The sequence below is a fragment of the Leptosomus discolor genome, unplaced genomic scaffold (genome assembly GCF_034619465.1).
Source record: "Leptosomus discolor isolate bLepDis1 unplaced genomic scaffold, bLepDis1.hap2 HAP2_SCAFFOLD_43, whole genome shotgun sequence".
Lineage (NCBI taxonomy): Eukaryota > Metazoa > Chordata > Aves > Leptosomiformes > Leptosomidae > Leptosomus > Leptosomus discolor.
Genome location: NW_028237934.1, coordinates 679,249 through 749,054, shown reverse-complemented (window position 1 = coordinate 749,054; position 69,806 = coordinate 679,249). Strand labels below are relative to the sequence as shown.

General features: G+C 52.9%; 3 protein-coding genes across 3 annotated transcripts; all 3 read right to left on the bottom strand.

The window, feature by feature from the left end:
- Window positions 1-9,596: 9,596 nt before the first annotated feature.
- LOC147412358 (M-phase inducer phosphatase 2-like) lies at window positions 9,597-12,266 on the bottom strand. The gene is made up of 9 exons (XM_086481446.1): window positions 12,105-12,266; window positions 11,880-11,954; window positions 11,464-11,643; window positions 11,242-11,337; window positions 10,857-10,919; window positions 10,668-10,766; window positions 10,223-10,356; window positions 9,999-10,110; window positions 9,597-9,734 (listed from the first exon to the last, which is right to left on the bottom strand). The coding sequence occupies exons 1-9, from the start codon at window positions 12,264-12,266 to the stop codon at window positions 9,597-9,599; spliced, it is 1,059 nt and encodes a 352-aa protein (XP_086337572.1).
- An 11,709-nt stretch (window positions 12,267-23,975) lies between these two features.
- On the bottom strand, window positions 23,976-42,350 carry LOC147412357 (serine/threonine-protein kinase PAK 3-like). The gene is made up of 8 exons (XM_086481445.1): window positions 42,303-42,350; window positions 39,623-39,651; window positions 31,761-31,878; window positions 30,814-30,913; window positions 30,181-30,377; window positions 26,123-26,260; window positions 24,491-24,578; window positions 23,976-23,998 (listed from the first exon to the last, which is right to left on the bottom strand). The coding sequence occupies exons 1-8, from the start codon at window positions 42,348-42,350 to the stop codon at window positions 23,976-23,978; spliced, it is 741 nt and encodes a 246-aa protein (XP_086337571.1).
- A 497-nt stretch (window positions 42,351-42,847) lies between these two features.
- Window positions 42,848-59,662, bottom strand: LOC147412356 (M-phase inducer phosphatase 2-like). Its single transcript, XM_086481444.1, has 19 exons — window positions 59,442-59,662; window positions 58,032-58,098; window positions 57,385-57,490; window positions 57,202-57,228; window positions 56,382-56,405; window positions 56,105-56,142; window positions 54,994-55,121; window positions 53,853-54,013; window positions 50,692-50,755; window positions 49,546-49,594; window positions 45,375-45,509; window positions 45,129-45,224; window positions 44,721-44,888; window positions 44,500-44,595; window positions 44,115-44,177; window positions 43,915-44,013; window positions 43,472-43,605; window positions 43,253-43,364; window positions 42,848-42,988 (listed from the first exon to the last, which is right to left on the bottom strand). The coding sequence occupies exons 1-19, from the start codon at window positions 59,660-59,662 to the stop codon at window positions 42,848-42,850; spliced, it is 1,929 nt and encodes a 642-aa protein (XP_086337570.1).
- Window positions 59,663-69,806: the final 10,144 nt, after the last annotated feature.

The window sequence follows — 69,806 nt, the reverse complement described above, 5'->3', positions numbered from 1 at the left end:
AGGAGGAGATAAGAGCTAAGGAGGGCTCGCTAACATCCATCTCTAAACAAGAACAAAAAGGAGATAGCCAGGTGTGCACACAAGGACAGACCAGGCTGAAACCAGTCTGGTACTGCACGCTCAGCCAAATTAGAGATTCCAGGGGAGAGGGGAGGAGTACAGAGGGAGGAAGACCTACGGCCTTCATCCCTGAAGACCCCTGCCCAGGACCACCAGGAGGAACTGCACAAGCGCCCCGAGGAGGAGCCCGAGGCGGAGATTATGGAAATGGAGTGACAGGAAGGAATGGCCTTTTTGGGGACAGGTCATGAATATGTCTAGGCGTTTCGAAATAGGTGATGTTTTAACTGGGTAAATACTGGAGAAGCGGCCACAGTGGGGATGCACGTTTGTGGTGGAGCGATCCCCCGTGCATCTGCACGCAATAAACACACCTACTGTGTAACCTTTCGGGTTGTAAAGTCTTTTCCCTACGTCAGTTTTGGCGAGCCAGCCAGAAGGCTCTCTGCTCGGCTGTGGGATCGCCTGGGGAGCGGACGCCCCTGGGCGCACCCCAAGCACTTTCCTCGGAGGAGCCTCCGCTGCCAGCCGCTCACCGCGGGAGCAGACAACAACCTCCTGAAGCCGCGGATCAAACGGTATGTTTTGTGAGAGGGGCCTGTAAGTCGTACGCGTGGCCGGGGCAGCTGGTAAATCGAGCAGAGACATCTGGCGTGCAGCATAGTCCCCGTATGGGAGGAGGGTACCCTGCATGGTAACAGGGGGATTTGCTGACTGATAGGGCGGCCGCTAGCGATCTTGGCAGTAGATCGAGCAAATCCGAGGTTGCCGCTGCATCCCAACATCGGGAGCCAGGACGGACCTGCTAATGACTGGTACATAAGAAGCAGGAGAAGGGTAAGCGGGCCTCTCACGATCATGTCATCTTTCCAATATTTGCAGCTGCTTAGAAGGGTGTTCACTGGGAAGGCTAAATAACTAAACTTAAACCCCACAATCTTGCCAGGGGATGTTGGTTATGACTCTTGTCCAGGGAAGTCGGTTTGCCCGTGCCCTGGATGAGTAGGTGGACTCCATCACCTGGCAACAAAAGGGGAGGTAATTGTATGATTTGCCTGGGGATCAACATGAGTCGTTTGTGAATGGCTTTATATGTTAGTTGAAGCTTCCTGCAATTACAATTCCTGTCGTTACTATCAAAACTGTCCGGACATTCTGAGTGTATGCGTGAGTGAGACATACGAAGTGAGTGAGGAGCTCTATCCGTGGTTCCGAGCTGGGGCGACTGAGGCGGCCGGAGAAGAGCGAAGCGAGTGTAATAATTTGAAGTATGAATAAGGAGTGCCGTGCCCATCCTTGATACGTCTGTGTAACACGTGGATATTGATAAGTAGTAATGTTGGTCCGTTGAAAGTAGAGTTGTGCGGAGAAGGAAGGAAAAGATAAGCGAAGGGTTCGGGTTTGAAAAACAAAAGATGGGGGGAGGAAAGAGTAAACCTCATGAAAAATCCCCTTTAGGATGTGTTCTGACACATTGGAAAGACAGAGCAGGACAAGGGGGCACAGAAAAGAAGAAAGAGTTAATTAAGTATTGCAATCAATGGTGGCCGCTTTATAAGCTGGAAGATGGGGCAAAATGGCCTAAGGAAGGCGGCACGTTAGACTATAACACGCTCTTGCAGTTAATGTTGTTTCTGAGGAGAGAAGGGAAATGGGATGAAGTAACATACGCTGATATGTTCTTTGTTCTCCGGGACAATCCTGAGTGGCAAAGGGACTGCGGATTAGTACCCCCACGAGAACCCATTGTCCTTGCATTAGAAAAAGAAAACAAAAACAACAACAAAAATAAATTAAAAGGTGCTGTTCGGCTTGTAGCATTGGCCAAAGGTGTACAGAGAGAAGTCAAACTAACCGTGGATCAGAACAAGATCTAAGTGATCTATTTAGGCCCCCTCAGCAGCCACAAGGGCGAGATGAGGACTTAGAAAGGGTCCGTACCCCTCCACATCCTCCCTCCTCCCCACCAGATGGCCCGATATCTTCCCGAACCCGGGGAAGGCAGATAACAGAAACAGTTCTCCAAGCTCCTCTCCAGGACGCAGGTGGACCGGATGGAGAAACAGGAAAAGTCAAAATACCATTCTCTGGTAACGAGCTGAAGGAATGGAAAGATGCTGCCCAAAAATATCGCAGTGACCCAGTAGGCGTTACTCAAAATCTCCAGTTTATAATAAAACAGTACAGCCCCGATTGCAATGACATGTAACTGTTATTGGACTGCTTAACCGAAACAGAAACACAGTTGGTTATAAAAACTGCCGGGGATTTGGCAAAAGAATATTATGAGATAAAAAGGGGTGATGTTAAAGAATACTTCCCCTTGCAGGACCCAAACTGGGACCCTAATCGATCAGCTGATGTGGATACATTACGAGCAGACCAAGGATGGGTAGTGAAAGGAATGGAGAAGGCAATTCCAAACCCTATAAATCGAGCAGTGCTATATGCAGTGAAACAAGGTCCCTCCGAGTCGCCTTCCAAATTTCTGGATAGACTAAGGGACACGATGTGTTGTCATACACCACTGGACCCCGGGTCAGCAGTGGGAATACAACATCTGGTATCCCTATTTCTAGGACAATCTCAGAATGATATCAGACGTAAATGACAAAAATTACGTCCACCAAATAGTCGAAACTTGGAAGTGTTATTGGAAGAGGCTTGGAGGGTGTTTAGCAACAGAGAGGACAATTATAAGCAGAGTCTAGGCAAATTGGTGGCAGTAGTTAGAGAAGAGAGAGAATGGAAACCTAAATCCAGGATGAGACGTGGACCGGCGCCCCTGAGCAGGGATCAATGTGCTATATGTAAAAAAACGGGTCTCTGGAAAAGGGAATGTCCGGAGCGACAGCGTCAGGGGAACAATAGGTGGCGGGATAACCCAAGAAAAACGATCGCACATGTAATGGACTGATTAGAGGATCCATTGATTACAACGAAATGAGGAGAAAAACAACAAAAAAAAAAAAAAAAAAAAGGAGTTTCTAGTTGATACGGGGGCAACATACTCAGTTTTGAATCAAGCTTTAATGCCTTTAGGAAATGACTATGCCATGGTAAAGGGAGCAACTGGCCAGAGTGAAAAAGCTTATTTTTATGAAGCATTAAAATATAAACTGGTCAAGCAGGTAGGCATCCATAAATTTTTGTCTATGCCAAATTCACCGAATTCCCTGTTGGGAAAAGACCTATTGGAACAGCTGGAGGCCACGATAAAATTCAAAAAGGGTGAGATTACTCTGGAGGTAAATGATGATCAATATGTACAAATAATGAGCTTGTCTTTGGTGAATATTCCCATAGAAGGACAAATCGACGAGGAGATCATTAATCAGGTCTGCCCCGGGGTTTGGGTGACTGATGCCCCAGGACGTGCCAAGAATGCCCAACCAATAATAATAAATTTGAAGGATGGACAGAGAGCGGTAAGAATCAAACAATACCCACTTAAGAAAGAAGACAGGGAAAGGATTCAACCGAAAATAGAGCGATTCCTAGAATTGGGCTTATTGAGGGAATGTGAATTGGAGTTCAATACCCCCATTCTCCCGGCCCGAAAACCAGATGGGTCCTATCGAATAGTCCAAGATCTGAGGGCCATTAACAAAATAACAGAGGTTCTATACCCCGGGGTTGCCAATCCACATACCTTGCTAATCACCTTAACTCCTGATTTAATTTGGTTTACAGTTTTGGAAGTAAAAGATGCCTTCTTTTGCCTCCCTCTCCATGAAGCCAGTCAGAAAAGTTTTGCATTCAAGTGGGAAAACCCTAAGAGCGGTCGGAAGACCCAGCTCACAAGGACGGTGTTGCCACAAGGTTTCAAGAACAGCCCTACCATCTTTGGGAACCAACTAGCGAAAGATTTGGGATTATGGGAACCACCATCGGAAGAAGGAAAAATACTACAATACGTGGAGGACATCCTCATTGCAACTAAAACCAGAGAAGCCTGTGTCACCTGGACTGTAAGTTTATTAACTTTTCTCGGGCTTCAGGGGTACTGAGTGTCCCAAACAAGGCACAAGTGACTTTGCAGCAGGTTACATACTTAGGGTATGAGATCAGTGCAGGGCAACGGTCCTTGGGGCAAACCCGGAAAGAAGCCGTATGCCAGACCCCTCGGCCACAGACTGTAAAAGAACTGCGGACCTTCCTGGGAATGACGGCGTGGTGCCGGCTCTGGATACATGACTATGGCCTGCTGGCCAAACCACTGTATTCCCTGATAAAATCCAGTCAAAGTCACCTCCAATGGGATGCTGAGTCAGATCGGGCATTCCATCAGCTGAAGAAGGCCCTGATGTCAGCACCTGCACTGGGACTCCCTGATGTGAGTAGACCATTTCTCCTGTTTTCCCATGAAAAGCAGGGAATAGCGTTAGGAGTACTGGCACAAGACCTGGGACCATACAGACGAGCTGTGGCGTACTTCTCCAAACAACTGGACGCTGCTGCCAAAGGGTGGCCTGGCTGCCTAAGGGCGGTAGCAGCAGTCATCCTGAATGTCCAGGAACCTCAGAAGTCTACCCTGGGTCAGAAAATGACTGGTTTCCTATCTCACACAGTGTCTACAGTCCTTGAAGTGAAAGGGGGACATTGGCTCTCCCCACAGAGATTCCTGAAATATCAAGCTATCATGGTCGAGCAGGATGATGTTGAGATTGTGACCACTAACATTGTCAACCCAGCTTCATTTCTTAGTGGGAAGGCTGGAGAACCAGTGGACCACGACTGCCTCGAGACGATTGAGGCCACGTACTCTAGCCGCATGGACCTAAAGGATACCCCCATGGATGGGGCAGAGCACTGGTTCACAGATGGGAGCGGCTATATCCTGGGCGGAAAAACGACATTCTGGGTACGCCATCACCACTGCTGAAAAGGTAATAGAATCTGGACCACTACCGGCTGACACTTCAGCGCAAAAGGCCGAGATCATAGCCCTCACTCGGGCCCTGGAGAGGGCCGAAGGAAAGGCTGTGAATATTTGGACTGATTCTAAATACGCCTTTGGAGTGGTACATGCCCACGGAGCAATTTGGAAGGAGCGAGGACTGTTGAACTCCCAAGGAAAGACTATCAAGCACGCAAAGGAAATTTTAAGACTTTTGAATGCAATCCAACTTCCTGAAAAAGTGGCAATTATGCACATCAGGGCACACCAGAAAGTGAGCACTGAATTGGAAAGAGGAAACGAACTGGCGGACAGAGAGGCAAAACAGGCAACTAAAGAAATGGTAAAGGTAGAGGGAGCACTAGTCCCAGACGGACAGATAACCCTAGAAGGTAAGCCAGAATACACTAAGGAGGATCGAAAGTTAATCACAGCTTTGGAAGGAACGTACAATTAGGACGGGTGGGCCATAACATCACATGGGAAACTCATAGTCCCCTCTTATACGGTTTGGCCATTGGTCCGGGAGGAACACAAGAAGGGACACTGGGGGGCGGAGGCATTACACAAATACCTTATCAGACACGGGACAGCTCGATATTTATACACCACTGTCAGACAAGTGACTCAGCAATGTGACCTTTGCCTCCAGACTAATCCAAAAATTGTCCCCAAACCAGAAATGGGCCAAATTGGGAAAGGGAATTGTCCGGGACAACATTGGCAAATTGATTTTGCGGAACTTCCTAGAAAAGGGGGGTATAAATACTTGCTTGTACCAACTGACACCTTTTCAGGCTGGCCAGAAGCCTTCCCATGCAGAACAGCTAAAGCTCGAGAGGTGACCAAGGTGTTGCTACAAGAAATCATACCCAGGTTTGGAGTCCCAGCGGTGATGTCCTCAGATAGAGGGCCGCACTTCATCTCCAAAGTTGTGCCAAAAATAAACCACCATCTAGGGACAGACTGGCAACTACACACTCCATACCGGCCACAATCCAGTGGCCAGGTGGAGAAAATGAATCACTTGATTAAACAACAGATTGTTACATTAGGACAAGAAACCAATTGGGCCTGGCCACAATCTCTACCCCTAGCAATGCTATGGATACGAACTAGACCCCGAGCTAAAGAAGGGCTAAGCCCATTTGAAATCCTATATGGGCGACCCTATGGGGTACAAAAGGGAACCTCTTCACAAATTGGTGAAGAATTGATGACTTCCTATATGGTGGCATTAGGGAAACAGCTTCGTAAATTTGAAAAACAGGTGTTTGGAACCCGATGCAGGGGTTTGGATGGGCCAGTGCATAACATAGAACCTGGAGACTAGGTGTATGTTAAGTCTCTTACAGAGAAAACGGTGGAGCCACAGTGGGAAGGACCATACCAAGTGCTTCTTACCTCTTTCACGGCAATCAAGATCAGGGAACAAAGCGCCTGGATTCACCACTCCTGAGTGAAGAAAGCTCCTAAAACTCCTTGGAAAGTAACACAGGGTGAGGATGAACTGAAACTAAAGCTTTGCCGAGCGAAATGAGTATATTGCACCCAGAAGTGTTTAGTAACTCGGCCTGCCAAGATTTAGTCAGGAAAATTGTTGTATTTGTAGTTATCGTAACCCAAGGGTCGAACAGTAACACCCCAGAATGGCCATGGACCCAAGCTCATATTGAATATACTGGGGATATGGGATCGCTCTCTGATAGAAAAAGCTTAAGCCTTGCCACCGTGGTTATGCATAAAAATGAAGTGTACCCCAAAAATTATTGGAGCACAGACCTTCAGAGAATGATGCCTCAACTGCAGGGAATGCTGGGTCAAAACATAAGCGTAAGATGCCGAGGAATTAACAGAACTTCCTACAAAAGGGCAAACCAGATAGGGGTATCCAATATAATAACAAACACAACAAATAGAAAGCCTTGCAGTATCCTGGATTGTTGGCATAATTTTACTCTAACACAACCTGTCTTTGTAACCTGGGTCTGGGCACCTGGTGAAATAGGATTACCATTGAAATCTTGTTGTCTATGCAGGAAAAGGTTGTGCTTGTTTAAGAACAACATGTCGCTTTGTGTCTGTAGAAGGAGTAGAAATAGACACCAGGAATCACTCGAACTTCTGTATTTGTAATTTTACCACCATCACAGGATGTGACTTTAGCTACTTTGCTCCTGTGGTTTCTCATCAAATCCTGAGATCAAACTATACACTGATTTCTGAACTAGAACCCACACCTACAGGGATGGATTTAGCAGTGACAAAAAGGTTGTTGAAACACCCAGACTTAATGCAGATATTAGAGGAAGCCAAGAATAACGGACAGGAAACTCTAATAACTGTTCATCATGAGGCAAATGAGATAAGTAGGGTCTTGAAAAGGGTCAAAAAGGACGGAGAACACAAATGGTGGGATACACTTTTTGGGTGGTCACCTTCAGACACCGGACTTTTTCAACGTCCTAATGCATCCAATAGTAGCGTTGTTGATAGCTACCGCTATTTTATTATTTCTAGTAGGGACCCTATATATGTGGGTTTGGCGCATAGTTAGAAGAATAACTTCAATGTACGAAGCATTATACCAACCAGAATAGCCAAGTAAAAGAATTCACTTAACTCAATAGAAAAGGGGGGAATTGGTAGGGGGCCATATAGAAAATATATTTTATAACCGAAGATATATCGAAAATATTAATAGGGAGCTACATAGAAAAAAGCTAAACCTATTAAAACTTGCTTCCCAGAACTAACATGCATGCAAGTAGACAATTAGTCACTACCCCCGCAAATTGCTTGAGAAAGAAGCTGATAAGGGAAACAGAAAAGACAGAAACAAGGACCTAATTCATGGCTCAAAGGCGTCAAAGGCAGGAGGAGCTAAGAGCTAAGGAGGGCTCGCTAACATCCATCTCTAACCAAGAACAAAGAGGAGACAGCCAGATGTGCACACAGGGACAGACCAGGCCGAAACCAGTCTGGTACTGCAAGCTCAGCCAAATTAGAGATTCCAGGGGAGAGGGGAGGAGTACAGAGCTAGGAAGACCTACGGCCTTCATCCCTGAAGACCCCTGCCCAGGACCACCAGGAGGAACTGCGCAAGCGCCCCAAGGAGGAGCCCGAGGCGGAGATTATGGAAATGACAAGTGACAGGAAGGAATGGCCTTTTTGGGGACAGGTCATGAATATGTCTAGGCGTTTCGAAATAGGTGATGTTTTAACTGGGTAAATACTGGAGAAGCGGCCACGGTGGGGATGCACGTTTGTGGTGGAGCGATCCCCCGTGCATCTGCGCGCAATAAACACACCTACTGTGTAACCTTTCGGGTTGTAAAGTCTTTTCCGCACGTCAGGGTGTCACAGGCCTGGGGGACACAGGATCACCCCGGGGGTGGGGGGGTGGTGGTGGTGTGTGTGACAGGGCCTGGGGACACAGGATCACCCTGGGGGGGGGCAGCAGGTGGCAGGGCGAGCATGAGGGGCACAACAACCGAGCTGGGGGTGCCCCCCCACCACACACCACTGTCCCAGTTGTGGGACCCCACGGTCACCCCACCATCCCCACCCCTCCTCCTGCCCCACACACAGCCCTGAGGGGGTTGGTCTAGCTGTGACCCCAGCCCCACAGGGCAGCCATCACCCCTTTAAAAAGCTCTCCCGTTCCCCCAAGCGCCCCAACCCCACCCTCAAAGCAGGGGGGGACCCCTGACCCCCCTCAGATTCGCAGCGCAGTCACAGACCAGAGCCAAGGCTTTCCCTCCTCACAAAGTTATTAAACAGAAATGTTAAAAAAAAACAATAAAAACAAACAAGACATGGGGGCACAGGGGCCATTCCCCCCTCCCCAGCATGTGGTGCTCTGGCAGCAGCCACTCTGGGGTGGGGGTGAAGCCCCTCCTGCCCCCCCCAAGTTAACCAACAGGGTGGCAAAACACCACAACAACAAGGAACTCCCCAAATAGTCAGTGAGCAGTACAAGGGGCACCCCCCAGCCCCACCCCCTGCAGCACCCCCTGGCTGCAAAGGAGGTTTAAGTGCTTTTCTATAAGAGTTCTGCCAATAAAGCTTGGCTGACGGGGGGTCGCAGCCCTTAGGGATGGGGTGGTGGTGGTGGTGTGTGTGACAGGGCCTGGGGACACAGGATCACCCTGGGGGGGGAGGGGGGGGTGTGATGTGCTGCAGCCCCGTGGCTTGCCCAAAGCTGGCAAAGCCACCCCCCACCCAGCCCAGGGTGCAAGGGGAAGGGGGGCACTGGCTTGGGGGGCTGCCCCACAGCCCCCGAGCCCCATCCCTGATGCTGGGGAGGGGAGGTAGCCTGACCCCCACTCCCAGAGGAAGTTTGAACCTGGCAGGGATTGAGCCCCCCTAGGCATTCCCCACCCACATGCTACAGCCCCCAGCCACCATTTTGGGTAAAACCTAAACCCTGTTTAGGTTAAAAAAGGGGTAAAAACCCACAACCATACCCCCCGGTTCTCACGCTGCTGAGGGGGGCGATGCTGGGCAGGGCACCCAGCACAGAGCTGGGAAGGCTGGGGGGGGTGGGGGGAGGGGGGCAACCAGGTTTTGGGCTGGGCGATGGTGAGCGCCGGCAGCCCTGGGTAGGGGGTGGGCAGGGGGCTGCGGGGGTCCCTCAGAAGTTCTTGAGGCGGCTGTAGAGCTCCCGCTTGCTGCGCTCGCCCGCCCCGCTGCGGCTCTTCTGGCGGAACTTGCGCAGGTCCTTGAAGTCCTCGTGGTCCATCGGCCGGTAGTCCTGGGGCTCGCAGTGCATCTGGGCACCCACAGCTCTGTCAGCACCCGCAGGCCCCCCTCCCCACCCCCTGGGGCAAACCCAGCACCCCCCAGGACCCCCAGCACAACCCCCTTCCCCTGGAGATACCACCCTCATGGAGGATGCTCAGAGCCAGACCCTTTCCCCTCACAGGGCAGGGTTTTGGGGAGCGGAGAGGGTGTTTTCCTCCCACCCAGCACTCTCACCCTCCTGCCAGGGACCTCCCCCCCTCCCACACAGGGGGTGAAAGGTAGGGGGGCTTACCTGGTACTGGGGGAAGAACTCCCGGTACCCCCCCTTCAGGACATAGAGCTCGGGGTAGTGGAGGTGGGGGTACTCGTTACAGGCTCGGTCCTTCTCCCTGATGAACCGGCACCTGCGGGACAGGGGACAGGATTGGCACCCAGATAGGATCCTGCCATGTCCAGGGGGTCCGGCAGAACCCAGCGCCCACCCCCCCCCCCCCCCCCCCCAACCCCCAAACTCACATCCTGGGCCCCCTCTCGGAGGAGAACTCGCAGTGGAAGATGACGATCACCCTCTTGCTGGCGTCGAAGGGCACGATAGGCTTCTTCAGCAGGAACTCCTCCACGTCCTGCTCCAGCGGCAGGTTGACGGCGCCCTGGCGAGGGAGAGGGGCCCCTTTCAGCGCCTCCCTCCTCCCATTTCATCTCAGGGAGCGGGGGGAGGCCTTCATACCCTGCCCCCCTTCTGCCCCATCTGCTGGGAATGCCTTCACACCCCTCCTCCTTCCAGCTGGGGCTCAGCAACTCCGGGGGTGCTCAGCACCTTTGGGGAGGCTCTCAAGCCCTCCAGGGGGTTCAGCACCTTTGGGGGGGGGGCATCAGCCCCTCTGAGGTTTGACAGGTTTGTGTCTCCCCCACCCATGACCACCCTGTCCCCAGCCCCGAGGGGCGCAGCGGCGGTTCTGACCTTGATGTGGCCTCCCTCGTACTCGTAGGGGTACCTGCAGTCCACGATCACGCAGCTCTCGATGAGGCTGCTGAACTGCCCCGTCAGCACTGCCACCATCTGTGGGGGGAGCCCGTCACCGAGGGGAGGGGGGCAGGGAGGCAGCCCTGTGGGGGTGGTTTTTTGGGGAAGAGGTCACTGCTCCCTTACCATTTCGGGAGAAATGTACTTCAGGTCCGGGTGCTTCCCCTCTACCGTCTGCAGAAGGTAAGGCTGGAGGAGAGGCGGGTGCTGGGTCAGAATCTGTCCCCGGGGAGACGTCCTGGCTGCCACTCGCTCCCCCCAGCCCAGAAGACCCCCCACCTGCGAGGTTTGCTCCCTCCCAAGAGGGACGGCGCTGCGGCACTGGAAGAGCAGCAGGTCAGGCTCTTCAGGCTGGAAAGTCTCAGCCCCAAGTCCCCTTGGTCCCAAACAAGGGCCACCAGCTGTATTGGGGCTCTGGCACCAGCGCAGGGCTCCACTGATGGTCCCCCTTTGTTTCAGGAGAGGGGGGCAGGCGGCATCCCCAAGCCTGCGGCACCCCCAGCAGCCCTACCTTGGAGAAGTCCCCGATGAGCTCCCAGTGGTCGTTGGCCAGCAGGTTCTCCATCTCCTCGTGGCAGAAGGACCTGGAGCACAGCAGCCGCGCTTTCTGCGGGGACATGAACCAGAGACACCCCCCTCGGCGTTAGCGAGGGCGCCGGCAGAGCCGTGGCACCGGGCAGTCCCACCAGGGATGGGCAAGGACGCCTCACCCCGAGGATTCCCCATCACCCACCGGCTCCGCCGCTGCCATCTCCTCGCCAGGGCTACCGGCCACGCTCCTCCGTCGCTTGGTCTTGACGGGGGTGTCCCGGTCCTGGGGTCGGTCTATCCGCTTCAGGATGGGCCTGATGACGCTGCTGGGCATCAAGGGCGAGCGGAAGAGCTGCCGGCACTTGCCGCGCTTCACCGGACACTGTGTGGGGAGAGAGCCCGTGTTGGTGCCCAAGGGTCCGGCATTCCCCCCACATACACCCCCCCCAGCACCACGAGAACAAAGGGAAAAGGGTCCCTCTCTAGTGGCTGCACACCACCCAGGACAAGCCCAAAGTCCTGGGGTGAGTGCTGCTCGCCAACCAGTGACCCTCACCCTCAGACACCCAAGGAACGGGAGCCTGGGGCCCCATCCACCCCCCGAGACACCCAATGTACCGGCTCGGCCTCCTCCTTCCTCTCCAGCGGCACGGTCAGCAGGTTCTCCATCCCCTGCGGCATGTCAGCATTGCTCTGCCGGGGGGGCACCCGGGGGGGCCACGGGGCGAGACAGAGGAGAGCGTGAAGGGAACGAGTCCCACTGCTGCTTCGCACCCCCCTGGGCAGGGATGGAGCCCCTGCCCAGGGTCCATCCAGCTGTCCAGATGGAGGAGCCCTCCCTACCTTCATCTCCTCCTCATCCAGGATCTCCACGAAGCCATCATCTTCCTCTTCAGACATGGAGGAGGTCAAGGAGCACCGGCGCAGGATGATGGGGCTCTCGCCCTGGGCGGCGTTTTCCTTCTTGGGGGTGTCGAACTGGGGAGGGGACACGACACAGCCCATGGCTCAGGAGTGGGGCCAGCCCCACACCAGCCCTGTTTGCAGACACAGTGACCCCGATCCCCCCAGCTCCCACACCCACAGGTCTCCAGTGCAAACAGGGAGGCTGGAGCAGCAGGTCCCGGCTCAGCAGCCCCTGCAGCAGGACCACCCACCCCCGGTGCCCCCCTCTCGGCGCCCCCAGCCCCTCTCACCAGCAGGCCGGGTGCAGAGCCGAGTCTCTGGCTGAGGGGGTCCCTCCCCGCAGCCCCATCGCCAGCGGGCAGCCGGCTACGCTGACTTGGCCTCTGCAGCTTCTTGAAGACAAACCCCTCCTGCAGCAGTGGGGGAGGGGGGGGTGGGCACGGCATCCCCCTGCCCCTTCCCCGGTCCTGCCTCCCTCTCTCCAGCCTTGCTGTCCCCGCTCACCTTGTCCTCAGGCTTCCTTGGGCCCCTCTGCTCCCTGGCCCTGTGGCTGTTGAACTCCCGGCAGTGGGTGATGTTCTTCAGGACCGGGCTGGCCCCCAGGAGCTGTGGCTGCAGGGCGGGTTGGGAAGGGTGAGAGGTGCTGCACAGCCCCTGCGCTCCCCAGCTCCATCCTCCTCCTTCTCCTCCTCCTCCTCCCAGCTCAGCCAGGCGCACAGCAGGATCCAGCCGCCCTCAGCTCAGCCCTGCAGAGCCCCCGGGACTTACCGGCAGTGAGTGGACCCTCCGGATAAGGAGCTTATTGCTGCAAAAAGAAAAGGATTGAATGAGGAGAGAAGATGCCCTGGACCAGCAGCATCCCACCCCCCCCACCGCCCCGAAGCTGGCATGGACCCCCTTGTCCCCTGGGTCCCCACAGTGGGGTGAGACCTCCCCGGACAGGACCCCAGGGCAGCAATTCCTCCAGCCACTGAGCAACACCGACAGCTTGATCCAAACCCCAGGGAAGGGCAGACAGACAGCCTGGCTTTCGGGTCTGGGCACAGGGACAGAGCCCCTTCACTTACTCTTTGAGAGCTCTCCTGGATTCTAGGATCGCTGTCTCAAAGCTGCGGGAAGAGAGGAGCCAGGGTTAGGGGGGATGGCACCCCGTGCCCTAGCCTGAGCAGCCCAGGAGCCCCGGGGATGGGCAGCCGCAGCCCTTACAGGGACCCCACCCCACGCAGGGGTCATCAGCCCCCCCAAGGGGAGAGCAGCTGAGCAGCTTTCAGCCCCACAAAGGGTTAAAACCCCATCTGGAAATCACTGGTTTCAGACGGGGGGACCCCAATCTGGGCTGGGGGGTTAAGCAGCACGCTGAGGTGGTCCAGGGCACCCCGCTGATCCCACTCGGGGCCCAGATGTAGCTGGTGGCAGTGGCGCCCACTCTCCACCTGTATGTAAATCCGGCAGCGGGGATGCTGGGGATGCTGGCCGTCGGCCATATGGCCATGCAGCTGCACACTGCGACAGGACGAAGGGGGCACTGGCGTGTCCCCTGCAGCCCAGCCCACCCAGCCCCAAGGCTGCCCCAACATCACCATCTGCCCCCAGTTACTCAGTCACCAACATCTGCCAGAGAGGGGCTCTGCCAACGGCCCCGGGAGTGGGCGAAGCCACCGGCGTGGCACCCAGAGCCCCTCAGCCCCGCAGAGCTCAGCTCTCAGCTGATCCCTGCACCCCAAATCTGCCAGGCCTGGGCAGCAGCACCCCAAGGAGGCTGAGGCGGGGGTGCTGGGAGCCCAGGAAGGTGCTCAGCACCCTCACCCCGCTGCGTGGTGAGGCAGCGAGCCGTCTGCCAGCCGTCCCTGCCAGAGGAGGACTTGGCACGGCAGCACCGCAGAGGCTTCCTGCCTGCACCCGCTGCCAGACCCCTGCCTGCAGCAGGGCTGGGCCGAGCACCAGCACTGACACCCCCACTAGAGGTGGTTTCTCACACCACCCCCCACCAAAAATCAATTTTGGGGTGGAGGGCACAGCTGGAAGCACAGCCCCCCAGCAAGGCTGAGACAGGCTGAGCGTGGGCACTGCAGGCAGCCCGGGGAGGGTGAGCGGGGGGACACAGTGGGCAAGGGTGGAGACCTCCCGGAGTGGGGGGACGCGGGGCGAGGGACACTCACACTTCCTCCAGTGCCGCGGGGTCCTCCTGCGTGGGGGAGTCCAGCCCCACTCCTGCGGGAACAAGGGGCAGGGGTAGCATCGGGGGGGGCGGGTGGGAGGCACGCCGTGCCCCCGGGACCCTGATCCAGCACAGGTCCCCCCCGGCTCCTGTGGGGCGCTGGCAGGGTGCAGGGGAGCCCCCCCACCCCAGCTGTGTTCCCTTCTAGTGCTGGGGAGGGGGCCACAGGGTGGGATCTGCTGTATGCTCAGGCGGGACCCTCACCCAAAGCTTCTCCCGTCCCCCAGCATGGCAAAGGGACGACCCTGGGACCACCCATCCTGGCCAACATGTCCCACATCACCCTGCCCAGGGACCCCCACTGGGGTGGTCCACAGCCGAGCCGCCCCCCGGGGTGCAGGGCTGGGCGGGTGGGGGGGCTCCCACCCATCATCCAGCACAGGGAAGGAAGCGCTGGGGAGGAAATCCCCGTTTAAAATCCCAGTTTGACTCAGAGCATGGCCAGGAGCTGAGACAGAGCGGGGGACCCGGCTCCCACGTGCACCCCCAGAAAGACCCTTCCCTACCCTCAAACCCCACCCCTGCATGCAGTGACCCCCTGCCCAACGCCCACCCCCTCGGCACAGCTCCCCCTGCACACCCCCAGCCCCGGGGAGGAGGGGAATCGGGGCAGGGGCGGGTGTGGCAACAGCACCCATCGCTCACCCGCGTCCGAGGACTCGGAGGAGACGGAGCTGCGGGGGGAGCCCAAGGCTGCCGACCCCCGGCACGGGCTGGCCCGGCGCCTCTGCAAGGACAGCCCCGCCACCCGCCGCTTCGGGGTGTCCCAGTGGCTGCGGGCAGGGCGGGGGCGGCGATCAGCCCGTGGGGACCCACCGGTACCCCTCGGGGTGCCCCCCTCGGGTGGGGCGGTGGGTGGTGTCCCCCCCCTCCGCGCTCAGCACTGCCCTGAGCCGGCAGCATTCACGCGTGGGGGGGGGGGTGTGGTGTGGTGTGGTGCGGGGCAGCCCCCCCGTCTCCACTCACCTTCCCAGTCCCACCAGCTTGTCCGTATCCAGCGTCAGCGGGGTGACCGGCGACATGCCCGCTCGCCTCCTGGCCACTCCGGCTAGCCCACGGCCACCGGGGCCGCCCTGCGCCGCCATGGCGAGTGCAGGAAAGGAAGGGAGGCGTTAATTACACCCGTTGGAGCGACCGTTCCCGGCCCCGGCGGAGCGGAGCGGGGCCGCGCCGATGCTCCGCCGTCCGGTGCGCGAGGTGGGGGGCCGCGCGCCCGCGGCCGCCCCTATTTATATTCGAAAACTAACAGGGGAGCGGCGCGGCGGGAGCCAATGGGGAGGGGCGGGGGGCGGGGCCACGGCAGGGTCGGGGGCGCGCGGGCAGGGGAGCGGAGCCCGGGGGTGCGGGCAAAGCACGGGGGGAGGGGCCAGCAGGGGTGCAGGGGCATGGCTGGAGGGGCTCAGGGGGCATCGCCCAAAATGGGGGGGGGGCATGGCTGGGGGGGGGGGACATGGCTGGGGAGCACAGGAGAGCTCGGCCCAAAGTGGGTGAGGGGCATGGGGGGGGCACGGCTGAGGGGGTAAATGGAAATGGAGGGGTGCGTAGTTGGGGTCTTGGGGGGCATACGGCTGGGGGGGCACAGAATGGTGCGTGGGTGGGGAGACATCGCTGGGGGGCTGCACGTTGGGCGTGCGGCTGGGCAGGATGAGGGGTGGGTGTCCGTCAGTGAATGTGCAGCCCAGGGGGGAGCCCAGTGTTCGGACACTGCCCCCACCCCCAGCCACAAGCCCCCAGCCATGTGGAAGTCTGCAGTAAAGATCTCCTGGCGATCCGAAAGCCCATCCGCTGTTCGCACCAGGGGGGAAAGCGCTGAACCCCTGCCAAATCTGCTGGGGCTGCTGACACCTACCTCTTGTCCTGTGGTGATGTCTGGTGCTGTATAGACAGTTCCAGACGCCCTAGAAACAAAAGAGCAGCAGAGACATGAGAAGTGGTTTAGACCCTGGAAGTGAAAGCCCTGACAGGAGCTCTCTGCTGCCTGTAGTGTTTCTAAAACACCTTGGTTCCTCCACTCCTTCAGCCAGCAGCGCACAGCGCAGCAGCCCAGAAGACCCTGCCATGCAGGCTATCCAAGTGAAAACTTAGGTCCAAGAGGAAGAAAAAGGGCTGGTGCAAATCTCCAGAGTTCATACTAAATTCTTTCAGTCCAAAACTGAAGGGCAGGGTGCCTACAGAGACTGGAAAATAATAGATTTCATTCTTTTCCCCTTTTCTCCAGTTTTGCTCTGTTGAGGTTTAGTTTTTTCCTTTTTCTTTTTTTTTTTTTTTTTTTTCTTGCGGGGGTGTGTGTGGTTTTTTTCCAGAGAATGTAACACACGCACAGTCTATCTGTGCCTTCTTAGACCTCTTCTTTGGATCTATCTGCAAAACTCCGGCAACACCATGCAGTCATTCTGAGAGCCCTGAACACACGTGCCAGCCATCTGAGGAAAGGACAGTGCGTTGACACTGCATGTATTACTGAATGGTTGGTTTTCACTACCTCTGCCAGAAAAGATATAATCCTGATCACTAAATACTTTTTTAAAGCAAAAGAGTGGAAAGAAATGTTCTTGAGAAGTGTTATTTATCTGACAGCTATCAGGTTCTAAGTTGCTCTTTCAGGCAATAAAGATTTTTCTTCTTTCTTTAGCGTTGCCGTATGATTTTGAGACACACAAAAATGATTTCCCCTAAGAAAACAAGCAAACGGGTGCTACAATCTTGAGGGACAGTAGATCTTCCAGGTCCTGCCCCTCGCTGCAGACAAGACGTTGCCAGCATCAAGTGCTCTTTGACGACGCCTTCTGACCACAGGCACCAATTCTGATCAGTACTGAGAGACAGGAGAATCTAAGCCCAGGGTCTGAACACGTTTGGAGCTTGCCCGACTTCACGCTTGATATCACACCAGCAAAATAACTGGCGCGTGCTTTTGTGTAAGTAACTGTGACTGGACTTACCCTTGCCCGACTTGTTCAAATCGAGTGTATTTCTGCTTAGGATCTGCCACGCTCACAGTGCTCCCTGAAAGAAACAACATTAAAAATGGAGACACCCCCTTCCAGCAGATCAGAAATGCCGCCCCACTGTCTGGGGTTGGGAGCCGTTTGTAGGCAGCTGGGTGACAACAACGATACAGGCAGCTCCGCAGCACAGAGAGTCTCCACGAAGACTGATTTTTACAGTCCTCTGGAGAGTCACCCGGACAGGAAACCAAGAACTTGGAGAAACATTCACAGGAGCCGCAGATCAGAAAAGAACAAGTACCAGTGCAAGTGCTTGTTGTCTCGAAACACTAAGGACAGCTGCAACAAAAAAGCATCTCAGGCAAGAAGCCAGAGAGATTGGGAACATCAAGGAGGAATGCAGATTGGGACAAAGAGGCAGTGAATGAAAAACCAGCCATGCGCTGCAGGACAGAGACAGAGGAAGGAAAAAAGAGGGGCAGGGAGCAGGACAGAGGGAGAGCAAGGAAAACCAAAGGGGCAGGTAGAATAGCAGAACAAGAGAGGGGCTTGGAAAGCAGAGAGGGACGAACAGGGAGCAGGGGACAAGAACAGACAGAAGAAGAAAGGTACAGGGAAGCAAAAGAGTGACGCCAGTGATGGAAGGTGGGAGGGCACAGGCACAGGGAGGCACCCGGAGCACAAGAGGGGTGACACGGCCCCAAGTGTGGACGGAGGGTCGCAATCACAACAAATTTATCTACACACTTGCAGATAAGCCGGCACGTCTTTATTGCAGCGCTGGGAAGCACGGGGACAGCTCCACCCGACGGGCTTCAAAGTTACATCAAAAATTCAACATCTTATACCCTTTTTCTGCAAAGTCAGGATCTTTAACAGATTTTAACATAAGCATGCATCTTATGCCCGCTATTAATTTTGACAGTTACAATGATTGGTCTGCCCTATTCTATAACTTTCTTAATAGTCCTATCCTAACCTAATCATTGGTTATTTTACTGATCAAAATCTCTGATACACAAATTAGGATGGGGAGGACGGGAGAGTCTTCACAGCAACATTCCTTTGTTTCGATGGTTTCATCACATAAGAGAACTAGCTGAGAACGTACAATTTCACCCCTTGTACCTGCCTCCCTCCCTCCTCGTTCTGTGTTCTGTACAGTTTCCCAATCCACAGCAGCTTCAGCTTTGGCCATCTTCCTAAGGCCTGCATCTGCTGTCTCTTAGCATAATGAGGTTTTGTCTACTCCTTACCATAATGTAAATTAATTGAATCAGGAAATAATTAACTATAAGAAATTAGTTGTTTATTCAAAACAATTAATTATCAATGAAATTCAAAATTCAGATCTGATTATAACACAAGTGTCCAGGACTCACTGCCGCTCCCGCTCTTGGTGCTGCTGGGAGGATTTTACTGTTGAGACACTTCTGTCTCTGCCTCTCTCAGCTCTTACAATATGAGGCTTCCTACATACACAGCCTCACTGCGCACACACACACACACCCCCCGCCCCCACGGCTATACCGTGCTTTGGTTACGCACACAGACCCCGCGGTGCATATTGGTGACCAGCTCTGCTCAGGACTACTCACAGGGACCCTTCCTCACGCCGAGAGGCCGGCTGTCTCTTGTCTGCAGCTGGGGGCAGCTTGCAGCCAGATCCCCTTCGTGTCCTTCTCCGGCTGCTTTTCCTTTTGCCCATCTCTTCAGCTTCAGCCTGAGCTGGATGCAGCTGACGACATCCCCAGGGCAGGAACAGACCACCGAGCCCTGGCACAGCCTCTGGCAGAGGGAAAGAACCCTGACTGTCACAGCAGGCCCCAGGCCAGAGCCCCTCCTGCTGCAGCCGCTCCTGCAGACCCCGCTCCTTCCCCGCACGGCTGCTGAAGGCCCCTGGGTTAACAGAGCCCTGGGCCTGCCCGAGGCCCCGCTCGCCGCTGCCAGGACAGGCCGTGGGGCAGCCTGGGGCTGCGGGACAGGCCTCAGGGGAGGGGCTGGGGACGGGGCAGCTGCAGGGGGGGAGCGGGGCTGGGGGGGATCAGGGGGGCTCTGGGAGTCGGGGTGCCCAGTGCCTGTGCTGGGGGGTCTGTCTCCCTTCTCCTTCCCCTCCCCAGCTCTCAGGTCACCCCCGGGGATGCCCCAACTGACCCGGCTCCGGCATGGAGCTCCCACCCACCACCCCCGGGCAGCCAGCAGGCAGGAGACACCCCCTCCCCCGTGCAAGGGCCTCGCTCACCTCAGGGGCAGCCCCAACCCTCACCTCAGACGGGCCATGGCTGGAGCAGAGCCTGCACCTCCCGGCACCAGCCCCTGCCCCAGGACTACAGCTCCCAGCATGCCCCGGGGCCTCTTCCTGCTGCCTGCCCCTGCAGGGACACTTCCCCCGGCCCTGCCCCGCCCCCGCGGGCCCCATGGCCCCTCCCCCAAGCCAAGAGCAGGGCGGGAAACATCCCCCAGAGCCTGAGGGCCAGCGGGAGGGGGAGTGTGGGGCAGGGCGGCAGAGAGGGACCGAGCAACGGTGGCCGCCGGGGTGGGGGAGCAGGGGGAGCACGAGGGGCCGGGGCAGGCAGGGAGGAGGCTAAAAAAGATGGGGACAAGGAGCCAGAGTGAGGAAGGGGAAGAGAAGCAGCACAACAGGCTTTAAAGCAGAAAGAGAACAGCTGGAAACCAGGGAGCCAGAGCCTGGGAGAAAGGGAGAAAGATCAAAAATACCGGCTGTGGGCACTGCTGCCATTGCTTGAGCACTGCCCAGGAACTGCACGGCCAGGACCCTCAAAATAGGGGTGGCCTGTGAAAGCCCTGCCCCGGGCCCGCTCCTGCACCCTGCTGGTGGTGGTGAATGTCGCCTGGCAGGGTGGCCAGGGCCTGGGGGAGACAACCAGTTGCAGGGTGGAATTGCCCAGCTTTTTTTTTGTTTGCTGGTTGCTTTTGCTTTTTTTAAAAAATAGCATTACAGCTCTGAATACAACCTGCAAGGAGAAAGGAACCAGGCGTACCGGGCTGGGCACATTGAAAGCCCAAACCCGTTCAACAGCCGCACAAACCACTGCTGGCTCCCGCTGTGCACACTCCACTGCCCGCCTGCAGGTACAGGCAGCCGCCGTTTCTTGAGCCTTCCCCAGGATCGGCACCACCGGGCAGCTCAACAAAGCGGGTGGGCTGCAACCACAGGCCATCTGCACGACTGCAAGGGTCTCTCTCCTTTGCTCGTGAGCTAGTCCAGCTTCTGGTTTCCCTAGTGAATTGCACAAACACACAGCGCTCTGAACAGTAGCTGGCCCGAGACACTCGCTCTTGCCCACCGCTGCGTCGCCGTGGCCTGTGTTCCCTTCTGCCCTTGCTGGCCGCCAGCCCTCTGGACCCACCCGCGCCCTGGGTGCAGAGTGGGGCCGCACACGAAGGAGTGGGAATCGCTCTCCAAGAGGAGGTAGGACGCACTGCGGTGATCACCTGCAGGGCTCAGTCAAACAAGCACACCAACCAGCAGTTTGCCTCTGTGTGGTTAGCTCCTTGATCCCCCCCTCCCTTCCTTTTTCCATGCCTATACATGCCCCTCAAATGCCTTGACTCCCCTCTTTCTCCGCCCCTGTCTCCTCCCAAGCAAGGGACCTCCCCGCGGGTATTTTTTCCCCCTTGCTCCCAGGTTTGCCACAGCCGTCCACAGGTTTGGTGTTTCAGGTGCTGTTAGCTGGGTCACCTCGGACTTCCACGGCATTACCGATGCAGTTTTTTCCTGGGTACTGCTGTCCCTGCCAGACTGCTCTCCCCAAAACCACCCCAGCTCTTCCTTCAGTTATCTGTCAAGTGTGGCCACCTCCCACACCAATCCCCCTTAACTACCTGTGAAATCCGGCTCTTCCTCATGGCACTCTGACTCCCATCAGCTTCGCACTCGCTTTGCTACAGGCAGCAATAGCTCTTGGCATGCTCAGGCGTTTCCCACGGTGTCTTCAGTAAGCGAAGGCTCCCGGCAGGCCCTAATCTTCAGCTTGCGTGCCTTAAGGCATACCCCCAACGCTGGCTGCGTGTCACATCATTTCCTCCTCTCCTCTTGCTAGCCTCCCTCTAGCCAGTCTTCTCCACCCCACGGTGGCTCTGAGCACCCTCGTCTCAGACCGGGCACGGTTTCAGCTTTTGGAGTGACTCTTTGCCCGTGTGACCGACTTGTCTGCCTGCAGCCTTGTTCTGCAGGTGCTGGGCATGGAAGTCCTTGCCTTGCACAGGAGACTGGACTGAAGCATGGTTAGCTGTGAAAATGGTCAACTTTATTTCAAGAACTAAGTCAAGAGCAGCAGTTGTGTGTGCCCTGAGAGGAGCGTGGGCAGGACCGAGCAGGCCACTGGCACTGAGGCTGCCTTTGGATCTCAGCAGGCATTGCCCCAGGAGGAAAGGGTGGTGCTACTCTGCAGCCTGCACTGGATCCTCTTCCTCTTGCTGCTCAAGCCTTTTTCCCCCTTAGCACCTGCAGGAGCTCCTGCACCCGAGTAAAGAACTCCACCAGCTTCTGGAGTGGGAATGGGCAGGAGCTAAACGTGCCCGACTGTGTTGGGATCGGCCTTGGCCTCTGCACGGGGGTGGAGGCGGTGAGAAAATGACTCCATGCCCGCGCCGTTGGAGCAGCCCGGACTGCTGGGTGCAGTCCCATCTGTACCAGGATCCAGTCGTAAAAGTGCTGCGTGGAGGTGTAGACTCCGGGCCGCCTGGCTCTGGCGCAGCCTATCCCCCAGCTGGTCACTCCCACGAGCCAGAAGTAGTCGGCGTGCTTGTCTTGGCAGACGAGAGGACCACCGCTGTCACCCTGCAGCGGAGCGGAGGAGAGTCAGAGGGTTCTGGTGGTGGTGGGTGGCCCCTGTCAGCACTGTGGCTGGCTCCTTCTCTCTCCTGGCACCTGCCAGAGCTGTACCCAGTGCCCAGAAAGGCTCTGTTCAGGTGCTGGAGCCTGCAGGACCTTGTCTGGGAGGGGGTGGTGGGCCTGCAAGGTAGGGCGCTCTCTCCTCTCTGCTCGCTGATCCTGGAGGTGTGGAAGGGGGACGTTCCAGGACTGGGATGCAGACCTCTGCGCTGGGGCAAGAGCACTGGGTGGCCTTTCTGGGCAGAGTGCCGGGGCTCTGGGACAAGAGGGGTGCTGGGCAAGGGCCTGCAGACGGGGAAGGGAAGGCAAGCCCCGACAGCGGTGGGGACCCAGCGGCAGGAGGGCGACTCGGCAGGCGCAACACGCGCCGGGGGACGTTTGGGCGCTGGTGACAGGGCTGCCTGTGCTGCTGGGGGCTGGCGCGGAGCACGCTCCTACCTGGCAGGTGTCGATGCCGCCCTGCGGATAGCCGGCACACAGGTTGTGGGGGTGGACGGCCCCTCTGTACCAGCGGCTGCTGTTGCAGACCTTGACATCAATGAGGGGGACCTGGGCCTCCTGCAGGACAGCAGTCGATCCTGCAGCTGTGAGCACAGGAAGGAGTTAGCAGCCAGCAGCCCTTCTGTTCCCACTTCTCCTCCCCTGTGTGGGCGAAGCCCTTCCCTAGGGCTCGCCTTTGCCCCTGCAGAGGCCTTGTGCCGGGCTTGCCCTTCCATCTCGCTTTGGCTAATGGCTCGGGCCCATCTCTCCGTGGCCGTACGTCCCCGCAGCCCGACTCTGGTTTTCGCCGCCGCCGCTGCCCAGAAGCCCAGCCCGCCTCCCCAGCGTGCCGAGCTTACCCTCGGCACACGAATACTCTTTGGGAACTCACATCTTGCCATGGTGGCACCCCAACCGCTGACGTAGCAGCTCGTCAGCTCTGACACTCTCAGCGAGGCGTCGGGCACGCAGGCCAGCTGTACGTAGTAGCCGCACTGGACAGGCTGGTCCAGTTCCAGCAAGGCGATGTCGTTCCTCTCCGTGACGTTATTGTAGTGTTCATGAAGTATCAGCCGATAAATACCGCGCACTTGGGTCTCAGGGCCCAGCTGACCCAAGTGGGTGGCCCCGATCACCACACGCCACATGGTGAGGTACCTGGAAGGCAGATGCAGAGAGGCCTCAGAGGGAGCGGAGCCACGTAATGCAGTAGCCCCGCGGTTCCCTGCCTTCTGCTTCCCAAGGCAGGGAGGAAAGCAGCGCTGCGGAGGGTGCCACTGCCCTAGCACGCCTTGGGCACCAGGAACGTGGAGCTGGAGGCTGCTAGGAAGCGGTGGCACGAGCCCAGCCTTCTGCGGAGCTGTCTCTCAGCTGGGCTTGCCAGTGCCCTGCCACCGGGCATACTGCAAGGCAGCGGGATGGCAGGAGCTCGTGGGGCTGCGGACGGGGCGCCTGCTGGTGCTGTGGGGATAGCCCCCTTCCCTGCTCCTCCTTACCTGGCCGCGTTGAAGCAGTGGGCTGCTGTGAGGACCCACTGCGGGCTGATGAGGGACCCTCCGCACACGTGGCCCCAGGGGCTCTGGATGCTGACAATCCAGGGCCAGGCCCCTGGCTGGGCACCCGAGCCACCCACGACGCGCGACATGCCGTAGCTAGCCGCCATGGGCCGGAGCCCGCAGGTCCTGGTGTAAGAAGAAACTCATGAGTGTGCTGCTGGACGGCTGTGCTGCTGTTGAGGCTGAAGGTCAGCCGTCTTCCCTCCCCCCGAGGGGCTGCACGGACGGCAGGGCCAGGGAACCCCATGGCTATGCCTCCAGCCCTATGTCCGCTGTAGCCCCGTACACGGGTTATGCCAGCAGCCTGGGTGCTGGCAAGGAGCTGAGGCTCCCACAGGGGGTTTGGGAAGCTGTGGAGTGGCCACAGGGGCCGCGCGGGCCCCCTCCAGTGAAGCCCGTCAAGGGCTCCCCAAGCTCCCTCCCAGAGCCTCGGCCCACTTACCCACAGCTGTCCCACATGCCGTGCGCAGGCCGGCACACGGCCAGCAGGACGAGGAGGGCGAGCAATTTCATCGCTGCCGGCGGCACGTGTCAGCTGCAAGAAGGAGGTCTTGTTGCCTCCAGCGCAGCCGCCGACGTACTGCCCGCAGCAGTCCCGCTGCCTCTGATGGCCTTGGCCCTGGGGCTGATGTCACAGAGCCGCCGTTTCTGGGCGTGGGGCACGGTGGCCTCTCAAGGGGGGGTGGAGGTGGGGGTGTCAGCAATACGGGGGGTTTCCAAGCAGGAGGGGAGGCGGAAGCTGGGATCGGACAGCCCTGACAAACCCCTGCTGAACACTCTGCCTGTGGGATGAGGGCGTGCAGGCCCCGTGGCTGGCAGCGGCAGAGGCTGGGCTTTCTTTAAAAATGGATGCTGCCCAAAGGAAAAAAAAAAAAGAAATGAACCATTACTTTCCAAACTCAGTTACTGACGGGCTCAAGCAGTGTTCTGCTGGTTACCAGCAATATGCAGAAATGGGACATAGGGGACCACCTGCACCTGCGTCTGCAATTCCAGTCCCTTGCTATCCCAGGCCAACATGGCCCGTCATTCGATTAATCCATTTATCAAGGTGTCTTCAGCTTGCTGGCAATTTTGCCCTGCCAGTGCTCTGGGAATGCTGCTTGCTGTCCCAGGGCCTTGTTCCTCTCAGGAACCTCAAAATGCTCACTTAGGTTCCTGTTTGCTACAGACACGGGCTCTTTTAGTGCTCAGAAAAGATGAGGGGCACAAGCCACACCTCAAGGAACTCCAGTACCTCTAGGAAATGTTTATCCCAGCAATATTTAGGCCCACGTGTTCTTCTGAAGGCCACTGAGGTCGAGAGAAGAGCAGGGAGACAAGTGACAGAGCGCCGATGCACTCAGATCTGGGTTGCAGGGACAGCAGTGTCTACCACCCCATGTCCTGCCCCTTCTGAACTGGCTGGCACCTTCACAGCAGGGACAGCCAAGGGGCACACGGTGCCACCCCCTATCTGCCACAAAACCTAGCACCAAACCTGCAGCAGTTTTCATCTACTCGACTATGCCAGGCAACAGAAGGAGCTGTGACAAGTCCTGCTCAGCCATCCCCGTTTCGCTGGCAGAAACCTCTACAAGTGGGGCAGGAGGGACAAGCGGGGGCCCCTCTGATGCTCACAGGGAGCACCCGCAGCCCCTTCCTTCCCACCGCCAAACCTCTGTCCGCTTGGCTGGGACTGACTTCACTGCGTTCCTCCCTGCTCATCTCTCGGCATACACCAGTCCCCAACCCCATTTCAGGCCTCTGCACCTGCTATCGTTCCACTGCAGTTATTTTGCCACCCTGTAAACCTGAACTTCCTACCAAAACACAAAAGAGGGCCATGAAAATGACCAGAGGGATGGAACACCTCCCCTGTGAGCACAAGCTGAGCGAGTTGGGGTTGTTCAGCCTGGAGAAGAGAAGGCTCCGGGAAGACCTTCTAGCACCCTTCCAGTGCTTAAAGGGGGCCTAGAAGAAAGATGGGGACAGACTTTTTAGCAGGGCCTGTTGCAATAGGACAAGGGGTAACGGTTTTAAACTAAAGAGGCCAGATTCGGACTAGATATAAGGAAGAAATTTTTTACGCTGAGGGTGGTGAAACACAGGCACAGGCTGCCCAGAGAGGTGGCAGAAGCCCCATCCCTGGAGACATCCAAGGTCAGGCTGGATGCGGCTCTGAGCAACCTGATGCAGCTAAAGATGTCCCTGCTCACTGCAGGGGGGCTGGACTGGATGGCCTCTAATGGTCCCTTCCAGCCCAAACCACTGTAGGATTCCACTGATTTTTCAGCTGAAAAGCACCCAGAGTGGAGACTAACACGAGGGGGCTCCATCTGATGCTTTCGAGTTCAGCTGATGACAAAACCAGGACACAGCGCAGCTGTTTCACCTGCAGCCGCTTTGCGTTTTACCTGCAGAAGGTCCTGGGCAGACCCTCGCCTGCCCACGTCCACCTCCAGACAGCAGCTCCAAAAGGCCCGAAACTCAGCGGACAGTTGCTCGGGGTTCTGCAGCTCTGGTGTCCCGTTGGTCGCTATCAGATCCATCGCCTAGAGTGACAAGAAACACAAGACTCCACCTGTTTCATTCTTACCCAGAACTGCTCACAGAGAGCCCATTTTTTAAGGTCCAGCCTCCAGTGCCAGTTTCCTCCCTGGCAGAGGGTTAGAGATGATTTTTCTCTACCTACAAAAAACCTCTGATGCAGCCACAGCTACTCCAACATCAACGTGATCTTGCCTCGACAGCTGATTGCAGTGGCTGACCTAGTTAGGAGGAACTCCATCAGCAAAAGCACATTTGGCTTCTCTGTGCATCGACACCAGCTTTCCTGGCTATTTTAAAGAGTGAACTTGGTCCAGCTGTATTATTTCAAAGGATTCGGACATAAAATGCATCCCTGCAGTGCTCACTGCTCCCTAAAGTACAGCTTCCTTAAAACAAAGGTAGTCCAGATTTTCCCTCTGTTCTAGATAAAAATGGTAACTAGAGGATAAAAAAGTAGATCCATCAGCTTATTCCTTGGCTAAACAGAAACATTTGGAACCTCATTTTCAACACAGACACGTTAGCTGCGTGCACAAATATATTATGAAGAAAACACATAACTGGGCAGACAGGAGCCACCTGCAACTCTGTCTTTCAGCAGTCTCCAAATTCCAGATCAGCAAGTCTTCCTGACAGACCTTATGCCAAGGAATTAGAACGTAATTTTGCAAAACATGGGGCGAGCATTATCCAGGGCGGTTCACTTGGAACCAAGGTCTAACACGCTGCGAAGCTGGACAGATGAGTTCATTCTGCTTTTGTAAGACGTTCTTCAGAACAGCAAGACAAATGTTTTGAACTGTTTGAACCTAAACTTGCAGAATATGTCCCAAATATACAGCAATAATAATAGAAATAGGCCTAGGAGTCTTCCATAGAAATGTCCGCCCTGACAAGAACAGCTCTGCGCTACTGGCATTTAAAGAGACGGTGGCCAAAGGGACTTTGCTCTTATCCTCTTAAAGGTAGAGGAAAATTTGCAGGCCTAAAAAGGCAAATGAACTATCCTAGAGGAAAAACAATAAAAGGAAGTTTCTCTACTTTTCCCACAAGAGAAGTGTCACAAAATCAGTCCTGTCCCATCCCTCTGCAGCTGCCCTCAGGCACCAGGCACAGCGGTGAGCCGGAGGGCCTGTCCTCACTGTGGTTAAATGGTGCTGCCCCAGGGACGTCCCTTCTCCTGCGGTAAAGGAACACAGCACCCATGCCAGCCTTGGGAATTTTATTCCGGCTCCATTCACCTGGCTGTGAAACAGGAGTGCTGGGACAAAGGGAGCTCTTTCAGCTGCTCCTTTCTTCACAGAACACCAACCAGCAGAGTCATCTGTAGCTGGGTCCTGCACCTTTTAAATAGTTCTACGACCACAGCAAAAGCTCTAGGGGAAGCTCAAGTACCTTCTTGTCACGTCTCTTTTGCTTTCCTGTGATCCAGCTGGCAGAGAAAAGCAAGTACAGTCCAAAGGAAATGAGCGTTTGCAGTAGCTGCAAAGGGGCAATAAGCTCCTCAATTTCTTTAATGTACCCAGAAACAAGAAGGGATTTGGCATACAGCTGCAGCTGCAGTCTGTGAAAATGAGACCCTCAAGTTATCCAGGGCTCCCACATACATGACGGAACAACACACAGATGACTTAGCAGCCTGAAACTGTAGAAGGTCCGCAGCATTTGGAAAACATGCTCTAGTTTTGAAGAAAACTGAGGCACTCTGGTTAACAAATGAAAAAGCAAACAGAAATGCCTAGGATTTGGTTTGTTGGGTATTTTTAAAACTGAAACTGGGGAGGTCCAACCAACGTTTCAAAGGACGTTTATCGCACCAATATTTGTCCCTCAGGCCCCAGGCCTACGCCTGGTGGAAAGAAATCCCAGTGAGAGAAAACAAACACTGTCACAGAAATATCCAGGCCACTCTTGGCTGGAAAATGGTTCATTCCTGTGAGTTCTGCATCTGCTGGAAAGAACGTGAGCAACAGGGGATGCATTTGCTCTACACGTGGAAAACAACAATCATATCTACATTCAGACTGGTGTTAACTCTTTGATCAATGATCCTTTAATGCCCTTAGAGTACATTTAGGTATTTCAACTCCTGTCAGGAACGGAAGCTGCTGCGTGCCTTGCACTGTTAAAACAAGCATTCACAAAAATGTGAAAGAGCATCCTTTGGTTTCCAGGCTTCGCAGAACTCCCTGGATGGGGTCTAAATGTGACTATTAAACCCAACAGCTACTGTGTGCCATCAGCTAAAAACCTGACCTGCAAACACAGGTCTTGCTTATCAGCTCTCCTGTTTGGATGCAGCTGAGAGCTCTCGCTGCACTCTGTGATTCCACACACAAGAGCAGAGGGATCCTGTCCCTGTTGGGGCTGATTCACTTTCATAAAACCAGCTGGGAACTGGGGAACTTCAGGCGGTCCATCACAAGCTGTTCACTGTTCCCAGCTCAGGGGCAACAGCCCCTGCCCAAGAGCCCAGGAAGTGAACACAGGTGGGACCAACTCCAGGTGCCTGATTTTAACCTCCTGCAGTTTGACTCAGACACCTGAAGACACCGTGAAGCTCTGAGTGCTCAAGCTGATCTCAACTCCCGCAGCAGATGAGGCATGTAGGGAGAAAAAGAGCATCTCAAATAATCTGGGCAAGGGCAGGAATGGCTGAATGTGAATTTGATCAGAGAGAAAAAATCCAGTTCCCTGCCTCACAGTTGACCCGAGGCTTCTCCAGGAGCCCTAAGCAACCTTTGAGGTTAAGGAAGCTGGGAATTTTCAGCCTGCAAACCAGGGACACAGGCCTACTGCCACCCTGCCAGCTGCGGTGCACTCAGCTGACTCAGCATCAGGCTGAACCCAAACCTCTTTACTTCTTCTCCCCCCTCAGGAGGTGGCACAGTGCACACCGCTCCTCCTGTGTGCACTCGAACCAACAACCCCGGGCACCTACCAAACCAAAACAAGCCTTCCAAGAAAACTCAGGAATCTTTGTTCAAGCAGAGCGGAGGACTGACACTGGTGTAGTTGTTGTATTCCTTTCTTAAGTAGCCTGCCAGGGGGTATGTCTTGACCCTTCTGCTGTTTCTTCTCTCAGCCTGCAGCACACAGTCTGGGTGCCATAGACCAGAGAGAGCACAGCCTTATTGCTATGGGAAAAGCTACACGTCATGCTCTATTTCAATTCCAGCCTTAACAGAAACGATCTATCTATACATACGGTCACAATTAATTTCCTCATACATTCCTGCATCCCTATCAGGAATTAACTGTGCAGCACCTAACTTTGTTCCAGCTACCAGTCATGAGGTTTTATCTTGGTATACACGCCTTCACTATCACACACTCATTTGGGATAAGAGCTGGTCATTTCATTTTAAGGAATGAGGATGAAACGGAAAACCTCAAAACATTAAAAATACATTTGTTTACTCCAAGTTTCTGTGCTAAAACCCATTTTTAGAAAGTCATTTGCTAATGAGTAATTATGGCATTTCTACAAGCAGCGACACTGCTTACCTGAAAGGCTCAGGTGAGCCATCGGCACTGATCCGAGTTTGAAAAGACTTCTCTGCCTGCAGACACAGCTGGGATGCTTTTCAGAAAAAGTCGCCAACTGGAGAAACTTGCCGCTGAAAAATCGCTGTCACTCAGAGATACAGCTCAAAGAGATTTCAAAAAGCATACAAGGTATTTCAAGCCCAGTTGAAGGCAGAGATGGCACATCTCTGACCTGGCTACAAGTCACGTCTCTTTGGAAGTCTTCCCCTTGACGTTACCAAAGCTACAGGAGATGCTGCTGTGCTGCAGTGACAGCTTTAGAAGCGGGCCATGGGGGAACTGGTTCCAGCTGATGCGGCTGGGGTTTTGCCTCACGGGGGATTAACGGGATAGGTTTGAAAGACACTGGTATCTGATTTTATGTACACCCTACCCTGAGAGGATCTTCATCAATAAAAGGAGGCTGTCCTTCCGCCATCTCTATTGCCACGACCCCAAGGGACCAGATGTCCACCTTGGGGCCGTAGGCTTCTTTCCTCACCACTTCTGGTGCCAGCCAGTCTGGAGACCCGACCACTGTGCTCCGTCGACTCTGCTCAGGGCTGAGCCGAGCACAGACGCCAAAATCAGCTGCGGAGGAAAACAAGTGGTGTTAAAGGCAGCTCGAATTAGGAAAGCGAGCAAAAGAAATCCCCACTCTATGCCCGAGAACACGGTGTGGAATCTATCTGGAAAAGCGGCCGTGCTCTGTTTGCTCAGTGCTGTAGCCACGGAAATATTGTTGAATTGGCCACTTAAAACCCACCCCTCAAGTTCCCTGCAGTGGCTTTTGTTGACTTGAACCGTTAGACTGTAACTCCCTCCCTCTGGGAGGGCCACACACAAACCCAAGACACTCTTCACACCTTTCTCCTTTCTGTGCCTCTCTGTAGGTTGGAACTGTGCTCGGAGCTGGCAGCAGTGGTCAGCGCACTGCCACAGGAATCCCTTCTGGGGAACTGGCTGTCAGTCAAAAGCAGCCCCATGCCACAGTCTGGGAAGGCTGTGCCTGACCAAGAATACCTACCCAATTTGACAGTCCCATCCACTGCAAGCAGAATGTTGTCGCTTTTGATGTCCCTGTGAATCACTTGCTTTGAATGAAGGAAATCCAGGGCTTGCAGGCACTGATAGGTAAAAAGGAAACATGAGGGTAAAAATTAATGACCGGATTTCATCACTCAAGAATGAAACGCCTCTAAAACATTGAATTTCCAGATGAATTGCGAGCAATGCCTGAATATTGCACTGTCAAGAGGAATAGCTTGCTGCTTCAACACTATTAAAGTAACAACTTTCCAAAGGAAGGCATATCAGGTTTGGGAAGAGAAATGTCCATTACTGTCACAGACTAGCCCCTGAAAGCACAGGCAGGATGGCTGCTGCCGCAATCAGTGTGCTATGTCCATCCATATGACAAAGTATTGTTTGCCAGAAATGAGAAAGTCCCTTCCTTCCGTGTGAAGTAGATCACTGTTGGGTGGGAGGTTGCAGGACAAAGACTTTATTGTCAGGCTCTACAGCAGATTTGGAAATAGCACCTTAGTCATTTTTCAGGAGCAAACACCATTTTGGGTGGAATGCTATCCTTTTAAGCTGAGACTCTGACAAATGAGTCTCTCCTTTGCCTTGCTGTTCTTTTAAAATTCTGCCACCAGCATGTTTGCTTTTACAGGCAAGGAACGCAGTACAGACATGCTCCAGGCACGTGTTTAAAGAGGAAAAGTTGAGAAGAGTCAAACTAAAAAAAAAAAGTAAAAAAATGTAATGCAATAACGGTGTTTAAGAGTGTAATCACAGAGTACAGAAAGTGCAGTGACACTGTCAGGCAGTTCACTTAAGGTGCCCTTTCTTCTCCATATCATAAAGCAAGGCAGAAACAAAGCTCTCAAGATGAAATCCCTCCTGTTCTTGCCACCTGTTCACCAGTACCATCCCGTCCAAGGAAGAGGAAGCACACGCGGGATCCCTCACCTCCCTACAGACAGCTGCCATCTGCCCTTCCTCCATACAAAACTGGGTAACATCTTCGGTTAAAGCGCCTCCGGCCATGTATTCCATCACCACCCGGAGCTCATCACCGACCAGGTAGCTGAAAGAAGAAAACAAGGGCACTGAGATGAACAGGCACAGCTAAATTACCTCATGGAAAAGACAGCTGGTGATAGGGGGCCACATAGAAAATATATTGTATAACCAAAGATACATCAAAAATATTAATAGGGAGCTACATAGGAAAACAAAGCTAAAACTATTAAAACTTGCATCCCCGAACTAACACGCATGCAAGTAGGCAATTAGTCACTAACCCCTGCAAATTGCTTGAAAAAGAAGCTGATAAGGGAAACAGAAAAGACAGAAACAAGGACCTAATTCATGGCTCAAAGGCGTCAAAGGCAGGAGGAGCTAAGGGCTAAGGAGGGCTCGCTAACATCCATCTCTAAACAAGAACAAAAAGGAGACAGCCAGATGTGCACACAGGGACAGACCAGGCTGAAACCAGTCTGCGACTGCAAGCTCAGCCAAATTAGAGCTTCCAGGGGAGAGGGGAGGAGTACAGAGCGAGGAAGAACTACGGCCTTCATCCCTGAAGACCCCTGCCCAGGACCACCAGGAGGAACTGCGCAAGCGCCCCGAGGAGGAGCCCGAGGCGGAGATTATGGAAATGAAGTGACAGGAAGGAATGGCCTTTTTGGGGACAGGTCATGAATATGTCTAGGCGTTTCGAAATAGGTGATGTTTTAACTGGGTAAATACTGGAGAAGCGGCCACAGTGGGGATGCACGTTTGTGGTGGAGCAATTCCCCCGTGCATCTGCGCGCAATAAACACACCTACTGTGTAACCTTTCGGGTTGTAAAGTCTTTTCCCTACGTCAGTTTTGGCGAGCCAGCCAGAAGGCTCTCTGCTCGGCTGTGGGATCGCCTGGGGAGCGGACGCCCCTGGGCGCACCCCAAGCACTTTCCTCGGAGGAGCCTCCGCTGCCAGCCGCTCACCGCGGGAGCAGACAACAGCCTCCTGAAGCCGCGGATCAAACGGTATGTTTTGTGAGAGGGGCCTGTAAGTCGTACGCGTGGCCGGGGCAGCTGGTAAATCGAGCAGAGACATCTGGCATGCAGCATAGTCCCCGTATGGGAGGAGGGTACCCTGCATGGTAACAAGGGGATTTGCTGACTGATAGGGCGGCCGCTAGCGATCTTGGCAGTAGATCGAGCAAATCCGAGGTTGCCGCTGCATCCCAACATCGGGAGCCAGGACGGACCTGCTAATGACTGGTACATAAGAAGCAGGAGAAGGGTAAGCGGGCCTCTCACGATCATGTCATCTTTCCAATATTTGCAGCTGCTTAGAAGGGTGTTCACTGGGAAGGCTAAATAACTAAACTTAAACCGCACAATCTTGCCAGGGGATGTTGGTTATGACTCTTGTCCAGGGAAGTCGGTTTGCCCGTGCCCTGGATGAGTAGGTGGACTCCATCACCTGGCAACAAAAGGGGAGGTAATTGTATGATTTGCCTGGGGATCAACATGAGTCGTTTGTGAATGGCTTTATATGTTAGTTGAAGCTTCCTGCAATTACAATTCCTGTCGTTACTATCAAAACTGTCCGGACATTCTGAGTGTATGCGTGAGTGAGACGTACGAAGTGAGTGAGGAGCTCTATCCGCGGTTCCGAGCTGGGGCGACTGAGGCGGCCGGAGAAGAGCGAAGCAAGTGTAATAATTTGAAGTATGAATAAGGAGTGCCGTGCCCATCCTTGATACATCTGTGTAACACGTGGATATTGATAAGTAGTAATGTTGGTCCGTTGAAAGTAGAGTTGTGCGGAGAAGGAAGGAAAAGATAAGCGAAGAGTTCGGGTTTGAAAAACAAAAGATGGGGGGAGGAAAGAGTAAACCTCATGAAAAATCCCCTTTAGGATGTGTTCTGACACATTGGAAAGACAGAGCAGGACAAGGGGGCACAGAAAAGAAGAAAGAGTTAATTAAGTATTGCAATCAATGGTGGCCGCTTTATAAGCTGGAAGATGGGGCAAAATGGCCTAAGGAAGGCGGCACGTTAGACTATAACACGCTCTTGCAGTTAATGTTGTTTCTGAGGAGAGAAGGGAAATGGGATGAAGTAACATACGCTGATATGTTCTTTGTTCTCCGGGACAATCCTGAGTGGCAAACGGACTGCGGATTAGTACCCCCACGAGAACCCATGGTCCTTGCATTAGAAAAAGAAAACAAAAACAACAACAAAAATAAATTAAAAGGTGCTGTTCGGCTTGTAGCATTGGCCAAAGGTGTACAGAGAGAAGTCAAACTAACCGTGGATCAGAACAAGATCTAAGTGATCTATTTAGGCCCCCTCAGCAGCCACAAGGGTGAGATGAGGACTTAGAAAGGGTCCGTACCCCTCCACATCCTCCCTCCTCCCCACCAGATGGCCCGATATCTTCCCGAACCCGGGGAAGGCAGATAACAGAAACAGTTCTCCAAGCTCCTCTCCAGGACGCAGGTGGACCGGATGGAGAAACAGGAAAAGTCAAAATACCATTCTCTGGTAACGAGCTGAAGGAATGGAAAGATGCTGCCCAAAAATATCGCAGTGACCCAGTAGGCGTTACTCAAAATCTCCAGTTTCTAATAAAACAGTACAGCCCCGATTGCAATGACATGTAACTGTTATTGGACTGCTTAACCGAAACAGAAACACAGTTGGTTATAAAAACTGCCGGGGATTTGGCAAAAGAATATTATGAGATAAAAAGGGGTGATGTTAAAGAATACTTCCCCTTGCAGGACCCAAACTGGGACCCTAATCAATCAGCTGATGTGGATACATTACGAGCAGACCAAGGATGGGTAGTGAAAGGAATAGAGAAGGCAATTCCAAACCCTATAAATCGAGCAGTGCTATATGCAGTGAAACAAGGTCCCTCCGAGTCGCCTTCCAAATTTCTGGATAGACAAAGGGACACGATGTGTTGTCATACACCACTGGACCCCGGGTCAGCAGTGGGAATACAACATCTGGTATCCCTATTTCTAGGACAATCTCAGAATGATATCAGACGTAAATGACAAAAATTACGTCCACCAAATAGTCGAAACTTGGAAGTGTTATTGGAAGAGGCTTGGAGGGTGTTTAGCAACAGAGAGGACAATTATAAGCAGAGTCTAGGCAAATTGGTGGCAGTAGTTAGAGAAGAGAGAGAATGGAAACCTAAATCCAGGATGAGACGTGGACCGGCGCCCCTGAGCAGGGATCAATGTGCTATATGTAAAAAAACTGGTCTCTGGAAAAGGGAATGTCTGGAGCGACAGCGTCAGGGGAACAATAGGTGGCGGGATAACCCAAGAAAAACGATCGCACATGTAATGGACTGATTAGAAGGTCCATTGATTACAACGAAATGAGGAGAAAAACAAAACCAAAAAAAAATGGAGTTTCTAGTTGATACAGGGGCAACATACTCAGTTTTGAATCAAGCTTTAATGCCTTTAGGAAATGACTATGTCATGGTAAAGGGAGCAACTGGCCAGAGTGAAAAAGCTTGGTTTTTGGAACCATTAAAATATAAAATGGTCAAGCAGGTAGGCATCCATAAATTTTTGTCTATGCCAAATTCACAGAATTCCCTGTTGGGAAAAGACCTATTGGAACAGCTGGAGGCCACGATAAAATTCAAAAAGGGTGAGATTACTCTGGAGGTAAATGATGATCAATATGTACAAATAATGAGCTTGTCTTTGGTGAATATTCCCATAGAAGGACAAATCGACGAGGAGATCATTAATCAGGTCTGCCCCGGGGTTTGGGTGACTGATGCCCCAGGACGTGCCAAGAATGCCCAACCAATAATAATAAATTTGAAGGATGGACAGAGAGCGGTAAGAATCAAACAATACCCACTAAAGAAAGAAGACAGGGAAAGGATTCAACCGAAAATAGAGCGATTCCTAGAATTGGGCTTATTGAGGGAATGCGAATTGGAGTTCAATACCCCCATTCTCCCGGTCCGAAAACCAGATGGGTCCTATCGAATAGTCCAAGATCTGAGGGCCATTAACAAAATAACAGAGGTTCTATACCCCGGGGTTGCCAATCCATATACCTTGCTAATCACCTTAACTCCTGATTTAATTTGGTGTACAGTTTTAGAAGTAAAGCCTTCTTTTGCCTCCCTCTCCATGAAGCCAGTCAGAAAAGTTTTGCATTCAAGTGGGAAAACCCTAAGAGCGGTCAGAAGACCCAGCTCACAAGGACGGTGTTGTCACAAGGTTTCAAGAACAGCCCTACCATCTTTGGGAACCAACTAGCAAAAGATTTGGGATTATGGGAACCACCATCGGAAGAAGGAAAAATACTACAATACGTGGATGACATCCTCATTGCAACTAAAACCAGAGAAGCCTGTGTCACCTGGACTGTAAGTTTATTAACTTTTCTTGGGCTTCAGGCGTACTGAGTGTCCCGAAACAAGGCACAAGTGACTTTGCAGCAGGTTACATACTTAGGGTATAAGATCAGTGCAGGGCAACGGTCCTTGGGGCAAGCCCGGAAAGAAGCCCTGTGCCAGACCCCTCGGCCACAGACTGTAAAAGAACTGCGGACCTTCCTGGGAATGATGGCGTGGTGCCGGCTCTGGATACATGACTATGGCCTGCTGGCCAAACCACTGTATTCCCTGATAAAATCCAGTCAAAGTCACCTCCAATGGGATGCTGAGTCAGATCGGGCATTCCATCAGCTGAAGAAGGCCCTGATGTCAGCACCTGCACTGGGACTCCCTGATGTGAGTAGACCATTTCTCCTGTTTTCCCATGAAAAGCAGGGAATAGCGTTAGGAGTACTGGCACAAGACCTGGGACCATACAGATGAGCTGTGGCGTACTTATCCAAACAATTGGACGCTGCTGCCAAAGGGTGGCCTGGCTGCCTAAGGGCGGTAGCAGCAGTCATCCTGAATGTCCAGGAACCTCAGAAGTCTACCCTGGGTCAGAAAATGACTGGTTTCCTATCTCACACAGTGTCTACAGTCCTTGAAGTGAAAGGGGGACATTGGCTCTCCCCACAGAGATTCCTGAAATATCAAGCTATCATGGTCGAGCAGGATGATGTTGAGATTGTGACCACTAACATTGTCAACCCAGCTTCATTTCTTAGTGGGAAGACTGGAGAACCAGTGGACCACGACTGCCTCGAGACGATTGAGGCCACGTACTCTAGCCGCATGGACCTAAAGGATACCCCCATGGATGGGGCAGAGCACTGGTTCACAGATGGGAGCAGCTATATCCTGGGCGGAAAAACGACATTCTGGGTACGCCATCACCACTGCTGAAAAGGTAATAGAATCTGGACCACTACCGGCTGACACCTCAGCACAAAAGGCTGAGATCATAGCCCTCACTTGAGCCCTGGAGAGGGCCGAAGGAAAGGCTGTGAATATTTGGACTGATTCTAAATACGCCTTTGGAGTGGTACATGCCCACGGAGCAATTTGGAAGGAGCAAGGACTGTTGAACTCCCAAGGAAAGACTATCAAGCATGCAAAGGAAATTTTAAGACTTTTGAATGCAATCCAACTTCCTGAAAAAGTGGCAATTATGCACATCAGGGCACACCAGAAAGTGAGCACTGAATTGGAAAGAGGAAACGAACTGGCGGACAGAGCGGCAGAACAGGCAGCTAAAGAAACAGTACAGGTAGAGGGAGCACTAGTCCCAGACGGACAGATAACCCTAGAAGGTAAGCCAGAATACACTAAGGAGGATCAAAAGTTAATCACAGATTTGGAAGGAACAGACAATGAGGATGGGTGGGCTGTAACATCACATGGGAAACTCATAGTCCCCTCTTATACGGTTTGGCCATTGGTCCGGGAGGAACACAAGAAGGGACACTGGGGGGCAGAGGCATTACACAAATACCTTATCAGACACGGGACAGCTCGATATTTATACATCACTCTCAGACAAGTGACTCAGCAATGCGACCTTTGCCTCCAGACTAATCCAAAAATTGTCCCCAAACCAGAAATGGGCCAAATTGGGAAAGGGAATTGTCCGGGACAACATTGGCAAATTGATTTCTCAGAACTTCCTAGAAAAGGGGGGTATAAATACTTGCTTGTACCAACTGATACCTTTTCAGGCTGGCCAGAAGCCTTCCCATGCAGAACAGCTAAAGCTCGAGAGGTGACCAAGGTGTTGCTACAAGAAATCATACCCAGGTTTGGAGTCCCAGCGGTGATGTCCTCAGATAGAGGGCCGCACTTCATCTCCAAAGTTGTGCCAAAAATAAGCCACCATCTAGGGACAGACTGGCAACTACACACTCCATACCGGCCACAATCCAGTGGCCAGGTGGAGAAAATGAATCACCAGATTAAACAACAGATTGTTACATTAGGACAAGAAACCAATTGGGCCTGGCCACAATCTCTACCCCTAGCAATGCTATGGATACGAACTAGACCCCGAGCTAAGGAAGGGCTAAGCCCATTTGAAATCCTATATGGGCGACCCTATGGGGTACAAAAGGGAACCTCTTCACAAATTGGTGAAGAATTGATGACTTCCTATATGGTGCCATTAGGGAAACAACTTCGTAAAATTTAAAAACAGGTGTTTGGAACCCGATGCAGGGGTTTGGAGGGGTCAGTGCATAACATACAACCTGGAGACTAGGTGTATGTTAAGTCTCTTACAGAGAAAACTGTGGAGCCACAGTGGGAAGGACCATACCAAGTGCTTCTTACCTCTTTCACGGCAATCAAGATCAGGGAACAAAGCGCCTGGATTCACCACTCCTGAGCGAAGAAAGCTCCTAAAACTCCTTGGAAAGTAACACAGGGTGAGGATGAACTGAAACTAAAGCTTTGCCGAGTGAAATGAGTATATTGCACCCAGAAGTGTTTAGTAACTCGTCCTGCCAAGATTTAGTCAGGAAAATTGTTGTATTTGTGGTTATCGTAACCCAAGGGTCGAACAGTAACACCCCAGAATGGCCGTGGACCCAAGCTCATATTGAATATACTGGGGATATGGGACCGCTCTCTGATAGAAAAAGCTTAAGCCTTGCCGCCGTGGTTGTGCATAAAAATGAAGTGTACCCCAAAAATTATTGGAGCACAGACCTTCAGAGAATGATGCCTCAACTGCAGGGAATGCTGGGTCAAAACATAAGCGTAGGATGCCGAGGAATTAACGGAACTTCCTACAAAAGGGCAAACCAGATAGCTGTATCCAATATAATAACAAACACAACAAATAGAAAGCCATGCAGTATCTTGGATTGTTGGCATAATTTTACTCTAACACAACCTGTCTTTGTAACCTGGGTCTGGGCACGTGGTGAAATAGGATTACCATTGAAATTGAAGATAGATGCTGTACCGTCTACGACAGCGGGGCCCTGCACAACCTATACAGCTGATACTAGCACTCAATCAGTCCGAACCCAAACTAAACTTGAATCTAAGATTTATGAGATTGGTCCGTACGTCATCAGAAATACAGGTCAGCTACAAGTATTATTTAACCCAGAGTGGTCTCTAAAAAGGGTGGAACTGATGATGCAAATTAAGGTTTCAGAAATATAACCATTGTGTTCCCCTTTCTTACGGACTTCCTATGAAGGTTGGACCACTTGGCTACGCAGGAGAACGGGTATTTTTCAAAGGCGAATACCGAGGGATGTAGCTGGGGTGTTAGGGACAGGACTTGGGGTTCTAAATACCACAGATTCAGAAGTGATAATGAACAAATTAGCTGCCTCTACCGCTGATCTGTCCAAATTACAACAGCCATCACAATCCTCCCTATTAGCTCTAGGAGCTCACCAATGGTTGGTGTCGGAAGTTCTACCCGACTGGGAACGGACAAACATAAGGGATCATAATATCATTATAGCTGCAATTGGAGGGCTCCAAGGGAATATCTCATTGGCCCTGAGCTGTATCCAGGCCCAGCTGTGGATGCAATCAATAACTGCACCTATTGTAAGGGAAGGAGAGGAAGGGGTCTTCCCCACGGAGATACGAAAGATAGTCTGGGATAGTGCCACCGATACGGAAAGAGGGCTCCAGTCCTGCTGGGAAGTGGTAAACTTTACCTATAACCCCACCACACACACAGTCACTGCCCTCGTGTTAACTATCCACAATGCATCAGTGACTGTAATACATCCCATAATAGCCATGGGAATAAATCACGGTCAAAATTTGCTTTATCCTTTGGAACATAGGACATGGGCCCGAAAGACAGAGAACAAATGGCAAACAGTTGACTTAGAATCCTGCCTTGTACGAGAGCAACAGGGATTTCTCTGCGAAAGCAATACCATGAGTGCACAAGACATTTGCTGGATACCAACCAAAAGGTCTGTCACCTTGAAATTCGCCCGAATGCCAGTCCAAAACCGGTTGTCGTCTATGCAGGAAAAGGTTGTGCTTGTTTAAGAACAACATGTTGCTTTGTGTCTGTAGGAGGAGTAGAAATAGACAACAGGATTCACTCGAATTTCTGTATTTGTAATTTTACCACCATCACAGGATGTGACTTTAGCTACTTTGCTCCTGTGGTTTCTCATCAAATCCCGAGATCAAACTATACGTTGATTTCTGAACTAGAACCCACAACTATAGGGATAGACTTAGCAGTGAGAAAAAGATTGTTGAAACACCCAGACTTAATGCGGATATTAGAGGAAGCCAAGAATAATGGACAGGAAACTCTAATAACTGTTCATCATGAGGCAAATGAGGTAAGTAGGGTCTTGAAAAGGGTCAAAAAGGACGGAGAACACAAATGGTGGGATACACTTTTGGGGTGGTCACCTTCAGACACCGGACTTTTTCAATGTCCTAATGCATCCAATAGTAGTGTTGTTGATAGCTACCGCTATTTTATTATTTCTAGTAGGGACCCTATATATGTGGGTTTGACATGTAGTTAGAAGAATAACTTCAATGTACGAAGCATTATACCAACCAGAATAGCCAAGTAAAAGAATTCACTTAACTCAATAGAAAAGGGGGGAATTGGTAGGGGGCCATATAGAAAATATATTTTATAACCCAAGATATATCAAAAATATTAATAGGGAGCTACATAGAAAAACAAAGCTAAAACTATTAAAACTTGCTTCCCAGACCTAACGTGCATGCAAGTAGGCAATTAGTCACTACCCCCTGCAAATTGCTTGAGAAAGAAGCTGATAAGGGAAACAGAAAAAACAGAAACAAGGACCTAATTCATGGCTCAAAGGCGTCAAAGGCAGGAGGAGCTAAGGGCTAAGGAGGGCTCGCTAACATCCATCTCTAAACAAGAACAAAGAGGAGATAGCCAGATGTGCACACAGGGACAGACCAGGCTGAAACCGGTCTGGGACTGCAAGCTCAGCCAAATTAGAGATTCCAGGGGAGAGGCGAGGAGTACACAGCGAGGAAGACCTATGGCCTTCATCCCTGAAGACCCCTGCCCAGGACCACCAGGAGGAACTGTGCAAGCGCCCCGAGGAGGAGCCCGAGGCGGAGATTATGGAAATGGAGTGACAGGAAGGAATGGCCTTTTTGGGGACAGGTCATGAATATGTCTAGGCGTTTTGAAATAGGTGATGTTTTAACTGGGTAAATACTGGAGAAGCGGCCACAGTGGGGATGCACGTTTGTGGTGGAGCGATCCCCCGTGCATCTGCGCGCAATAAACACACCTACTGTGTAACCTTTCGGGTTGTAAAGTCTTTTCCGCACGTCAGGGTGTCACAGGCCTGGGGGACACAGGATCACCCCGGGGGTGGGGGGTGGTGGTGGTGTGTGTGACAGGGCCTGGGGACACAGGATCACCCTGGGGGGGGGGGGGGGGGGGGCAGCAGGTGGCAGGGCGAGCATGAGGGGCACAACAACCGAGCTGGGGGTGCCCCCCCACCACACACCACTGTCCCAGTTGTGGGACCCCACGGTCACCCCACCATCCCCACCCCTCCTCCTGCCCCACACACAGCCCTGAGGGGGTTGGTCTAGCTGTGACCCCAGCCCCACAGGGCAGCCATCACCCCTTTAAACAGCTCTCCCGTTCCCCCAAGTGCCCCAACCCCACCCTCAAAGCAGGGGGGGGACCCCTGACCCCCCTCAGATTCGCAGCGCAGTCACAGACCAGAGCAAAGGCTTTCCCTCCTCACAGAGTTATTAAACAGAAATGTTAAAAAAAACAATAAAAACAGACAAGACATGGGGGCACAGGGGCCATTCCCCCCTCCCCAGCATGTGGTGCTTTGGCAGCAGCCACTCTGGGGTGGGGGTGAAGCCCCTCCTGCCCCCCTAAAGTTAACCAACAGGGTGGCAAAACAGAAGAAGAAGGAACTCCCCAAATAGTCAGTGACCGGTACAAGGGGCACCCCCCAGCCCCACCCCCTGCAGCACCCCCTGGCTGCAAAGGAGGTTTAAGCGCTTTTCTGTAACAGTTCTGCCAATTGAACTTTGCTGACGGGGGGTCGCAGCCCTCAGGGACGGGGGTCCCCACCTTCCACGGGGACACCCAGCCTCCCAGAGAGGGTCTGCCCAGCTCCATGGCACCCCCCAGGGCTCGGGGGGGTGGTGGGGGGGACGTGCTGCAGCCCCGTGGCTTTCCCAAAGCTGGCAAAGCCACCCCCCACCCAGCCCAGGGTGCAAGGGGAAGGGGGGCACTGGCTTGGGGGGCTGTCCCACAGCCCCCGAGCCCCATCCCTGATGCTGGGGAGGGGAGGTAGCCTGACCCCCACTCCCAGAGGAAGTTTGAACCTGGCAGGGATTGAGCCCCCCTAGGCATTCCCCACCCACATGCTACAGCCCCCAGCCACCATTTCGGGTAAAAACTAAACACCTTTTAGGGTAAAAAAGGGGTAAAACCCCACAACCATGGCCCCCTGCCCCGCGCTGCTGAGGGGGGCGATGCTGGGCAGGGCACCCAGCACAGAGCTGGGAGGGCTGTGTGTGAGTGGGGGCAGGGTGGCGACCAGGTTTTGGGCTGGGCGATGGTGAGCACCGGCAGCCCCGGGTAGGGGGTGGGCAGGGGGCTGCGGGGGTCCCTCAGAAGTTCTTGAGGCGGCTGTAGAGCTCCCGCTTGCTGCGCTCGCCCGCCCCGCTGCGGCTCTTCTGGCGGAACTTGCGCAGGTCCTCCTTGAAGTCCTCGTGGTCCATCGGCCGGTAGTCCTGGGGCTCGCAGTGCATCTGGGCACCCACGGCTCTGTCAGCACCCGCAGGCCCCCCTCCCCACCCCCTGGGGCAAACCCAGCACCCCCCAGGACCCCCAGCACAACCCCCTTCCCCTGGAGGTACCACCCTCATGGAGGATGCTCAGAGCCAGACCCTTTCCCCTCACAGGGCAGGGTTTTGGGGAGCGGAGAGGGTGATTTCCCCCCACCCAGCACTCTCACCCTCCTGCCAGGGTCCGCCCGCCCTCCCACACAGGGGGTGAAAGGTAGGGGGGCTTACCTGGTACTGGGGGAAGAACTCCCGGTACCCCCCCTTCAGGACATAGAGCTCGGGGTAGTGGAGGTGGGGGTACTCGTTACAGGCTCGGTCCTTCTCCCTGATGAACCGGCACCTGCGGGACAGGGGACAGGATTGGCACCCAGATAGGATCCTGCCATGTCCAGGGGGTCCGGCAGAACCCAGCGTCCACCCCACCTCCCCCAACCCCCCCAAACTCACATCCTGGGCCCCCTCTCGGAGGAGAACTCGCAGTGGAAGATGACGATCACCCTCTTGCTGGCGTCGAAGGGCACGATGGGCTTCTTCAGCAGGAACTCCTCCACGTCCTGCTCCAGTGGCAGGTTGACGGCGCCCTGGCGAGGGAGAGGGGCCCCTTTCAGCCCCCCCATCCTCCCATTTCATCTCGGGGCGGGGGGGGGGCCTTCATACCCTGCCCCCCTTCTGCCCCATCTGCTGGGAATGCCTTCACCCCCCTCCTCCTTCCAGCTGGGGCTCAGCACCTCCGGGGGTGCTCAGCACCTTTGGGGAGGCTCTCAACCCCTCCAGGGGGTTCAGCACCTTTTGGGGGGGGCATCAGCCCCTCTGAGGTTTGACAGGTTTGTGTCTCCCCCACCCATGACCACCCTGTCCCCAGCCCCGAGGGGCGCAGCAGCGGTTCTGACCTTGATGTGGCCTCCTTCGTACTCGTAGGGGTACCTGCAGTCCACAATCACGCAGCTCTCGATGAGGCTGCTGAACTGCCCCGTCAGCACTGCCACCATCTGTGGGGGGAGCCCGTCACCGAGGGGGGGGCGGGGGGGGGCGGGCAGGGAGACAGCCCTGTGGGGGTGTATTTTTGGGGAAGAGGTCGCTGCTCCCTTACCATTTCGGGGGAAATGTACTTCAGGTCCGGGTGCTTCCCCTCTACCATCTGCAGAAGGTAAGGCTGGAGGAGAGGCGGGTGCTGGGTCAGGATCTGTCCCCAGGGAGACGTCCTGGCTGCCACCCGCTCCCCCCAGCCCAGAAGACCCCCCGCCTGCGACGTTTGCTCCCTCCCAAGAGGGACGGCGCTGTGGCACTGGAAGAGCAGTGGGTCAGGCTCTTCAGGCTGGAAAGTCTCAGCCCCAAGTCCCCTTGGTCCCAAACAAGGGCCACCAGCTGTATTGGGGCTCTGGCACCAGCGCAGGGCTCCACTGATGGTCCCCCTTTGTTTCAGGAGAGGGGGGCAGGCGGCATCCCCAAGCCTGCAGCACCCCCAGCAGCCCTACCTTGGAGAAGTCCCCGATGAGCTCCCGGTGGTCGTTGGCCAGCAGGTTCTCCATCTCCTCGTGGCAGAAGGACCTGGAGCACAGCAGCCGCGCTTTCTGCGGGGACATGAACCAGGACACCCCCCTCGGTGTTAGCGAGGGCGCCGGCAGAGCCGTGGCACCGGGCAGTCCCACCAGGGATGGGCAAGGACGCCTCACCCCAAGGATTCCCCATCACCCACCGGCTCCGCCGCTGCCGCCTCCTCGCCAGGGCTACCGGCCACGCTCCTCCGTCGCTTGGTCTTGACAGGGTTGTCCTGGTCCTGGGGTCGGTCTATCCGCTTCAGGATGGGCCTGGTGACGCTGCTGGGCATCGAGGGCGAGTGGAAGAGCTGCCGGCACTTGCCGTGCTTCACCGGACACTGTGTGGGGAGAGAGCCCATGTCGCTGCCCAAGGGTCCGGCATTCCCCCCACATACACCCTCCCCAGCACCACGAGAACAAAGGGAAAAGGGTCCCTCTCTAGTGGCTGCACACCACCCAGGACAAGCCCACAGCCCTGGGGTGAGTGCTGCTCGCCAACCAGTGACCCTCACCCTCAGACCCCACCTTGGAGACCCAAGGAAGGGGGAGCCTGGGGCCCTATCCACCCCCCGAGACACCCAATGTACCGGCTCGGCCTCCTCCTTCCTCACCAGCGGCGCGGTCAGCAGGTTCTCCATCCCCTGCGGCACGTCAGCATTGCTCTGCCGGGGGGGCACCCGGGGGGGCCACGGGGCGAGACAGAGGAGAGCGTGAAGGGAACGAGTCCCACTGCTGCTTCGCATCCCCCTGGGCAGGGACGGAGCCCCTGGCCAGGGTACATCCAGCTGTCCAGATGGAGGAGCCCTCCCTACCTTCATCTCCTCCTCATCCAGGATCTCCACGAAGCCATCATCTTCCTCTTCAGACATGGAGGAGGTTAAGGAGCACCGGCGCAGGATGATGGGGCTCTCGCCCTGGACGGCGTTTTCCTTCTTAGGGGTGTCGAACTGGGGAGGGGACACGACACAGCCCATGGCTCAGGAGTGGGGCCAGCCCCACACCAGCCCTGTTTGCAGACACAGTGACCCCGATCCCCCCAGCTCCCACACCCACAGGTCTCCAGTGCAAACAGGGAGGCTGGAGCAGCAGGTCCCGGCTCAGCAGCCCCTGCAGCAGGACCACCCACCCCCGGTGCCCCCCTCTCAGCACCCCCAGCCCCTCTCACCAGCAGGCCGGGTGCAGAGCCGAGTCTCTGGCTGAGGGGGTCCCTCCCCGCAGCCCCATCGCCGGCGGGCAGCCGGCTGCGCTGACTTGGCCTCTGCAGCTTCTTGAAGACAAACCCCTCCTGCAGCAGTGGGGGAGGGGGGGGTGGGCACGGCATCCCCCTGCCCCTTCCCCGGTCCTGCCTCCCTCTCCCCAGCCTTGCTGCCCCCCCTCACCTTGTCCTCAGGCTTCCTTGGGCCCCTCTGCTCCCTGGCCCCGTGGCTGTTGAACTCCCGGCAGTGGGTGATGTTCTTCAGGACCGGGCTGGCCCCCAGGAGCTGTGGCTGCAGGGCGGGTTGGGAAGGGTGAGAGGTGCTGCACAGCCCCTGCGCTCCCCAGCTCCATCCTCCTCCTTCTCCTCCTCCTCCTCCCAGCTCAGCCAGGGGCACAGCAGGATCCAGCCGCCCTCAGCTCAGCCCTGCAGAGCCCCCGGGACTTACCGGCAGTGAGTGGATCCTCCGGATAAGGAGCTTATTGCTGCAAAAAGAAAAGGATTGAATGAGGAGAGAAGATGCCCTGGACCAGCAGCATCCCACCCCCCCCACCACCCCGAAGCTGGCATGGACCCCCTTGTCCCCTGGGTCCCCACAGTGGGGTGAGACCTCCCCGGACAGGACCCCAGGGCACCAATTCCTCCAGCCACTGAGCAACACCGACAGCTTGATCCAAACCCCAGGGAAGGGCAGACAGACAGCCTGGCTTTCGGGTCTGGGCACAGGGACAGAGCCCCTTCACTTACTCTTTGAGAGCTCTCCTGGATTCTAGGATGGCTGTCTCAAAGCTGCGGGAAGAGAGGAGCCAGGGTTAGGGGGGATGGCACCCCGTGCCCCAGCCTGAGCAGCCCAGGAGCCCCGGGGATGGGCAGCCGCAGCCCTTACAGGGACCCCACCCCACGCAGGGGTCATCAGCCCCCCCCAAGGGGAGAGCAGCTGAGCGGCTTTCAGCCCCACAAAGGGTTAAAACCCCATCTGGAAATCACTGGTTTCAGACGGGGGGACCCCAATCTGGGCTGGGGGGTTAAGCAGCACGCTGAGGTTGTCCAGGGCACCCTGCTGACCCCACTCGGGGCCCAGATGTAGCTGGTGGCAGTGGCGCCCGCTCTCCACCTGTATGTAAATCCGGCAGCGGAGATGCTGGGGATGCTGGTCGTCGGCCATATGGCCATGCAGCTGCACACTGCGACAGGACGAAGGGGGCACTGGCGTGTCCCCTGCAGCCCAGCCCACCCAGCCCCAAGGCTGCCCCAACATCACCATCTGCCCCCAGTTACTCAGTCACCAACATCTGCCAGAGAGGGGCTCTGCCAACGGCCCCGAGAGTGGGCGAAGACATTAGTGTGGCACCGGCGTGGCACCCAGAGCCCCTCAGCCCTGCAGAGCTCGGCTCTCAGCTGATCCCTGCACCCCAAATCTGCCAGGCCTGGGCAGCAGCACCCCAAGGAGGCTGAGGCGGGGGTGCTGGGAGCCCAGGGAGGTGCTCAGCACCCTCACCCCACTGCGTGGTGAGGCAGCGAGCCGTCTGCCAGCCGTCCCTGCCAGAGGAGGACTTGGCACGGCAGCACCGCAGAGGCTTCCTGCCTGCACCCGCTGCCAGACCCCTGCCTGCAGCAGGGCTGGGCCGAGCACCAGCACCGACACCCCCACTAGAGGTGGTTTCTCACACCACCCCCCACCAAAAATCAATTTTGGGGTGGAGGGCACAGCTGGAAGCACAGCCCCCCAGCAAGGCTGGGACAGGCCGAGCGTGGGCACTGCAGGCAGCCTGGGGAGGGTGAGCAGGGGGGACACAGTGGGCAAGGGTGGAGACCTCCCGGAGTGGGGGGACCCGGGGTGAGGGACACTCACACTTCCTCCAGTGCCGCGGGGTCCTCCTGCGTGGGGGAGTCCAGCCCCACTCCTGCGGGAACAAGGGGCAGGGATAGCACCGGGGGAGGCGGGTGGGAGGCACGCCGTGCCCCCGGGACCCTGATCCAGCACAGGTCCCCCCCCGCTCCTGTGGGGCGCTGGCAAGGTGCAGGGGAGCCCCCCCCACCCCAGCTGTGTTCCCTTCTAGTGCTGGGGAGGGGGCCACAGGGTGGGATCTGCTGTGTGCTCAGGCGGGACCCTCACCCAAAGCTTCTCCCGTCCCCCAGCATAGCAAAGGGACGACCCTGGAACCACCCATCCTGGCCAACATGTCCCACATCACCCTGCCCAGGGACCCCCACTGGGGTGGTCCATAGCCGAGCCCCCCCCCGGGGTGCAGGCCTGGGCGGGTGGGGGGGCTCCCACCCATCATCCAGCACAGGGAAGGAAGCGCTGGGGAGGAAATCCCCGTTTAAAATCCCAGTTTGACTCAGAGCATGGCCAGGAGCTGAGACAGAGCGGGGGACTCGGCTCCCACGTGCACCCCCAGAAAGACCCTTCCCTACCCTCAAACCCCTCCCCTGCCTTCCCAGCCCCCTCCCTGCATGCAGTGACCCCCTGCCCAACGCCCACCCCCTCGGCACAGCTCCCCCTGCACACCCCCAGCCCAGGGGAGGAGGGGAATCGGGGCAGGGGCGGGTGTGGCAACAGCACCCATCGCTCACCCGCGTCCGAGGACTTGGAGGAGACGGAGCTGCGGGGGGAGCCCAAGGCTGCCGACCCCCGGCACGGGCTGGCCCGGCGCCTCTGCAAGGACAGCCCCGCCACCCGCCGCTTCGGGGTGTCCCAGTGGCTGCGGGCAGGGCGGGGGCGGCGATCAGCCCGTGGGGACCCACCGGTACCCCTCGGGGTGCCCCCCTCGGGTGGGGCGGTGGGTGGTGTCCCCCCCCTCCGCGCTCAGCACTGCCCTGAGCCGGCAGCATTCACGCGTGGGGGGGAGGCGGGTGCGGTGCGGTGCGGGGCAGCCCCCCCCCCGCCCTGTCTCCACTCACCTTCCCAGTCCCACCAGCTTGTCCGTATCCAGCGTCAGCGGGGTGACCGGCGACATGCCCGCTCGCCTCCTGGCCACTCCGGCTAGCCCACGGCCACCGGGGCCGCCCTGCGCCGCCATGGCGAGTGCAGGAAAGGAAGGGAGGCGTTAATGACACCCGTTGGAGCGACCGTTCCCGGCCCCGGCGGAGCGGAGCGGGGCCGCGCCGATGCTCCGCCGTCCGGTGCGCGAGGGGGGGGGGGCGCGCGCCCGCGGCCGCCCCTATTTATATTCGAAAACTAACAGGGGAGCGGCGCGGCGGGAGCCAATGGGGAGGGGCGGGGGGCGGGGCCACGGCCGGGTCGGGGGCGCGCGGGCAGGGGAGCGGAGCCCGGGGGTGCGGGCAAAGCACGGGGGGAGGGGCCAGCAGGGGTGCAGGGGCATGGCTGGAGGGGCTCAGGGGGCATCGCCCAAAATGGGGGGGGGCATGGCTGGGTGGGGGGACATGGCTGGGGAGCACAGGAGAGCTCGGCCCAAAGTGGGTGAGGGGCATGGGGGGGGCACGGCTGAGGGGGTAAATGGGAATGGAGGGGTGCGTAGTTGGGGTCTTGGGGGGCATACGGCTGGGGGGGCACGGAATGGTGCGTGGGTGGGGAGACATCGCTGGGGGGCTGCACGTCGGGCGTGCGGCTGGGCAGGATGAGGGGTGGGTGTCCGTCAGTGAATGTGCAGCCCAGGGGGGAGCCCAGTGTTCGGACACTGCCCCCACCCCCAGCCACACGCCCCCAGCCATGTGGAAGTCTTTGCAGTAAAGATCTCCTGGCGATCCGAAAGCCCATCCGCTGTTCGCACCAGGGGGGAAAGCGCTGAACCCCTGCCAAATCTGCTGGGGCTGCTGACACCTACCTCTTGTCCCGTGCTGATGTCAAGTGCTGTATAGACAGTTCCAGATGCCCTAGAAACAAAAGAGCAGCAAAGACATGAGAAGTGGTTTAGACCCTGGAAGTGAAAGCCCTGACAGGAGCTCTCTGCTGCCTGTAGTGTTTCTAAAACACCTTGGTTCCTCCACTCCTTCAGCCAGCAGCGCACAGCGCAGCAGCCCAGAAGCCCCCTGCCATGCAGGCTATCCAAGTGAAAACTTAGGTCCAAGAGGAAGAAAAAGGGCTGGTGCAAATCTCCAGAGTTCATACTAAATTCTTTCAGTCCAAAACTGAAGGGCAGGGTGCCTACAGAGACTGGAAAATAATAGATTTCATTCTTTTCCCCTTTTCTCCAGTTTTGCTCTGTTGGGGTTTAGTTTTTTTCCTTTTTCTTTTTTTTTTTTTTTTTTTTTTTCCTTGCGGGGTGTGTGTGTGGATTTTTTTCCAGAGAATGTAACACACGCACAGTCTAGCTGTGCCTTCTCAGACCTCTTCTTTGGATCTATCTGCAAAACTCAGGCAACACCACGCAGTCATTCTGAGAGCCCTGAACACACGTGCCAGCCATCTGAGGAAAGGACAGTGCATTGACACTGCATGTATTACTGAATGGTTGGTTTTCACTACCTCTCCCAGAAAAGAGAGCTGAATATATAATCTCTGGTTGCAATTTCTAAACTATACCGTTATAATCCTGATCACTAAATACTTTTTTAAAGCAAAAGAGTGGAAAGAAATGTTCTTGAGAAGTGTTATTTATCTGACAGCTATCAGGTTCTAAGTTGCTCTTTCAGGTAATAAAGATTTTTCTTCTTTCTTTAGCGTGGCCGTATTATTTTGAGACACACAAAAATGATTTCCCCTAAGAAAACAAGCAAACGGGTGCTACAAACTTGAGGGACAGTAGATCTTCCAGGTCCTGCCCCTCGCTGCAGACAAGACGTTACCAGCATCAAGTGCTCTTTGACGACGCCTTCTGACCACAGGCACCAATTCTGATCAGTACTGAGAGACAGGAGAATCTAAGCCCAGGGTCTGAACACGTTTGGAGCTTGCCCGACTTCACGCTTGATATCACACCAGCAAAATAACTGGCCCATGATTTTGTAGAAGTAACTGTGACTGGACTTACCCTTGCCCGACTTGTTCAAATCGAGTGTATTTCTGCTTAGGATCTGCCACGCTCACAGTGCTCCCTGAAAGAAACAACATTAAAAATGGAGACACCCCCTTCCAGCAGATCAGAAATGCCGCCCCACTGTCTGGGGTTGGGAGCCGTTTGTAGGCAGCTGGGTGACAACAACGATACAGGCAGCTCCGCAGCACAGAGAGTCTCCACGAAGACTGATTTTTACAGTCCTCTGGAGAGTCACCCGGACAGGAAACCAAGAACTTGGAGAAACATTCACAGGAGCCGCAGATCAGAAAAGAACAAGTACCAGTGCAAGTGCTTGTTGTCTCGAAACACTAAGGACAGCTGCAACAACAGAGCCTTCATCTTCTTAGCAAGAAATAGTCTGTGCGATTCCCCAGAAGGTTTAAGACTTCTGGAGGTTAACTGCCCCTTGGGTTCTGGAATCCATTCTGATGAACAGGTGCCACTTGCAGACAGGGAGAATATTGCACAGTGTTCCCAGGAGGGGATCTTCTCAACGTTTCAGCGGCTTGCCAAAAGAATGCCGTTATGTTTTTAGAGAACAGCGTCTCCTGTTACAACCAAGAACTACAGGGCTCTGAGAACTATGACCCTCCTCCCGTATTACCAGGCTAAGGCCCCCAGCAGACCTTGTTTGTGCCATCTGAAGAACCACGCTGCTTGTCCTCAGCGTGACCCGGATCCGTGACCAGCATTTGACTCGCACTCCCGACACTGCACACACGCTGACCTCCCCCAACAAGCACAGCCGTGCTGGACAACAGCAGCAGCAACACTCCTCAGGCGCTGGTGTCAGCCAGAGCTGCACAACCGAGATGCTGATCATTTCAGGGGTGCAGGGGAGGCGAGTCAGCAGGCAGGCCAGGTGGGCTGCTGCCGCCTCCCGGCAGCTCTGCGCTGCGGCAGGGGAAGGCAGGGCCAGCCCGGCCGGCACAGGCCGTGGGACAGGCCGGCTCCACCAGCCACCGTGCAGCTCAGCTGCCACTGAAGGCCAACAGGGAAGCGTGCGCTGCCTGACGGCTTCTGGCCCACTCGGAGGTGCAGGCGGTCTGAACGGCGAGGAGAGCAAGCAGTCATTAGGGTGCCGTGTTTGTGTTGAGTGAAAGAGCCAAGATCTGCTACACTAATCTGAAGGAATAACTGAAAAAAACCATACTGCTTTCTCTGGTCCGGTAGTTTCCCAGATAAAACACAAACAACGAAGGTGATCGCTCAATGCAAATGACTTCTCAAGGTTTCACTTGCAACGTACATCACTGAAATACTTGAAGAATCTTAGTTCAGGAGGAAGAATTCCAGTGTTTCACAGCATATTTTGTTTGACCCATCTGGCAATATTCCTGTATCACCAACACAAACACAGGCTTCTTTGTTCACCTGTGCATCCAAAGCAAAACCGGGTGACGCACCATTCACTGTAAGTAGGAACAAATACCTCCCTCCCCTGTCCAGGCATTTTCTCTGGAGAAGAGGGCTTCAGCATCCACATGGGCATCTGACTGGATGCCTAGCCAGGAATCCTGCCTGCCAGCACGGCAAGACGACGGGGCAACCCCACCACCGGCTACACCCCCTGCTAACACTGTTTTGCAAAGCCTGCCTCAAACATTTAGCCTCTGTTGAAGACGCTCTAATTCCTCCCTTTATAAGCTGGCATACCTGCAAGGAACCCTCTGCCCTGGAATTTACTTCATTGTGCCCTCAGCTAAAGCTATTGAACTGAGACCTTGGATACTCCCTCATGGCACTGAGATTCAGTTCTTGAGAGTCCTGTCAACCTGCTAAGGGTGCAAAGAACTCTACAGGAGCAGCTGAAATCTCCCAGCTGAGGAAGGCTTCAGCCTCTGCAGTCACACCAGCCATCAGTGGCAGGGCAGGTGCGACAGAAAGGGTGGTACAGCACAAGGACGAGCACTGACAGCCGCTGTGAAGAAGCCACAGCCAGACTGCACCCCTTTACAAGCTGTTGTCCCTGTTACAGACAGAATGGTGTTGGCTTTGAGATCACACACGAGGAGGTGTAGCTCCATCCGCTTGCTGTCCTAACAGTCAACAGCAGACACAGAGTAAACTGGGCTGTGCTATGGACCCAACAAGTTTCCATCTGAGAACACAGCACTGGCCGTTATGAAGTGCAAGAAGCAGATTAAGCTCTTGTACTGCAGAATCACAAAGGGCTTGGTGTCTTTTCCTAGAGTAGGGCCTAGCCAGGGGTTGGGGCCAACGGTCAGGATTCTAATGGTATGAACTGGCTGGGAATGAGCTATGACAAAGTGCCCCGTATCGGAAGGATATACGGTGGATGTGCTGCAGGCTGCCTCCTGAGACACGCCTGCAGTGCAGTTTTACCTGATCGTGCCACGCAGATGTGTCTCGGGTACATCTTTAGAAGCATAAAGCTAAGAAATAAAACAAGGATTGTTATAAAAGTTTTTTCTTTTTTCTGTTGGGGCACATTGAAAACACCTCCTCCTCTCTATCCACAGTGTCAACTGATGTTCTTTCAAAGGAGTTCTCTCTGACAAAAACAGAGAATTCTTATGAAAATGAACTCCCATCTATTAGTAGAAGCAGTAGTAGTAACAGCAGGCATAAAAATGTCACCAATGGAGTATCTGGGGCAGGAGAGCTCCTTGAGGCTGAAAGAATCAGCTTAGTGCTGTGGTTGTCTATGGGTTAAAAAAGAAACCAAACCCAACAAAACCACAAAGCAAAACAATCCCAAACCAACAGCCCAACAGATTTCTGCAAAGTATATTTGGCTCCAATGACTGCCGAGAATCAGGAGTCTAAAGATCACTCAGGAACCCAAATCTTCTGGTCCATTTGGCCATTAGCACACAGGCGTTCGCTAGGCCAGTCAAGAGGTCACAGCCTTCTGCTCAACCAGAAACAATCTCTGCTTCTGCCTTCAGCGGAGAAGGCAGCTCAGGCAAATCCAACCGCGTCACAGCTGCCCTCGGCGGCACAAGGAACACCCAGAGCGCTCTCTCGCTTCCTCTTCAGCACAGTCACAGTTCGTGTAGGGAGTCGGGACGCTGCGACACTGAACTGAGGATGAACACTGAGCACCTGTAACCCCGAGACACGCGTAGAGCACACGCTGCTTTATCAGACAAGAAATACAGAACACATACTCAGTTTCTCTAGGATCTCCTCATCGCTCATTTCGGGTTTCTTTCGCCACCGGTCCGTGTCTCTGTACAAAGCATTTGAGTTTTCAGGCTGGCGAGTGGTGGCTCCTTCAGCTGGTGCTGGTGCAGCCGCAGGTTCAATTACAGAGCGGGTGTAGGTCTGTGACGAGAAAGTATTTTGCGTCAGAAAAGCAGCTTGCAGAGATGCCCCTGAGATCGTGTTTCAAATGCAAACCCTTAGGAAGATGCTGTCTGCCCCATCCAGGGCTCTTAAAATGTTTGGGTTTGCTCTCCCCTTCTCAACCTCAACAGACAAAAGTGAAAGGCTGGCTTTACACAAGTTCACGGTCAGTTTCATTTTCAATTTTCATTGATTTTCTGAAAAGATGCCTCAAACAATGAATTTACTGTGGTGCAAGGATACAGAAATAGGTCTGTCCAGGGCCCCAGAGCCTTGTGCCTTGATGCTCGTGTGTTTTCTCGGGTAACGACACGACTCTTTAGCTGCTACGCAAGTGTCTGAACAGAAGCAGGAAGCATCTCCCTTTTCTGATCACAACGGTGGAACTGACTTCTCATCAGGATTTCAAGCCGTAGGGAGTGGCCACGAGGAACTGCGTTCCAGTCCTTCAGAGACCTCCCTTCTCTTCACAAGGCAGAGCTGTGCAGGATTCTCCTCACCAAACTGCAGCCATGGAAAAGCTAAGGGGGCAGCCTAAGCTCTTCATTTACCTACTTGTACAGCCTGCGGAGAGCGACGGCTACCTCCAGGGGACACTTTCTCCTAAGGATCCCGCAAGGGGGTGGACTGTGTCTGATGACCGCTCTCTCCGCTGATGCCAGAGAGCCCATACAGGCACTTTGGACAAAGCTGCTCACGTTGACACCGCTGGCATTAACAGACACAGTGCTGCCTCTTATCTGATACTGATGAACACACGGTCCCTCTCAGAATCACAGGAAACTCATGACTACATGGGAAAGTTCAAGGCACACTTTCCTGGTGTCGGTGACGTGGGTGAAGCACTGGGTCACGGTAGGACTCCAGCCCGTTCATCCGTGGACAGCAAATGCTGTCTGATCCGAAACATGTAGCTCTGAATGACACCCGCTGCAGTGCTGACCAAAGCTGGGACTTCCTGGTTTTGTATGTTCAGGCCACGGGGCGATAACAGGGGGAGGTTTGTTGTCCTCTTCCTCTTCTTCATCACCTTCATCCTCTCCTTCAGAAACAGAGGGAGCTGGTGGGGGTTGTGAGGCTGGTTTTGTGCTCTGTGGACAGACAGACAGCAGCGTGAGTGACAGTCCCCATTCTGGCACTTGGGAGGTTTGATAATCACACCACACTTGAGTCTGCTTTTCCCTGCACTGTGACATCCAACCAGCATTCTCTGAGTCAGTAACTTTTGAAAGCTCCCGTCTGGACTGTCTCACCACTGCCTACGTCTGCTAGAGCAAACTGCCACAGCATCCGCCAATGGGCCCGTACCCACGGGAAAAGCCATGGGGAAGGCTTACGGTGCTCTGCTGAACCCCAAACTTCCTTTTAAAGGTGTGTTTTAGCAAGATGATGAAAGTGGCATCAACTGAAAATCTGAAGTGTGACTATTCAAAGATGACTTTCATTTTGTTAGACACGCTCTCTGCTGTGTAATCCCAAACCTCAAATTAAGGTGCTTGATACTCGAAAATAAAGGCCAAATCCCCGTTCAGTCATTTGCTATTCAGTCCACTCACATCAACACTACTAAAGCTGGTCAATATTCACGGGGAGGGCATGACTACATCTCTGGGATTGCTATGCAATCCAGTATTCATTAGAGTGGAGGATTATTTCAAACTTTCTTGCAATGGTTCCAGTCACTTACGTATCAATTCTAACCTTATCTATATTCAGCTCCACATCCAGCTGCACTAAGGATAAATCATAACAAGTAACAGAAATCGACACTAAGTTGTTAAAAATTAAAATGGATTAATTAGACAGTACTGAATACTGTTGTGAATGATATATTCCACCATGCCCAAGAACAGCAAGCGATCTTCTGTCTGCAGAACCAGACTTTCATCTGTCTAAAAGTTCTTGAACAGAAAATTAGAGAACAGCCAGTGACCCCTTTACTGCCGCTGCATAGACACCAAAAGGTATTTTCGTTCAGCCTACGAGGCTGGCACTCTGTCACCAAAGGCAAAGCTCAGAGCCTGTTCCACAGTTCTGAAACGCCATGGAAGGAAGAGGTTCCTTTCACACTCACCGAAGGACGGGCTTCTGGGTATCCATGGGCGCTTTCACCTGCAACGTGCAAGGGAGAATTAACCAGATGCCGTTATAAAACTGCCTGATGGGGGGAACCCCACAAAACAAGTAAATCCAAACAGATAGCATTTCTCTTTCACAACAGCCCTCCAGCAGCCACAGCTATTTTACATAGCAAGCAAGACAGCAGGACAATATACTAGGCTACTCTTTTTCTAGAGTTTCTGGTGTCTATGTTTTGCCCGGTTTTGCCAGCCAATAAAATAAACAGAAACTTGATGAAGAAAATGCAAATTGCTCTTTAACAGTCAATGCTTCTGCTCTGCCCAAGAGGTAAAGCAGCTTCTTTTCGTAGAATGGTTTGGGCTGGAAGGGACCTTAAAGACCATCTCGTTCCAACCCCCTGCTGTGGGCAGGGACACCTTCCCCCAGACCAGGTTGCTCCCAGCCCCATCCAGCCTGGCCTTGAACCCTGCCAGGGAGGGGGCAGCCACAGCTTCTCTGGGCAACCTCTTCCAGTGTCTCACCACCCTCCCAGGAAAGAATTTCTTCCCAAGATCGCATTGAAATCTCCCCTCGTTCAGTTTCAAACCGTTACCCTTCGTCCTATCACGGCACTCCCTGACAAAGAGTCCCTCCCCACCTTGCCTGTAGCCCCCCTTTAAGCACTGGAAGGGCGCGAGAAGGTCTCCCCGGAGCCTTCTCTTCTCCAGGCTGAACAACACCAACTCTCTCAGACTGTCCTCACAGGGCAGGTGCTCCAGCCCCCTCACCACCTTTGTGGGCTCCTCTGCACTATCGGTACCTTAATGGTATTTTATTAAGGTTATTAAGGAACTGCAAAAGGACACATCGATACAGAAGCCAGATATCCTGCACCTAGTAAACCCCTCTGCTTACCTGCTAGATCCGTCATCAGCCACACTTTGTCTAGCAAAAACCAGAAGGAATGGGCCAAAGGCAAAAGAACACACCACAGACTTGCTCCTTCATCTTTGCAGTGCTACACTACAAGTCTGCAGACGGGGCCCAACCAAGGGGACAAAAGGGCACTCTCGTCACACCCTCCTGGAAGGAGCGTGCTACAAAGGCTGCTCTGGGCACTGACACTTTCCTTCTCCTCTGGGCCAACGTTCCCGTGACATCATGACAGCAGCCCTGAAAAATGTGCTGTGTCACAAAGCATCCCAAAAAATTCTCTTCCTCTGGAACACGAACACATTGCTCAAAGGATCCCACAATAACTCATAAAACGCACAAAACAAGTATACCCTGTACCCAGTCTGAATTTGAGAACAGCTAGAACAGCTTGTCGGTTCTTCTTCTGCTCCAGTTTTGTTACGCTGGAGGTCTGGACCAGCCTGGCCCACTGCTCTGGAGTGCCCTGTAGATGTCAAGTGGAAAGAAGGAGCATTTAGAATACTGAACAGCCGCAGCCTCACACATCTTGACCAAGCTCCCATGCTACCTCTAAGATTACTTTCACAAATTTTGGTTGACACCTTACCATTCAAGTTAGTAGCTTCTACACTAGATGCAATCATTCTCTTCTCTACCAAAATACACAGCTAAAACCAGGATTAACTTTACAATCAAAAGAAAGTTAGGACTGTGATAGGAAAAAAAGGGCATGAAACTCATTTTAAATCAACTCTGCTCTTCATGGCATAATGATTTAAGGCTTCACTTGTTTTCCTGTGGATTCAGTGCAGGCACAACCAGACGGTTCTATATTTGTGGACAACACTGTGTATTTTAGGAGCTTTACACTGGATTTTGAATGCTTAATAACGCAAACCCATCTTGCTGAAATGATCACTGCTGTCTGACTAAAAGCTAAACCCCATCCTGATACAATTCATTTGCAGCATACCAGGGAACCCTGCGGGCTTAAGAATCTGCATTTAAATTCTCAAAATCCTAACACTGAGTTCCGCCACTGCTGCTAAGGACGCCTCTTTTGCGAGCTCCTGTAGCTCTCTAGGTTCTCTCCTGTAAAGATGCAGAAACCAGGGACTGGGAAAACAGGCAGAAAGTGCCAAAGCCTTGGCTGAAGTCTCGGACATCTTACGAGGGAGGGTGGCATTTCAAAATTGATCCAATCGCTGAAAGCCGCAGCTCTGCGTTCAAACTATATGGATGAACAATTGCTTTAAATCTCCAGTGCAATTTCCTGAATTGGAAAGCCTGTCATTTTCCCCATATACCTGCACAGCCAACACCTACCAGCCAATTGCAGGCCTTACTGAATGAAAAACTCCACCTGAAGAACATTTAAACTTAGCCTTGGTGCCACCCCAATCTAGGGTTTGACTGGCTTGGAAGTCAGTCAGTCTGCGTCTGCGTCCGATTCTCATCTCCCTCCTAGTTTAACAACTTTCAAAAGTAACATCCCTTGTGGTCATCCATCTCCTGAGCCTTTTACGATTGACAAATCTCACTTCAGCCCACTTTTAGTGACCCTGATAAAGCGTGAGTGGAACAAAGGCTGAGAGAAGCTGCCTTCCCTCTGATGCATCAAGAACCCATGTTCAACAGAGATTTATTTCTCTGAGAAATGGTCACAATAATGCCAGTTCTGGACAACTCCCAAACACCCAGATAAACACAGCATAAACCCACATGCAAACATCTATCCTGCTGGTGGGTACCTCACATATTGGGCTTCCCTGGAGAACCAGCATTCTCCAAGACTAACTACCACGTGGCTGGATAATACAGCACAGAGCTGTCTGTAGGATCTTCTCTAGTGCCAGTGGTACCTCTGTAACAGCCGAGAGGGGAACTGCCATTCTACCAAATGCATTTGTCTTTTCACTCGAAAAATGACCGAAAAAATGTTATAGAATCAGAGAAGCGTTTTGGTCGGAAAAGACCTTTAAGATCATCAGGTCCAACCATTAACCTAACATGACCAAGCCCACCCCTAAACCAGGTCCCTAAGCACCACATCTATACGTCTTTTGAACACCTCCAGGGATGGTGACTCCAACACCTCCCGGGGCAGCCTGGGCCAATGTCTGACCACACTTTCAGTGAAGAAATTTTTCCTAATAGCCAGTCTGCCCTGGCCATTACCTCTTGTCCTGTCATTAGTTACTTGGGAGAAGAGACCAACACCAGCCTCACTACAACTTCCTTGGAGGGAGCTGTTGAGAGCAAATTCCTGTCTTACAGCGCTCACTTGCAGTATGCGAGAGCTATTAACACAAACTCAGGAACTCAGTCACGCTTAAAGCGCTCATGTAGAACACAAAACAGTCACATCCTCTCACATCTTTCAAGCAAGTACTCGGCCCCCCAGGATCCCCCCTCTCCTCGGCTGCCCTCCTTACCAGTTTAAGGTGTGTCTGGTCGACATATCCTCACCGTAGTGCTGAGCAGGCTTCTCTATAGATCTGATGTGACGTGACTTCACGCTAAAAGTTGTGAGAAACCCAGAGATAGGCAAGAGGTTTATACTGTGCCTCTCACAGTGGGACTCTCTATCGGGATCTCCAAAGGCCCGTGTATCACCGTCTATCGATGACAACACGAAAACGAATACACGTGCCATAGTAACACATCAGCAGGAGAGGAAGGAGCAGTTGTTCAGGTCCTGTCTTTGCCTTCCGTATTCCCTCCGTGCAGCGCCAGGGACAGCCACGCTATGCACAGCAAAAAGAGCTGGATGAAGACAACTTTGCGTGTGTCTGACTTCAAAAGCACGTGTCCCCGTCCACCCTTATCAACCAGGATGGAGCTTTGCGAAATCTATTTCCTGGCACATCAGTCTTCTAACATAAAGCACTACTACGCTCATGGACTTTTAATTAACAGTTTTCTCTGATGTTTTAGTATTATGTCTGCCAGCTGCCCAAGTTTACCTAGGGGTCTCATCCAAAGCCTGAACTCGCTATGGACCGGCACCCTCCCAGCCTGGGTCTGTCTTTGCTCACAGACACTAGCTCCACAAGGCCTCTCTTGCTGTGCCTTTCTTCTCCTGCCTTACAGCCTCCTTCAGTTGGAAGATGCTCTGCTCTTCTCTTCAGAATTACAGTCTAGAGTACTTTGGATGTTTCTAATCCTTTCTCTGCATTGTTGCATTTACCCTCATTAAATAATTAACTGTCACCTTTGGTCTGTACTGCACACCCCTACACAATGTGAAGAGATGAATTATTTTCAGTTAGCATGCAGGAAAGATGGCAGCAATAGATCAAATACAAAGGCAAAGGCTTTTCTCCTTCTTTTATCTCTACAACGATGTTGTTTAATTTTCAGGATAGATGTTGCCAGTTACAAGACATCATCTCCATTCAGCACATATAACTTTTGACTGGAGATAACAAAACTGGCTTCTCCTACCTCAGCATTTCCAAGCAAATGCAGTGAAAGTTAGATTTAAAGGATCATCAAATTCAGTTCAAAGCAACAGCCAAATCTAGAAGCGAAATAAGGCATTACAGGAAACGTTCCATCAAAAGCAGCACTTGTCCATTCTAGGCCTCTCCTGCCAGCGGGCAAGTCTTCCACCAGCTCATTCCCTAAGATTTGCCTCATCTGCTTCACAGACCTCTGCCTACCAGACTGGGGATAGAACATCTGTCATCCAAATGCTGATAAACCATAAATTAAATACAGAACTCAACATCTCCTTGCAACACCCTCACCCCTCCCCAGTCTAAAAACTCGGACACTTCTCTCTGTGCCCTGCAACTCACATCACTTCTGGGTTATGTAAGCTGGCAAAAGGAGACGAAAAGGCATGACTCCCTTGAAGCAATGACTGAGTGGATTCAAGGGGTTTATACTGGGCATTCCTGTTGGATCTTCTCACAAACACCCCTCACAATACACTCCTGCCGCACAGCAGTTAGCCACAAGGGCCACCCACACTACCTCAGCAACTCTTATAGACCAAAGAGAACAAGGAAAGAGTTTTCTGTCTTCCACGGTCTGCAGCATCACCATCATTATTACGTTAAAAGAGCAGTTGTTTGGCAGAAAAACATGACTCAGCTAAGTAGCAGCTTTTCTCCAGAGAGAGAGAAAGGGTTTGACCCCACGCTTGCGCCCTCCTGTTTGCTTGCCTCCTCTTCATCTCAGTCTCTTCTTTCCTCCATCCCCTCTCCCTGCCACTGTTACTCACGCTGTCCTCCCATCCTCCTTCCTGCTCTGCTCCTCCTGTCCTTCCCCAGCAGCCTTGTCCTTTTCTTTCTCCTCCATTAATCTCAACCCTGCTGGGCAACCGGATGACTGAAGGTCAGACTGCTCCCATCCGCAGCTCAGTCTAGAGCAGCTTCAACGGAACTGAGAGTGTTCACCCAGTAATCGTCACATGGATGTACCTCCTCAGCGGAAAGGGGCATCTGAGCTGGGGTGGGCCTGCTGCCCCTGCATTGCTTTAGGCTGAATGCTCTACAGCGCCTTCACGGAGCCACCAGCTCACACACAGCACTAATTGATTCCATAGCACGGCAATTACAGGCGGTTTAATGAAGGAAGAACAAGGCTGGATCAAACAACCAGAAGAACACAAGTCTTTTCCTTCTGCTCTCAACTCTCCTCAGGTAAAGCACTCTGCTGAAAGGAAACACAAATGCTGTCAACTCCACCGAGGCTCCCGTCACCACCATTACCAGAACAGCCTCCATAAAGTGTCTTCTCAGGCCCGTACCCAGTGGTTAGTCTAACAGACTGATGCTGGTTTTCTGCAGTGAGTGCTTGCAACTCAAAAAACCCAAAAGCACACCCCCCCAACCCCCACCCCCACCCCAATGTAGCATTCCTTTCATTACTTTACCCAAAATAAGACCTATGGTTGGTCTTCCCTGCAGCAGGCACACATGAAGCAGCTATACAAAAGGCAAATCTCCTGTCACAATGTCGAAGCAGACTGGGTGCTGCAGGCTGTTTGGGGCAAATCAGTGCCCATTTACCATCTACCTCCCCCACAACACCTTGTTCCAGCTTTGTGAACTGCTACAAGTCAACTGATGGAGCCACTTCACAGACTGATTCGGGGCCCCAAAGACTTCAAGATCTTCATCTGAGGTATCTTTTAGACCTTATTTCAATGACAGTTACAGCGGCTCCACTCAATACTTGAGAAGAAAGTCAAAAGTTGAGCTTTAGCATAAAGCCCAGTAGGTACGGCCTTGAAAAGAAATCAAAAGGCTTCAGCTGTTTTGAGAAGAACGTATAAAAAATCCTTCCCTTGCTCTCACCAAGGTCTGACATCCATTCTTTGATCAAGTTACTCAGTTTTCCAGGAACAACCAGCCTGTAAAGAAAACTCATCCGTTTGTCCTAAAAAAATGAAGAGGTGAACAAGTTTTACAGCCTTGTTAGACCTGCGATTCAGTTCTTCCTCGTCTTCAAATAGCCCACATGGCTTCATCGCTTCAACCAGCTTCTGAGTATGACGGCAATCTATATCCTTAGCAGGAGCCAAGCTAATTGCACAAGTAATTCATAGTGCCTCTGGGGCTGCTTCTGCAGCCTACAAGTACTGTGGCAGAAAATAAAATGCTGAAGACTCCACAAAAGCAAAAAAAGAAACTTATTGGGAAACACCCTTCAGCTTACAGGTTTCCAAATCAACTTCTACTCTTTTACCCAGCACTAACAGAAATGAGAAAAAAAATCCTGCTGATGATTTTTAGATAACTTGACCCAATTTAGAAGCCACAACTACCTCTTTTGAAAAACATTTGGGGATAGAAGAAAAGATCCAAGTTGCTACCAACTTAACACAACTGATTTGCATTGCTCTGGACAGCTAGAACTAATCACCAGGAAAGGAAAAGGTTTCAACCCTACTAAGGGCCACACAGCAGAGGTTTTGGACCCATTTCCAGTTCCATACCAGTTTTGACTTAAGGATATTCCCATCAGCTTCCTGATGACACTAAACAAGACAGTTTAACACCGGCTTCTTTTCGTTCAATGTATTTGCTGTGCTGTTGCTGATTCTGGAAGGGCCTTCTAGTGGAAGGAGAAATAACAAAGCAGTCTGTTAAACACAGCTCATGCAGTAAATTCAGTATTACCTTGGGTTTGTTTATGGAAGAGTGTGAGAACATGAACCAATCTGCAGAGAATGCTGCCAGGAGAGCCTCCTGCTCTTAACACGGTGTTCAGTTTTTATAGTCCAGAGGCTCAGCTGTACACACGGCTGTTTTATCTAAAGCAGTCAGCATACAAAGCAGCCCAAGCCAAGCTTTGGTTGTAGAGGGTGTTCAGATCTGGCTCAGCCAGCTCACTGCCCCGTTAGGCAGAGCATGACACCAGGCACCTGGTTTGGAGGCCGCCCAGGTTACTGCCCTGGAACTCCAGCTACAGCAAGGCATCATTTTCACCTCCCACCCTCCACTTGTCCTGCGTGTTGAGGCTCATTTGCAGTCAGAAGCACAACAGACCAACAGGGGAGGTGACTATTCAATTAAAGGCAGCATTAGCTTTTTTTTTTACACCATAAACCCCTTGCTTTACAAAGTGAAAAAATGGAGAAAACCCCCGACTTTTCACTACCAGCTGAAACCAGCAGAGAGGGAGGAGTGGGACAGGAGGCAAGAACTGTACTTAACAGATGAAGGATCCCTACAGAAACACTAGCAGCAACAGGGGGAGACCCATCAGAAGGTCTATTCAACTCCTCCTGCTTGTCAGAGTCCATACCCAGACCCTAAGGCTAAAGGCATTAATGAGGCCATTACTCAAAGCGGGTATTTTCCGCCTTCACATGTGGACAAGTGCAGAGATCAGCTGGGTCAGTCAAGAGATGCTTTTGAGGTACCTGACCCACTTCAGCTGCAGTGGGATTAGGAAATGCTCAAAGGACAGCTTCGACACTGGGGTTGAAAAAGGACACCTGATTACAGCTCCTCATTTCTAGTCGTTGCCCTGACTCTCCCATGCAGGGAAGATGGATGTCTCTCTCTCTCGGAGCAGCTTTATCCAACTACAGACATAGCTCTTAGTCATCTGGTGGGTTTTCTTCCCCCCTCCTCTCTATGAGCTCCTTTGTCACACTTTCTTCTATGTGCTTTCCAAAAAGCGGGGGGGTGTATTAGCACTGTAAGTCCTGTTGTCCCCCAAATCAGGGTTCTTTTACTCAGTCTGCAAAGAGCTGAAAAACACAGTCAGGATATTTGTTTAATTCCAGTCCTGCACAGAAAAGTGTGCTAGGTGGTACCTCCACAAAGCTAGCACCCCTTTGGGGAAAGAAGCTGGGTCTTAAGACACAAAACAACAACAAAGGAACTGCAGTGAAGTAAATGATGTCCCTCCTAACTTGACCTAGGAAATCAGACATTTACCGTTCTCTTATCTTCAAACTCCTGTTGTCTTTGTTTGAGATCAGTTTGGTGCCACCAAGGTCTGACACCCCTATGAAGACAGGCTGAGAGAGTTGGGGTTGTTCAGCCTGGAGAAGAGAAGGCTCCAGGAGGACCTGGTAGCAACCTTGCAATACCTGAAGGGGGCCTCTAAGAAGGCAGGGAAGAACAATTCGCAAGGGTTTGTAGCAATAGGACGAGAGGTAGTGGTTTTGAGCTAGAAAAGTGTAGATTTCGGTTGGACATTAGGAAAAAGTTCTTTAATATGAGGGTGCTGGGTCACTGGAAGAGGTTGCCAGAGAGGTACTGGAAGCCCCATCCCTGGAGCCATTCAAGGTCAGGCCTGATGGGGCTCTGAGCAACCTGACCTCGTTAGAGATATCCCTGTTTGTTGTAGGCAGAACAGAGGTTTGGACAGGCTATTGAGGGAGGCACAGAAGGTGTTTGTCAGAAGGAAAGACGAGAGGTTTAAGAAGCAGACAAAGGTGATGGTAGCAGTGGCTCGGGAAGGACAACGTGGAGGTGGGATTAGATCGACTCACAAAACGGACCCAAGACCCGGGGTGGAAGGAACAAGGAGAAAGGACGTAGGGTGTTATTATTGTGGGAGGAAGGGTCATATGAGAAGGGAATGCAGAAAGCGGCTGCAGGATGAGAAAATATTCAAGGAGGATTAGGGGTGTCAGGGGCTCTATTTGCTGGGGGCTAGACATAAAACCGAGCCCTTGATAAAAATTAAAGTAAGTCCCCAGCAACAGGAAATCGAGTTCCTTGTGGACTCCGGGGCCGAAAGGTCCACAGTACAAGAATTACCCCGGGGATGTCACTTGTCCCCGGAGACAATGCAAGTAATTGGAGCAAAAGGAGAGCCTTTCGGGGTTCCAGTAATAAAAGACGTTCTTTTTGAAATGGAATCTAAATTTGGGGTGGGATCCCTATTGTTGGTCCCAGAAGCAGATTATAACCTATTGGGACGAGATATGATCATCACACTGGGCATTAATTTGGAAGTTAAAAATAGTGAGATGCAAGTAAAATTATGTCCCCTTAGAAGTGAGGATGAAATTAACCCCGAGGTTTGGTACACTCCGGAGACAGCGGGCAAATTAGATATCCCACCCTTCACTGTAACTATCAAGGATCCGGAAATTCCAATAAAAATAAACCAATACCCAATCTCACGAGAAGGCAGGATGGGGTTGAAACCAGAGATTGAAAGATTAATTAAACCAAGGCTACTGGAACCATGCATGTCTCCCTTCAATACACCCATCTTACCCGTAAAGAAAACTGGTGGGTCCTATAGATTAGTCCATGACCTACGGGAAATTAACAAAAGAACACTTGCAAGGTTCCCAGTTGTGGCAAATCCGTATATTTTACTCAGCCAGCTGGGACCTGAAAGTAAAGAGACCTTACTAACCCCATAGTGGGAAGGGCCTTATCCTGTTTTACTTACTACAGAAACCTCCATACGAACAGCTGAAAGAGGGTGGACTCACGCCAGCCGAATCAAAGGACCCGTAAAGAATCAACAGTGGCAAGTGACCAGTGTACCCGGGGACCTAAAAATAAAATTTCAAAGGACCTGAATGAACACCTTTAAAATTGAATATAGTGAGAATCCAATTCTGACTGAAGATGGGCATGTAGATGCTGAAATCAAGTGTGGTATATTAACTGTTACCCATTCGTGTGCTTTGTGTGTAAGGTGTGTCGGGAACGGTGGTGGGCCCATTGCCGAAACGGAAGACCCCAAAGAGTGTCTGCCGGATCTGCTGGGAGTGGGAAAGGGAACTCACAGAATTGGCATTAAAATTAAAAGAAACACAGGGAGAGATTATTCTTGAATCAGAGGAATGGTGGGAGATATTTGCTAAAGGAATTTGGCCCGAAAATTATTGTTACCATTCGAATGAACCAATTCCTTTTGTCGCTGAAATAGTAAGAGGGCAGTGCCGGAAGTTCCTGAAAGGGGTGAAGTGCAACGCACCCCAAGTTAAAGATACCAACTGGAGTTCATACATCCTGAGGCAAGTGGCTAAAGTAAGCACGAGTCCTCCTGAAGAATATCCCTGCTGCCGAGAAGATGGTACCCCTCGTGGCTCGAAGCAACCGAGTTGACGAGCGAGGCAGAGGAGTAAAAAACTGTGGAGGAATGAACCCAACGATTGGGACCGTAAAGCAGTGCTCGAGATCCTGCCTCAAGGATGGTAGCGAAAAGGCGAAGCCCTGGAGTGCAAACGACAAAAATCGGGGACGGGTATCAAATCGGGGTAGGAATAAGCAATTGGTATATTACAAAAACCACCACTTTTCCCGATACGTATTTATAGGGGCAATCTGGGTAGTATTATGCATCCCTGTTTGTGAGCCGTACGCGCATGAACCTTTTAAATGGACCCTGTTTAGATGGGAAGACCAAGCTGTAGTACAGACAAAAATAGTCTCTGGACCTCCCAGTTTTACTCCCACATTGTGCCAACTCGTGCCAATACAACCATGCTTAAACCTGAAAGGGTTTTATTTTTGCCCTCGTTCAAATCCAGGAAGGACCTATTGTAATTCACCAGGACATTATTATTGCACATACTGGGGTTGTGAAACCATAGCATCGGACTGGGCTCCCGGGGGAGGGAATGACAAGTTTATTACAGTAACATGGGGACCAGTGGGATGTGCACCCCCTCAGCGTGATAGTTCTGGTGGTATACTATTGTCTGGAAATTGCCAGTTTGTATACATGAATATTTCTCAAGACCAGAACCCTACATGGTTTGTGGGAAAAACTTGGGGAATGCGTTATTGGGAACCGGGAACTGATAGAGGAGGCCTGATACTAATAAAAAAAGAGACCATTCCAAATGATCCGGAACCAATTGGACCAAATCCCGTGCTAACACATGAACAAACTCTGGGACCCGCGAATGATACTGAAACTAGCAATGATACCCAGTTTACTGGTAATAGTACTCACTCTGGTATAAGCAATGATACTTAGTTTACTGGTAATAATACTCACTCTGGTATAACTATCTCAGAAGAAGAAAACTTAGAAGGAAATACCCTATGGAAAGTGACGCAAGCTAGCTACCGAATACTAAATAAGACTAACCCGCAAATAACCAGCTCCTGCTGGCTATGTTATAGCATTAAACCGCCCTTTTACGAGGCTGTAGGAATTACATCCAAGGCTAGGCAGGTAAATGGGACAAACCCTGCACAATGTTTATGGAGAAAAAGGAAAGGATCAGGTCCAAGGTCTCACCTTGGAACAAGTAACGGGAAAAGGACGGTGCGTTGGGACAATTCCACCCACAAAACAACATTTGTGTAATGTAAGTATTTCACTCACAAAGGAAGCTCCTGCGGATTGGTTAATACCAGCGGCAAACACAAAATGGGTGTGCTCAAGCATCGGAGTAACACCTTGCTTGAGCCTCTGAAATGTTAATAAAAGCAAAGATTATTGCATGCAAGTAGCAATAATTCCAAAAATTGTATATCACTCAAATGAGTTTGTCTACAATTATCAAACCACCCCCGAGCACCATCTTGCTAGGAGGGAACCGTTTACAGCTCTGACCATAGCCACCCTCCTTACAATTGGAGGAACCGGAGCGACCACAGGGATGACCTCTCTATTAATCAACAAGCTGAATTTAAGTCACTTAGAGTAGCAGTGGATGAGGATTTGAGCAGAATAGAAAAATCGATAGACGCATTGGAAAAATCACTAAGATCACTATCAGAAGTGGTGCTTCAGAATAGACGTGGCTTGGATTTGTTATTCTTGCAGCAAGGGGGATTGTGTGCAGCTTTAAAGGAAGAGTGCTGTGTGTATGCAGATCATACCGGAATAGTACGGGACACAATGGCAGAGCTAAGAAAGGGGTTGGAACAACGAAGGAGAGAGCGAGAATCCCAACAAAGTTGGTACGAATCACGGTTTAACCATTCTCCTTGGCTTACTACTTTATTGTCAACATTGGCGGGACCATTAATACTGCTCACTTTAACGCTTGCATTTGGACCTTGTATTTTTAATAAAGTTATCGCGATAGTTAAGAACCGTTTAGAAGCCGCTCACCTGATGCTTGTTCGAGCGAAGTACGAATCGGTATCTGGTGAGCCCGATTTGGCAGAAACCCTTATTTTGAGTGCTCAAGAGCTACAACGGTTCAATGAACAAAATAATGGACAAAAGAAAAAGGGGGGATTGTAATAGGTAGCATATTGTGTTTTGTTCATTAAACCTGTATGGGAAGGTATGGATGGAAGATTTATGTGCCCCCAAGGCTTGATAGCTCAACCGAAGGACATTCGGCAAAGTAAACAAGACCCACAGCTGAGGGGGTTGAGTAATCACATTCTTGCATAAGTTCACCCACAGGGCAACGAGGAAGACCTTCAGCCTTCATCCTTACGACCACCAGGAGGCAGAGAAAGACCCCCCAGCAACAAAAGGAACATGCGCAGAGTATCGACCTGATTGCGACATCGCGAATGCAGGAAATGAGACTGTATATAATGTGCTTACATGAGGCGGGAAGGCGCAAGCCGTTGGCGGAGCGCAGACTCCCCGGCCGCCCAGCGCTGCCTTTGCTCTTGTTCGCTTGCTAATATAATAAAATTCGCATTGGATTTTGACACTTTAAATTGTCCGTGTCTCTACTTATCACAAACAGAATGAGTTAAAAAATTTCAACAAAACAAGGAACAAAGTCTGAAATACAAATTACTGGGATAAACCTATGTTAAGGCAGGTTTATTAAATGCAGTTATTCTGTCACAGAACAGATTGACAGAACAGTCGAGGTTGGAAGGAACTTCTGGAGACCATCTAGTCCAACCTCCCTGCTCAAAGCCTATGACCTCGTCTAGTCTTTCAGTTGGCTTTGGATTTTTTTATTTGACTCCAGTTTCTACACAAAGGTATTCTGACAAGTGTTCAAGCCATCCAATCACAGTTAACCTTAAGCCCAACAACAAAGAAGCAAAAGAAAAGGTAAGTGAAGGTAGTTTTTCTTCAAGGCAATAAATACTATTGAACATCACCAATGAACATGTGTACGCCCTGCAACTGAAGCATCCTGAATTGACAATAATTATAGCAGTGAGTCTAAAGTTTTACAATACCTACTTCACAAAAAGCAATTCCAAATCTAAGACTTTGCAGCTGTTTAGTTTAATATCCACCTACACCTGTTCTTTTACTCATTTTATTGACTCTATCAGCCTGTCTGGCCTCTACATTTTTCAGAATGCAAGATGTATATAGATATGGTCCTACTTTCTATCTCAATGAACAGTGACACAGTAAAGTACTCGGACATTTCCGATCATCACTCCAAGCTGGGCTAAAAACTGGCTGGATGG

Bases quoted from the DNA above. Each gene is read 5' to 3' on its own strand.
- LOC147412356 (XM_086481444.1), bottom strand. From the start codon at position 59,662: ATGGCACGTGTATTCGTTTTCGTGTTGTCATCGATAGACGGTGATACA. The intron at 45,510-49,545 runs GTAGGTGTCAGC...TCCCCTCCCCAG, and splicing joins ACATCAGCACGGGACAAGAG to TTCGACACCCCTAAGAAGGA. The intron at 42,989-43,252 runs GTAAGCCCCCCT...GTGGGTGCCCAG, and splicing joins AGTTCTTCCCCCAGTACCAG to ATGCACTGCGAGCCCCAGGA.
- LOC147412358 (XM_086481446.1), bottom strand. From the start codon at position 12,266: ATGGGCTGTGTCGTGTCCCCTCCCCAGTTCGACACCCCCAAGAAGGAA. The intron at 11,955-12,104 runs GTAGGGAGGGCT...CCCCCCCGGCAG, and splicing joins TGGATGAGGAGGAGATGAAG to AGCAATGCTGACATGCCGCA. The intron at 9,735-9,998 runs GTAAGCCCCCCT...GTGGGTGCCCAG, and splicing joins AGTTCTTCCCCCAGTACCAG to ATGCACTGCGAGCCCCAGGA.
- LOC147412357 (XM_086481445.1), bottom strand. From the start codon at position 42,350: ATGGAGCTGGGCAGACCCTCTCTGGGAGGCTGGGTGTCCCCGTGGAAG. The intron at 30,914-31,760 runs GTGAGGGATCCC...TTTACCTATCAG, and splicing joins TGGCAGCTGTCTGTAGGGAG to TGCCTGCAAGCCCTGGATTT. The intron at 24,579-26,122 runs GTAAAACGCAAA...TCCTTTGGGCAG, and splicing joins CTGCCCAGGACCTTCTGCAG to CATCCATTTTTAAAGAAAGC.